This window comes from Lycium ferocissimum, unplaced genomic scaffold, assembly GCF_029784015.1.
Source record: "Lycium ferocissimum isolate CSIRO_LF1 unplaced genomic scaffold, AGI_CSIRO_Lferr_CH_V1 ctg1729, whole genome shotgun sequence".
NCBI classification, from domain to species: Eukaryota; Viridiplantae; Streptophyta; class Magnoliopsida; order Solanales; family Solanaceae; genus Lycium; species Lycium ferocissimum.
The window spans coordinates 310,591-382,679 of NW_026717118.1; the positions used below are offsets into that span (position 1 = coordinate 310,591).

Below are 72,089 nucleotides of genomic sequence, written 5' to 3' on the forward strand. Positions count from 1 at the left end.
GGACGCGTCAAACCATACACTCACCATTTTTATCTGCGCTTGCTACAAAGAAAGAGAAAAAGAAAAAATTACTTCCCCACGCGCTGTCTCTGTGTTACTGAACATAACTAGTTAAGTGGCGCGCGCTTCACACGGTCAGGTATGCGTATGCGACTTCATAGATTTAGTTGTTAGAAAAGATAAAAATAAACATACATATGAAAGTGTCACATAGTTCCTGAGGAACAGCCCCTTCGTGGGAAAGGGAAGTGAACCTTCATTTTATAGAGAAAAAGGATATTACGTACCAAGGGTGTGTTCGGTACAAAGGAACATGTTTTTCAATTTTACCATATTCATTTGATCAAAATATTTGGAAAATATTTTCTTCAGAAAAACAAGTTCCTTAAAAAAAAGGGAAATGACAAAAAGTAGGAAACACAAGTCCCACAAGTAGCATTTTATATTAATTGTCTCTCCACCCACCCCACCAGTCACCACACCATACCCCCACCAACCCAACCCACCCCCTCCCCCACCACTTCAAGTTTTCTATTTCATATATTTTAGGCTTAATGCATATGCAGCCCCCTGAACTTGTCCCTTTTTTCCATTTTGGCACCTCAACTAAGTGTTGTTCTTATTGAACCCCTAAACTCGTCCTCAAGTGTGTCTATCAAACACAATCTGATTTACATAGTATTATATCTTCAATGTAGCGACATGCTAATATATATTCTAATTTAATTATGTCATTTTTTAGCAAGATTAGCAAGAATTGAGAGGGAAAAAAAGAGTAAATCTTAACTAAGCTGGCAAATGGACAGAGTAACCAGCTAGAACCGACACATCCATGACCTAAAGAATAGCTTACCACACATCTAGAATCTTACTTTACCTTCATTACCACAGTGACAGCCGGGAATCTTGCGGACCTAGTGAAACCTAGCTCTTCCTCGTTGTTGCTAAGTTGGGGGTTACCCTAATATCAAGTAAGCTCATATCGAAAGTTGTCTGTGTTGTTTAAGGTAAGATTACGCTTCTACTACGTGTGCTTAAGCTAAATTAGGTTTCGGTTGAGTTGATAAAGCAAAAACATGCGAGATTGCGGTCGGAAACTGTAGTTATATAGTTATTGATTGCTGAACTGTTTGAAGGATGTTTCCATAGGGTTTTGTGACTGTAAATTGATGGAGAAACCTAAGTAGATTGTTGTTGTTGTTGAAATGTTTTGAAGAAAGGAAAATCTTGGAAACAAGATTTATTAAACATGAGTCGAGCTTGCCGCTCGTTGTATCCTTGTTTCGAGTCGTTGAGCTTGTTATAGAAGTTGCTAGTTGTGTTAGATTGTTGTTATGCCTATTTTAGGCTTGAAGACGTAAAACAAATAGGGGAGATTCTGCCCCCCATTTCGTTACAAAATAAGTTATCTTTCGAAATACGATTAAGAGAATCGTTCGTATCTTGACGATACTGTCATTCTTATTGTTGTTATAGATTAAGGAGCAATACAAGTTGAGTACTGGAGTTGTAAGCTATAGACAGGTATGTAAAGGCTCTCCTTTCTTTTGTTGGCATGAATCCATAATGAGAGAGTCTAACAAACCGTATAAAAGAAGTGTATATTGAAGAGTTAATACATCTATAAGTTTTGCATTTTTCGTTTGTTCTAGCTTGTATCGTTGAGAGAGTTCATATCCACTCCATACCTATTCCATGTTGCTAGAGAAGGATAGAGGTTCATATGCGTACCATTTTACATTTCTACCATATACATGATATACAACACTATATACATATATATTTTATGTTGCCTGGCCTCTTGGTCAGTGAGAGATATTGATGCCTGGCCTTATGGTCAGTTAGAGATATTGATGCCTGGCCTTATGGTCAGTGAGAGTTAATTATGCCCTGCCTATACGGCCGAAGAGAGTATCTTTATGTCTGGCCTATACGGTCGGAGAGAGTATCCTTATGCCCGATCTATACAGCCGGAGTGAGTATCCTTATACACCGGGTCCTTTACGTGATCGACTACCTATATTATTACTATACGATTGTGTGTTGAGTTAAAGCAGGTAAGTATATTCCAGAGTGTTCCTTGATTTTTAACTCACTATGTTTATCAATCCAGTTTCAGCTTTCAGTTATTCAGTTGCCTTACATACTCGGTACATAATATCATATGACGTCCCTTTGTCGGGGGCGCTGCATTTCATGCTTGCAGGTTCTGATAGACAGCCAGATAGACCACCCCAATAGACAGAGCCAGACATCAGGTTGATTGGTAAGCTCCATGTCATCCGTAGTTACCAGGTCTAGATTTTGGAGTCCATTATGTATATATAGAATTGACGGGTAGACGGGCCCTGTCCAGACCACAGTACAGTTCTGTTATCTCTAGAGGCTTGTAAACGAGTCCTGTATGTTTTGATAGTCAGTATAGCGGCCTTGCCGACCCTTGTATATGTTCATTTTGATATTACTATTTGTAAACGTTCATGGCGGCCCCGTCGGCTTGTACAGTTATGTATATATGTCTTTGGGTGTGTCAACCTTCAGATGAGATAGATGTCATCCTCGAATTGTTCAGAATACATCCTTGTCGGCCTTGATTAGTATTATTTGTTTGCACGTACGCATTGATGACCTAAGTTGGAGGTTACCTCCAGAGTTTATAGTTACAGAGTGTACACTCGGGGTGAAGTATTGCACCACTCCCCAGGTTTAAGGTGTGCCAAACTTGATATCAGAGCAGATCTATCCTAGGGAGTCTACAAGCTATGTCCAGTAGAGTGTTGTTTATAGCTGTGTTGTGCACCACATTATATGAACAAGGAGCTGTGGAATTGAGGAATTGGTTACTCTTCTTTAAGATCTAAATCGTGCTATAGAGCTGAGTTGTAGGGTTTGAGTTCACTCTTACGTATTGTGTTTGTATACAAAGATGCCTTTATTCGAAGAGGCTACAGACAGCCAGAGGCCTAAGGCAGTGATGGGAGAGAGTGTCAGTAGTATGTCTTCTTTTGAGGAAGATCCGTCTGAGGCTCAGAGTGAGTCACTCTTTTAGGTATCTCTTTGGATCGCTGAGATAGAGGAGCCGAGGAAGCTCGGCATCACCGAGGACTACCGAAGCTGTCACCACCGGCACTAGCTGGCCAGGATGGGAGGAGGGCGGTACAGGTATCAACACAGTTGATAGCCTTCCAGACCCAGCACCATACTAGGGAACTTAATAGAGTTGGATCTTCTGAAGGATCGGGAAGCCCGCAGTCTTGGAGGTCCGTTAAACAAAGGTCACCGATATTCGCAGGATATGATCTAGATGAGGGTAATAAGCGGGCTAAGAGGGCCAGAACAGCTGATGACTATAGAGGGTTACAAAGCGAGAATGAGCCGCACTTATATGAGCACCAGATTAGGTTGTCACGGCAGGGTGTGCCTGGTCAGGGCTCTCAGACGGGTTGCGAGCATTGGAATCCCACGGTTAGAGTAACACAATTCAGGTGGGATCACTCTGCAGTAAGTGTGGGCGGATACATGCCGAGCCATACCGCATAAATTCAGGGGGATGCTTTTGGTGTGGGAGTCAGAACCATAAGATACAGAGGTGCCCAAGACTTGATAGGCATAACCAGAGTAAGAGTAGAGGGAGAGCCCCGGTCTCCGGCTTAGGTGGGGTTGCATAAGAACGCAGGTATTTTAACTGCCCCTTGTTGAGAATGTCTATATATACATCTGCGAACCTAGTATTGACTTGTCGCATGTTGCATAGCGATAACCTTCTATTTTAGGACTTGGTTCCTACAGTATTGCTCAGGGAACTATGACGATCCATTAGAAGTACAGAGATTAGTTATTGACCCGTGCCCTGTGAGAATGAAAAAATAAGCGGCTAGAGAGCAAGCTGATTAAAGAGAGATCGACTAAAGGCAAAAGAATGTCCCGTCGGAATACTTCAGAGTAAGAACAGAGATGGTGAAGTTAGTGAAAGATTGGTAGAAAGATAAATGAAGCGTTGAGAGTAGATACGAAAAACAATTAAGGGTTGTAAGCTCAATTACGGTAGTGCGATAGGGTTCATAGCCAAGCAGAAGGGAAAACTAGAGGAAGCAAGTCTTGAAGCTATAAAGAGATACGAATCATATGATTACACCTTCGTTGCGAGACATGGATTGATGATTTCAATGAGAATTAGCTGCAGGCTGATTTTTCTTTTAAAATTACTCATATTGGGTAGCAGTTGAGTTAGAAGAAGGTGAGTTGAGAATCCAAAGGATTTCTATAACAATGGGTATTGCTATAGTTGTCAAGCGAGCAATTCGGCAGTAAGAAAATGAGCGACAGAAGACCATTTGAGGGCCATTAGGAGAGGAGATAATTCAACAAATTACTGAAGTAGAATTGCGTGTTTTATTTAGCGACTGAGTGATATGAAGGGCTGTGATAAGAAGGTTAAAACGGATAAGATGGTATACATTCAGACTCTATAGACGTATTACTATTTCAGAATTTCGGGCAATCATAAGTGCTAGACTGGGGATAGTAATAACCTCTAACTGGAAATGCTAGTTAACGGTAAGAGTGATCGAACATTTGAGATACAGATAATTTGTTTAAAGTGTGAATAAAAATAGCAGGGCATAGGCCCTGAGAGAAGATGCTCGGGACTGAAGCATGAAAGGTTAGTAGATTTGGGCGACCAATAGTTGATTTACACAAGGCTTGGTTATGCAAAATCAGAGGTTCGCGGATGAGTCGTTTAATGATACAAGATTACGAATTACCGAAGCAATCTAAGCGCAAGACGTTTCAGTTTCGTAGGTGCACGATCACTACCCTCAGGAAGTATCTCGAACAAAGGCAATGATAGAAAAATTTTAGTATGAGGTATTCGAAAGGATAAGGGGGTCACTGAACCTAAAATTTGAGATGGACGCTAAAAAGGTTGTGCGTCGGAGTAACCTTGACGGATAGGGAGAAATGGAAATAATTTAAGATGAAGGCAGGTAGTATAAACGCCTAAGGTCCTGTAAGGATATATCACAATAGGCTTTCAGCACAATTTGGACAATGATAATTCTTTCTATAGACGTTAGCTGAGGAGCATAGAAGGATAACTTACTCCTAGTAGAGATATAAATAGAGATTGCAGAAAAGCTGTTCTTTGATGCTGATTGCCTTAGGTTCACATATATCCAATAAGAAGTGTTGATACTTGAGGTTATGTATACGAGAAAGCTCCAAAGTTGTAGGAGCCAAGATGAGTTAACACATCTTAAAAAGGGAAAGGAGATTGGTATGATTAGAGACAGTAGAGGAAATATCAATCCACAGACTAGAATGAACGACAATCTCAAATGCATTCAGATATGGCGTACATGTAGACGTCCTTGCAGGTGATAAGAACCTTCAGTATGTCTTTAAACGAAAACCGTGACAAGTTTTCCTACCAAGTTATAAAGCATCCTTAGGGACAAGATATGGTAATGCAGAGGTACCCGGGTTTTATAAGAGTGTAACAGTCCTTGGAATTGGGATGTAAGTAAAGATGAGCCAGATGCTATGATTGAGAATGATACTCTCTGAGGGTGTGACGATTCGAAAACTAGATTATAAAGGGAAGGGTATCAAATGAGAATGGTAAAAGAGCAGGAACAAGAACTACTGGAGGATTACGACGTGGAGATTCTATACTTTCTAGGAGAGGCTAATGCTATAGAGCCCGTTTGGATTGGCTTATAAGTTGACACCTTTTTTTTGAGTGTTTTTAGTTAAAGTCATTTTGTGCTTAAAATAAGCTCAAAAAAATAATTTGACCCATTTAACTTAGTTTATCTAAAAGCGACTTATAAGTTTCGAAAACGACTTATAAAAAAAAAATAAGTTGGACTAACTTATTCAGCTACACTTTTAAGCTATAAGCCAATCAAACGGGCTCATAGGCGACACCTTTAACTATCTATAAGTTGGCTAACGCCTAGGGAAATTGGGCTAAGAGGGAAAAAAGTACCATTTAGAACAACAACATAATAAAGACGGAACAATACCAACTAAGGTCCTATTTTATTATAGCTTGGGAAAAGAATTGAGTAGAAAGAGATGGCAGACACTTACGTATTCCAGATATAACGAGATGACAGCATTAGACTATAGCAGGGGTTACCCCATTCATAACATGAGTATGGATCCAGTTAGATGCTCATTTATAGACTTACAAGTCAGCCCATGTCTTAACGGATAGGGTTACTTATACAGTCAAGGGTGATGTTAAGAGGTACCTTAGAGGAAATAGAATGACTACATGGTGTTCCAGAGTGTTACACCCCGAAAAATTTCGCGTTACCAAGACTGTAGACGGCTTAGTACGAGCTCAAGGGAGAGTAAAGTTATACAAGGATTAGAGATGAAGATTATATTATATGAGTATAAGAATAATATATATATATATATATATATATATATATATATATATATATATATATATATATATATATATATATGACATTGGAGACCGTATAGTGTAAATCAGTTAATGCGTTACTTGATGAATAGCCCTCGTAACCATAAGTTAAGGTGGGGCCCACATGCTGTGATTTTATAAAGGACATATGAAAAGTTATATGAGTAGTGCATGGGAATTTGATCAAGTCGTAAGAAGGACCCTTAAGCCAAATATGGGATAAGCCCTCCAAAAGGATAATTTAAGGATACGTTTTCGGATGATATGACTTGGAGAGGCCAAAACGCCATTATAAGTTTGGAATTTGGAATCATGCCAAAAATAAAAGTTGTAGATAATTGCATTAGCTTTCCAACCATAGGTCGTGGGCCCTCACATGATATAGGTATCAAAAGTTATAGCCTTTTTACTGAACGAACGCGCAGGCAGAAAATTAAGCCAGCGCGAACGCACCAGAAGGCACCGCGAACGCGCTGACCAAATTTTATGTCGGTTTGGGCAGATTCTGGAACTCTATATAAGGGGGGATTACCCCCCCCCCCCCTCCTTCTTCATCCAAAACACCAAGAAAACACCCCCAACAATTCTGAAAACCTCCCATAACTTCCCAACATCAAATTTTAGCCCGGATCAAGTATAATTCCCGAATTCCGATCCAGGCAGCGTATGGTTCCAGTTATAAAATCGTATTGCGGCGAATCTTGGCTTGAACTCAAGGTGAAAAGTGAAGACATTGTGGTTCTAGCGGAGGAAAGGTATGAATCTTCCTTTATTGATATTGATTTAGGTTTGTTTATGGAGATAAAGATATTAAATAGTCGTATAACGAATTTATTGGTGGAGAAATTGGAGAAACATCATGTGGGATGTTTTATAGAGTATTTTGGTATTGATGATGTTGTTGTTGATGTTGGTATTGTTGTTGTTGTTGGTTGTTGGATTATGATTTCGGGCTAGGCATATAAACAGGGGAAATGCTGCCCGATTTTCGGCAGGATATGAAGTAGTTTAATTTAAAAGTTCGATATAAGCATATAACGATAAGTCTAACAATAGTATGAATTCTCTCAAATGTAGATTTGCGAGCTCAGGATGATAAACGTAAGTAGTTAAGAAGACCAAAAAGGTATGTTAAGGCTTTCCCTTTCTTTCATTTTGGCATGATCCTATGACATGAGCGAACAACGAGTAATCGAGTCTCCATATTACTCTACTCTTAGAAGTATTAGGAGTATCTCAGTTCTTGATGATCTTGTACCCCTCTATTATGATTATTCCTTCTGTTCATGGGTCCAAGCTTTGTATCATGATAATGTTCGTTTATGTTTATGCATTGCATTCATTTACATATATGCATATTGACCCATGACCAGAAGGGGTTATATACGCGTATATTATATGTATGTGGGGTATGGGGAGAGGGCGAGGCGTTATACACGCATTACCATCTGATCAGCCGGTGCACATTGATGATGATTATGATGCCCGAAGGGGCCTATATGATGATTATGATGCTCGGAGGGGCCTATATGATGATTATGATGCCCGAATGGGCCTATATGGGATAGGGATCGAGCCGAACGTTCCTCGACACTATGACCTATGCATTGTATATCATACGCCCTTAGAGGCATTTTCGACGCAAAGATATGCGTATATGTTCGAACGGTCGGACATACGTACATATTTAGTCGGTCGGTTAGTTTATGACGTTGATTGTCTTCATGACTTCTATGTGTATGTTAGTCTTATGCCTTGCATACTCGGCACATTATCCGTCTCGACTCCTTATTGTGCACGGGGGTTGCGTTCATGCCGCGGTTCGTATAGCCGAACAACATCGCATCCTTAGGCTGGTTCTTCATCTTGATAGTGGAGCACTCCTCTCTTGTCGGAGTTGCGCTCAGACCGGGTATGTGTCACGATGTTATGGGGGCGGAGGCCCCCTGTCCGTCCACGCGCATGTCGATGTCGGTAGAGGCTCACAGACGCTTGTACTCGTCAGACAGTATGGCCCGCTCAATACCCGTTTGGTTACATAGTTTTATCGGGCAGCCTTGCCGGCTCGTATCCGGTTCGCTTAGTGATGCATGTGTATATATATATATATATATATATATATATATATATATATATATATATATATATATATATATATATATATATATATATATATATATATATATATATCTTTTTGAGGACCGTGACTATCACGATGTCTGTCGGCAGAATCATGTTGTGGCGCCACACATGTGGCCCGAGAATGCAGGAGCTGGTATGTTATGTATGTTTTGTGGCATCTAGGAGGTCGGGGCTTCTAGTTATCCGTCATAGCCCTCGGTTGGCCGTGACAAAATGGTATCGATGCGTTCGTCCTAGGGTTGTCTGCGAGCCGTATCCAGCAGAGTCTTATCTATGGTTGTGTTGTGCACCTCACTTGGCGCAGGATGTTGTAGGATATTTAGGATGGTCATCTTTCTTTCTGATCATAGATCGTGCAGTAGAGCCAATGATAAGAAAGCTCGTTCTTGGTACGATTTTTGGTTAATTGCAAGATTATATTGGAGAAGAGGACAAGTTCAGTTAATGGGAGCGTAAGTAAGGCTCCGAGGATGGACATGAGACCCGTACCACCTGTCGACTCAGAATCGAGGATGTCAAGAGGTATAAGAAAGAGCATCAGCTATTCCATTGAGACGGACCCATCGGAGGATGTGACTCCAGTAGAAGGAGACGTGACTGAGAAATCATATGATAAAGACCCGTTTAAGGGTTCCCCAGACTCCTGTGGATGAAGACGGAATTGAGGAAGTATAGAGCTTGGCACATCCAGATTTTCCCTACGTTTTAGCATTATGTTAGGCCAGCTTCTAATGTTAGTATCACAAAGGTACCTAGTTCTCTATCTTGGGACTTAGTTAACCAGGAGTTACCCACAGATCGTGAGGAGTACGAGATAGAGGTAGAAGAGAGTCGATTAAGGAGAAAGGCTTTTAATAAGGACAAAGGGGCTTTATTTCTAGATATATCCGACCTAAGTTCTCCAGTATCTTATTTACAGGTATGTGGCTCTTTCCGTCAGGACCAATTGTGTTTTATATGTATATGACCTAATCTAAGGACATCATCAATCATTCGTTACTCTGGGGCTTCAGAAAGTTTGATGGTGGATTGTTCTTACGAATAATTATAATCTGGACATCTTTATTATGGACAAGGATTTTGAAGTCAGAATTGAGATTTTAAGTCATATAAGTTTATGTGCTCTCAGAGGGATTTCTCGGGGATGGATACAGAAGTTGTAGTAGAACTAAGCAGATGAGGTGATATTTCATCCCCTACACTTATTAGCAGTATTAGATTGAAGCACCCTGGGCTTATAGTATATTGGCCTTTAAGAGGAAAGAAACACAAAAGAAAATAGGGCACCAATGATAGAAGGTGTAGTAGATACGAGTAGATGAGATTTGCAGATACCTATGGAAAAGGAGTGAGGTATGTAACCAAAGAAAAGGATACTGGATGATTTGTATGGATAATATATGTAAATCAAGGCTTCATAGACCGAAAAGTAAGGAACAGGATCAGAGAGTGAGTTAATCAGTGAATTTGCGATCCTTGGCAAGGACTAGATTGTAGGATATATAAAAATTTGACTAAGGATTACAAGATGGTTATAAGGTAGCTTGTGGGAGTAATTGTTAAGGTCAACGTCTTTAAAGATTACGAGTTTTGTGATATGTAAAGAATCAAGTCAGGGAAAGTCTAGGGGCTAGTCATGCGTTTTGCTAAGTGATATATTCTAAGGCGGGATAGCGAATAAGATATTAGGTGGGACATTATATGAATATCTGTGAGTAGCTTATAAAGTATATAGTATGCTTTCCAAGGTATACGGACCAAAATGATATGGTCTATAGAAGAAATTGGTTGCAGACCTTCAAAGGCACTCAAGTCATGCAAAGTTGTAAAAGCACCAAGGAGTAAGTTTATCTCCTTTTCCTAAGATCGGGAAGGTGAATCAGAAACAGGTATGCATCTCATATGATTCGAGTTCATATTATGAAAGTCAAGTTATCAACCTCCCAGTTTACCTTTATGGCTCATAAGTTTTAGGGATGTCCGAGGGAAACCCCAAGACTTTCTCTAAGTAAAGGATTAGTCTTGCTAAACAAAAGTATTGTCAAGTGCGCAGCCAATATCTACTTCGCCTTATACAAATAATCCCTGCGAAGTTGAAGAAAATAAAGAGTATTTGAAGGATCAGTTGAATCAGTTCGGGTTATAAGGAAGTAGGATAGCTCCTTGCAGATGTACAAGTGATTGTAAGCAGCTAAATAAGATGATAGCTAAGGATGAGCAAGTACGATTAAGGGTTGACGGTTTGTTTTGCTAGAACATAATGTTTTTTTTAAAGATGGACATGAGCTCCAGTTATTCCCAGATAAAGGTCAGAGGAAAGGCGTCCCAAAGACAACTTTCAGGATCAGGTAAGTTACTTTGAGTTTTGAGCAACGTCATTTGGACTGACTAAGGCCCCAGCAGTATTATGGGCTTGATGAGTAAGTGTGTTTAGACTCCTCCGAAACCTATTTGTAACAGTGTCCCTAGATGATCTTGGGGTTACTCTTGCTCAAAGTCAGAGCATGTTGTTCGTTACGTGCAGACCTATAATTCTTAGGATCAGGAATTGTCGGCTCAAAAGCTTTTCCAAATCAAACGGTATAGTGCTTGTAAGGTTAGAATTAAGGAGAGTTGAAGCTATACAGAATTGCCCAAGGGCTAGAAAACTCATAGAAGTTGGTGATTTCTCGGACTTAGCAAGTTATTATTAGAATTTTGTGAAGGATTTTTTTCCCACGTTTTGTGCCACTGATAAACCGGCCAAGGAAACAGCCAGACTCCAGAGGACTGATAATTGTAAGCCTAAGTTTCCAGAAGATGAGTAACAAGTGAAGTTTTAGCATCAAGTGTAACATTCCTAGAGGGGACCGGATAGCCATATCACGCGTTATGATGATTCAACCATTGAGTTAAGTTATGGATTGATACAGCATGGTGAGATTATGGCTCATGCCTCAGGATAGTTGTAAAGGTACAGGAAGAATCATTCGACCCATACTCTTAAGTAGTTATAGTTATGTGTACAGGAAAGGATATATTGGGATAGCATCGATATTAATTATATAAGTACTGTATGAGATTTTAGTGCACCCTTACTAAAGATAGTTGAGTTTCCGACAAGGTCAATAAATAGAATGATGGAAAGACCCCGATGATTGTGAAAGTCAATGGAAGTAAAGAAAGTCGCTAATGTTCGAGCCACAGATCTAGAGTAACTCAGTTTATGTTAAGATAAAGAGGAAATGTTGAGGACTTATGAGTTCAACAGTTCATCAGTATCAGAATTGATTAGTAAACTTAGATTATGCCATCTATCTGGGGCATAGCCTTATTAAGTCAAGGAAAAAAAAGAATTCGTTGAATTTGATGTCAGCTCATTATAGGATTACAGACCCTCAAGGGAGGAGCTATCTTTATACATCCTACGGACTGGAATTATACTAAAGCAGATTATCCAACATGATCAGATTGACGACTGATGAAAGGAAAAGCTTATTGCCTCGTTATGCTAGGCAGTTGAGAACAGCAAGGACATACATTAATACTACTAAGAAGGGAATGAGGAAAGACATACCAAACTTCATAGTGCAACGAAAGTTAGATATCAAACGTTCAGTAAGTTATAGTAAGTCATTGAGACTCCAAACCATCAATATAGATGACCACGTTTACCGCGGAAGTTTACTGCATTTATGGAAAATTACCAGTAGGCCTTTGGAATTAGCCTATTCCCTGTTTATCAGGACTACTTGTACAGCTGGGGACTACGTAAATCCAATGTCAGGAAGGGATAGTATGATGTGTCCATTACTTATGTCTGTCATTCACATAAGGGAAGCGCAGATTATAGCTCACTCTAGAAGGATTTAGAGTACTCTAGATAAGTCGTGCTTAAGTTGAGCATACCATGAGATACTTAAGGATACGCCACAAGTTTGCGTGACAGATTTCAAAGGTAACAAAGACGACCCCTAACGCTTATTGAGATCATTATTTCGGTATTCAGATGAGTCTATACAAGGCTTGGATCAGATTTATTTATCATTAATAGCAAGCAGTAGAAGGATCTAGGATTCCCAGAATTGACAATAGTTCCCTACCTATATCAGACTATGTACTCTGGGGGGCACCATCTTAGCAAAACGCGATGAAATTCAGAAAGAAGAGCAAGCTTAGCCTTTGATATATTAAGCCTTACAGATTATACGTAATCCAAAGATTTAAATCCCTAAAGTCAGTGCCCAAGATTTATATGTCAAACTAGAAATTCTTTCAGAATTATGCTAGTTAATGATAGTCAGATTACAGAGCAGCTATGCGCGGTTACTGCATGAGAAAACTCCAGCGCTATACTTGATAGCCAACTCCAAAGATTTAGATTAAGAACTAGAAAGTAAAGTTGAAATCCTATAAAGAAGTCGAAGAGTAATGCATAATGCGGAAGATTCCAGAATATGGACTGGAACAGTTGGACTATGTAAGGTTATTGAAGAGAAAATTCCGTGTTATTCGTAGAGGCTGCGAATGGCCTACAGGTTACCGAGAGGCATGAAACACTTCAAGGGTTGTAAGGTCTCTAATAAATCGACGAGGGACATAGGTGAGTTATAAGTCTTGTGTAAAGGTTAAGAGGTAAGACGAAGTGAACGATGCATCTTGAAGGAATAGCTTATAAAAGAAGAAGGAGTTGAGTTATGACTAAGTGTTCTAATATGCAAGATATAAGAGAAAGAGGATAACCGAAAGGAATTGAAGAAGGTGAGTTTGTTGAAAGTTCACATTAACATCCCCTATAAGGTTTCTAGTAAGGACTTGAGTTAAGTCTACATTCGAGAACGAATGTTCCTAAGGGGGGGAGAATGTTACACCCCGGAAAATTTCGCGTTACCAGCATTGTAGAAACTTAGAACGAGCAAGGGAGAGTAAAGTTATACAAGGATTAGAGATGAAGATTATATGATATGAGTATAAGAATAATATATATATATATATATATATATATGACATTGGAGACCGTATGGTGTAAATCCGTTAATGCGTTACTTGATGAATAGCCCCCGTAACCGTAAGTTAAGGTGGGGCCCACATGCTGAAATTTTATAAAGGACATATGAAAAGTTATATGAGTAGTGCATGGGAAGTTGAGCAAGTCTTAAGAAGGACCCTTAAGCCAAATATGAGCATAAGCCCTCCAAAAGGATGATTTAAAGATACGTTTTCGGATGATCTGACTTGGAGAGGCGAACACGCCATTATAATTTTGGAATTTAGAATCACGCAAAAACTAAAAGCTGTAGATAATTGAATTATCTTTCTAACCGTAGGTCGTGACCCCTCACACGATATCGGGATCAAAAGTTATGACCTTTTTACTGAACGAACACGCAGGCAGAAAATTAAGCCAGCGCGAACGCGCTGACCAAATTTTATGTCGGTTTGGGTAGATTCTGGAACTCTATATAAGGGGGGCTTACCCCCCCCCCCCCCCTTTCTTCATCCAAAACACCAAGAAAACACCCCAATAATCCTGAAAACCTCCCACAACTTCCCAACATCAAATTTTAGCCCGGATCAAGTATAATTCCCGAATTTCGATCCAGGCAGCGTATGGTTCCGGTTATAAAATTGTATTGCGGTGAATATTGACTTGAACTCAAGGTGAAAAGTGAAGATATTGTGGTTCTAGCAGAGGAAAGGTATGAATCTTCCTTTATTGATATTGATTTAGGTTTGTTTACGGAGATAAATATATTAAATAGTCGTATAACGAATTTATTGGTGGAGAAATTGGAGAAACATCATGTGGGATGTTTTATGGAGTATTTTGGTATTGATGATGTTGTTGTTGATGTTGGTATTGTTGTTGTTGTTGTTGGTTGTTGGATTATGATTTCGGGCTAGGCATATAAACAGGGGAGATCTTTGCCCGATTTTCGGCAGGATATGAAGTAGTTTAATTTAAAAGTTCGATATAAGCATATGACAATAAGTCTAACGATAGTATGTATTCTTTCAAATGTAGATTGCGAGCCCGGGAAGATAAATGTAAGTAGTTAAGAAGACCAAGAAGGTATGTTAAGGCTTTCCCTTTCTTTCATTTTGGCATGATCCTATGACATGAGCGAACAACGAGTAATCGAGTCTCCATGTTACTCTACTCTTAGAAGTATTAGGAGTACCTCAGTTCTTGATGATCTTGTACCCCTCTATTATGATTATTCCTTCTGTTCATGGGTCCTAAGCTTTGTATCATGATAATGTTAGTTTATGTTTATGCATTGTATTCATTTACATATATGTATATTGACCCGTGACCAGAAAGTGTTATATACGCGTATATTATATGTATGTGGGGTATGGGAAGAGGGCGAGGTGTTATATACGCATTACCACCTGATCAGCTGGTGCATAGTGATGATGATTATGATGCCCGAAGGGGCTGCCTGAAGGGGCCTATATGATGATTATGATGCCCGGAGGGGCCTATATGATGATTATGATGCCCGAAGGGGCCTATATGGGATAGGGATCGAGCCGAACGTTCCTTGGCACTATGACCTATGCATTGCATATCATACGCCCTCAGAGGCATTTTCAGTAAGCAGAGATATACATATATATTCAGACAGTCGGACATACAGATGTATTTAGTCGGTCAGTTTAGTTTATGACTTTCAGATTGTCTTTATGACTTCTATATGTATGCTAGTCTTATGCCTTGCATACTCAGTACATTATCAGTACTGACTCTCCTATTGTACGGGGGGCTGCGTTCATGCCCGCAGGTTCAGATAGCCAGGAAGACACATCGCATCCTTAGGTTGGTTCTTCATCTTGATAGTGGAGCACTCCTCTCTTGTCGGAGTTGTCGTCTAGACCGAGTATGTGTCCTGATGTTATGGGTAGGGCGGAGGCCCTGTCCCGTCCACAGCATGTCCAGTATGTCAGTAGAGGCTCATAGATGCTTGTACTCAGTCAGACAGTATGGCCCGCTCAGTACCCATTTGGTTACATAGTTTTGTCGGGTAGCCTTGTCGGCTCGTACCCCCCGGTTCGGTATATATATATATATATATATATATATATATATATATATATATATATATATATATATATATATATATGCGACTCTCCGGTTTATGATATCCATCGATTCGAGCAAATCATGTTGTGAGCGCCTCGTGGCCCCGAGAATGAGCGGTGAGCGGGTATATTATGTATGTTTTGTGGCATCTAGGAGGTCAGCTTCTGGTTGTCCGTCATAGCCCTCCGGTTGGGCTGTGACACAGAGTCTGTTATATCAAATACATGTCCCAATTAACAACTGACCTTCGACATTAGAATAACCTTTATGAGGCCAAATGTAGATCCACTATCGAGTTATTCGATAAAGAAAGTAAAATTATACCAAAGAAATTATTTACAGCCCAGAGTCACTAGGAGACATAGGGAGGACTAGGTACGAACAGACAGCCGTATGTACTGTAGAATTTCTTTGATAAACTATTTTTCAAATGCAAGGCACTGTTCGTATACTTTGGAGTGGCCTTTTGATATATGACCCAACATAGGATCAGTAATCGAAGTAGAATTGGAAGTAGGGGAGGGTTCGTTAGACCCTAGTCTCCAAACAAGGTGACCCTATAAGGGGGAAGAGCGACATGGTTTTACCTAAGGGTAAATAGTGTTTAGTACTTGGAAATAAGGGAGATAGCCGTCAAATGGTACATATATATTCCTCTTGTTGCTACTTCAATGATAGAGAGAAGGAACTTCGATTAACCTTCTCAAGCGAAAGATCGACTCCGTTATTGATATACTTCTCAATGTTTGGTGACATCTAAGAAGGGCAAGCTTAACCCCAGATATATCGACCCCTACAGGATTGTTCGCAAGATAGGCCAAGTAGCATACAAGTAAAGTTTACCTTCCGATCTGGAGCCGCATATATCCAGTCTCTCATGTATTTATGTTTTGGAAATGTATTAGAGACCCTTCCTGAGTTGTTCAAGTAAATGATGTTCACTATTCTAGATCGTCAAGTTCGTAGGTTGGGAACTAAGGACGAGCCTTCGGAAAAAATATTATGGAGCAATAAGATATGGAGTCCATGTGTCCTCACTAGTTTCCAATTAGAGATTACCACACTCATAGATACAAAGCCGCTATTCAGAGGGTGAGTATGAATTTTGATATCTAAGGTAAGATACATTTTTGGCATTTAAATTTGACACTGATGGTCGTGTGAGGCCAATAAGTTGTTGTTGAATGTTTATGGCTCTATGTGGCATATATGTTGTGTTTTCTGGTTGCGTGGCAGGACGGATGTTGTCCAGTGTACTTAGGAGACTGTCAAATTCTCTTAGAAACCTTAAGAGATAGTTTCCCTTCCGTACGCCACTACATTCGAGGACGAATGTTCCTAAGGGGGAGGATATTACATCTCGTAAATTTATACGTTAAGTTCATCAAAAGTTAGTCGATCTCAAGTTTATAAGTGTTTAAAACCATGTATACCACAAGTTGGAATGTTTAGAAGTTAAACGAATCCAAGAAGATAAGTCTTATCGAAAGTCGGCAAGTTGGGAATGTTATAGCCCGTACTTTTAGGGTAAGACTGGGTTTTCTTAACATGATAATAAGGTCATGTTATGAAATATTTGGATCGTATAGTAGTCATATGTAAAGTTTTCAAGTCAAGCGAGTTGTGAGACAAAATCCGACAAAAGTCGTCGCAAGTTACGTTCATAAGTTCGCTGAAATTTAGGTTAGATGTCACTGATCTTTTCTTCGAATATACTTGGAGTTATGAGATGATCCACCCACCAAATTGAAGGCCTACAAGTCTAGCTTCTAGCACATTAAACCGTTTGTCGATACGACATCGTAGTAGTGAGATATTTGCATTTTTATCAAATGGTGTAGATTGTCGCATAGACAGCGAGGGAGCTTGCTGAGCGAGCTTCAAAGCGAGGTGGCTGCTCGCCCTGGGCCTAGATCAGTGAGCCTAAGTGAGGCGGTGGAAAATTACAATATATATAAAGTGGTGTCTTTCATTTCTTATGTCATTTTCGATTTGAACAGATCCTATAACACCCAAAACACTCTCCAACAGTTCCTATATAATCTAAGAGTAAAACCACAGGTAGATAGTGCAAATCAAGTGCCGAGAATCTTACGGACCTAGTGAAACCGAGCTCTTCCTCATTGTTGCTAATCTGGGGGTTACCCTAAGATGAAGTAAGCTCAGATTCAAAGTTTTCTGTGTTGTTTAAGGTAAGATTATGCTTCTACTACGTGTGCTCAAGCTTAATTAGGTTTTTGTTGAGTTGATAAAGCAAGAACTTGCGAGATAATTGTCGAAAATTGTAGTTATGTAGTTATTGATTGGTGAACTGCGTTAAGGATTTTTTTATGGAGTTTTGTGACTATAAATTGATGGAGAAACCTAAGTAGATTGTTGTTGTTGTTGTTGACATGTTTTGAAGAAAGGAAAAGTTTGGAAATAAGATTTATTAAACATGAGCCGAGCTTGCCGGTCGTTGTATCCTTGTTTCGAGTCGTTGAGCTTGTTATAGAAGCTATTGGGTGTATTAGATTGTTGTTATGCCTATTGTAGGCTTGAGGAGGTAAACGAAATAGGGGAGATGCTGCCCATTTCGTTACAAAATTAAGTTATCTTTCGAAATACGATTAAGAGAATCGTTCGTATGTTAACGATAGTGTCATTCTTATTTTTTGTTATAGATTGGGTAGCGGATATAAGTTGAGTACTGGAGTTGTCAAGATAGAGACAGGTATGTAAAGGCTATCCCTTTTTTCGTTGGCATGAATCCCTAATGAGAGAGTCTAACAAACAGTATAAAGAAGCATATATTGAAGAGTTCGTACATCTATAAGTGTTTCATTTTCCGTATGTTATAGCTTGTCTTGTTGAGAGAGTTCCTATCCACTCCATACCTATTCCATGTTAATAGAGAAGGATAGAGGGTCATATGCGTACCATTTTACATTTCTACTATATACATGATATATAACACTATATACATATATATTTTCGGTTGCCTGGCCTCTTGGTCAGTGAGAGTTATTGATGCCTGGTCTTATGATCAGTGAAAGATATTGATGCCTGACCTTATGGTCAGTAAGAGATATTGATGCCTGGCCTTATGGTCAGTGAAATATACTGATACCTGGCCTTATGCTCGGTGAAAGTTATTTATACCCGGCCTATACGGTCGGAGAGAGTATCGTTATGCCCGGCCTATACGATCGGAGAGAGTATCCTTATAAGCCGAGTCCTTTACGTGACAGGCTAGCTATATTACTACTATACGATTGTGTGTTGAGTCAGAGCAGGTAATTACTATACGATTGTGTGTTGAGTCAGAGCAGGTAAGTGTATTCAAAAGTGTTCCTTGATTTTCAGCTCACTATGTTTATCAGTTCAGTTTTAGCTTTCAGTTATTTAGTTGATTTACATACTCGGTACCTTATTGCGCACTAACGTCCCTTTGCCGGGGGAGCTACATTTCATGCCTGCAGGTTCTAGACAGCCGGATAGACCACCCCAGTAGACAGAGCCAGACATCAGCTTGATTGGTAAGCTCTATGTCATCCAGAGTTATCAAGTCTAGATTTTAGGAGTCCATTATATATATACAGACTTGACGGGTAGGTCGGGGCCCTATCCCGACCACGGTATAGTTTTGTTATCTGTAGACGCTTGTAGACGAGCTATGTATGTTTTGTATGTCAGTATAGCGGCCTTGCGCCCTTGTATATGTTTATTTTAGTAATACTGTTTGTAGATGTTCATGGCGACCTCGTCGGCGTCCACAGTTATGTGTATATGCTTTTGGGTGTGTTACCCTTCAGATGAGATAGATGCCATCCTCGAATGATTCAGAATACTGGCTTATCCGCCTTGATTGGTATTATCTATTTGCGTGTGTGGGCCTTGACGGCCTAAGTTGAGGGTTACCTCAAGAGTTTACAATTACAGAGTGGTACGCTCGGTGACAAGTATGGCACCGAGTGCCGGCCATGCCTCCCCGTGTGTTTGGAGCGTGACATCCTTCTTGCATTTCTGCTCCTTTTCCAGCCGTTTCTATTGAGCTGGAGCTTATAGTCAGAATTTTTGAATGGGTGGTCGCCTTGCTGCGTGCTTCTCCCAACGCGATCCGGTCTTGGAGGAGTATGACATCTGATTGGTTGAGGGAAAAGAGTCACGATAAATAAGACAAAACTTTATCAATTACGTATAATCTCCTTTTCTTTTCTCATACGTATTCTCCTTTCACAGGCTTCCTTGGGAGAAAATCTTCTTCCCGGAGAGTTCCTACCTGAAAAGTGGCCCTATCGAACATCGTTAATGCTGACGTATGCCAAAGGACGCATCTACTTCTCCTCTGGTCGGAATTGGTTCTAGGGTGAGGACCCGGTGTAGGCGCATCGAAGCATAGAGCAAAGTCCAACACGATGCCCAACAAAGAGTGGTTCACACCGACGATGATGATGAAGAACAACAGGTCAGGGGTCCTAAATAGCATTTGCCCAACGATTCTAGCAAAGCCTCTGGGGAACCAAAAGCTTCTCCCACCGGGATTCGCTCACAGAGCCCTGCTGCCCCAGATTGAGAAGCATCACAAAGGAGCGCGGTTCCACCAGTCGATGTTGGAACTTTGGGTTTATCACCACGTCCCAAACCTTCGGCTGTCATGTTAGAATCTTCCCTTGCTCATCTAGCCAATTTATTCCTTCTGGTACACATTCTATCTTCCTTACAAATTTCTTCATAAGCCCCCAACATCTTCAATTGACCATCGCTTACCCTCTTTTTCAGGGTCATGTGGTTGTTGTTTCAACAGCTGTTCTTTCCCCAACCCATTGTTCCTTCACCTGGGAAGAAAGACTTCAAGAGGATAACAACTGTCTTAGGGCCGAAGTAGAGAAGCTCCAAGCTGAAGTTCGTGATTCTGACTCTCTTCAAGCTTCTCTTAGAATGCGCTTGGAAGATGTAACCAACTCCTTAAGAGAATTCTCTTCAAATACTAACTTCATCTTACGCTCGTCTTTAGAACAAATCGACCAAGTTAGAGAACGATTTGAGCAATGCTCATGGCCAGCTCGCTAGCGTTGAAGTCTCTCGGGACCGTCTCCGAGCCAGATGTAAAAAATTATTATATTGTTCACGCCCCAGTTGGCAAGTTTGGGTATTGGGGGGGGGGGGGGGGGGCGCGGGGGGGGGTGGGTGGTAGCGTTGAGTCTCCCATATCGTCTAAGGCATGGGGGACTTGGTCTCTTTATATGGCTTGGGAAATCCTCACCTCTTGAACTAGCTTTTGGGGTTCAGTAAGGCCCAAGAACCTATTCTTTATCATTTATATTTTGTACCTTTTTAGAAAACCTTAACATATTAATCTTTCGCTTCACAAGCAGAAGAATAAACCTAACAACCATTAACTTCGCTTCTTCCACCTCCTCCTCCTTTCCTTTATAAAAAGAGCTGTTCTTATTTGCAAGTGTTTCTACCGAGAACCAACCAGGTAAATCAAACAAAGTTGTATCGTTGACCTCCTCTATAATTGATTACACTATCTTCTAGTTGTTGGTTTTTAAGAGATGTCCAATCATCAACAGAAATGAAGGAACTATTAGACAAAATATATCAAACTACTACATTACGTCAACCTAATGCATGATGGTTAGTTGTTCGAGGATACATAACTTTGTATTTTTTAGGGTTTTGCACTCCCAATTTTGACCAAACTTTAAACCATATAAAGTTGTAGAAGAAATTGAACTATACATAAAAAAATTATGACCAAAAGTTGTGTTGAAGGTTTTATACTAGTTTAGTAAAATTTAAACCAACGGTCTAAAGTTATAGAAGATATTGAACTAAGTATAAAAAAATATGAAGATATTTGGTCTAAAGTTATTCCGAAGGTTTCACCCAAGTTACATGAAACTTTAGATTTGATGGTCTAAAATTGTAGAAGAATCTGAACTATCTATAAAAAATAAAAGGGAAAAGGGTCAAAAATACCCCTCTACTTTGGAAAAAAGGCTAAAAATATCCTCCAAACTTATTTTGGGTCAAAAATATCCCTCCCATCCGTAAAGTTTTCAAATATACCCCTGTCTTGACGGAAATTATCCCCCAAAATAACCCGAAATCATTTTTGAAACCCGCTCCATCATTTAAACCCGACCCAATTAAATAATAACCCATAAAATCCCCTTATTCCCCCAATATGTAGGTTTGAAGTTTGAGGGAATTGGGGGAATAAAGGGATCTTATGGGTTATTATTTAGTTGGATCGGGTTTAAATGATGAAACAGGTTTAAATAATGATTTCGGGTTATTTTGGAGGATAATTTCCGTCAAGACAGAGGTATATTTGAAAACTTCAAGGATGAGAGGAGGTATTTTTGACCCAAAATAAGTTCGGAGGATATTTTTAGCCATTTTTCCAAAGTAGAGGGGTATTTTTGACCCTTTTCCCAAAATAAAATGTATAACCAACTTTACGTTTAGACCGATGATCTAAAATTATAGAAAAAAATGAACTACCTAACAAATTATCTATGACCAAACTTTAGATCACTAGGTCTAAAGTTATCCGGAACTAGTAGCGTAAATTTCTTATTCTTCCAAATGTGTGGTGCATGAATTACATTTGTAAAAAAAAAAAAAAAAAAAAATTAGGAACAAAATCAAAACATAGGCCTCAAAGGGATAACTAATTATATGGTTGGCTAAGGGATGGTTTAGTGATTGTGGTACATGAGTAACAAACGGAGAATTCCGGGCTCCACCAAATTATTAGCTAGCCATATAATTAGTTGCCGTCGAAAAGTTCTTTGGCAGTCCTCAAGGTTTTTTGAGGATTTATTGCCACATATATTCTACCGTATCGAAAGTCAACAGAAATCTTTAATTTTCGTTGACTTGGCTTATTTCGACGAGAAGCTTGATTCACTTAATTTTTCCATGTCATCATACTAAGAACCACGTATATAAGAAAATGAAGGCTTAGCATCACCATATACTTTCTTTCATTCATCTTCTTTTAATTTTGGCATCATCACATGATCTCTGTTACGGATATCGACAACAAATTGCTCTCAACTTTGCACTATTACACTTAGTTTCAACACGAACAGAAAGTATGGAGTATATTCAAATGAAAAATTTTCTTTCCAATATTCATAATTTAGGGGAAGGAATGTCACATGTATGGTTACTGTTTACTAAAGAATACAAGCTATAGAAAGTCACTGCATAAAATATTGGAATTGAATGCACTGATTAATTAACCTGTGTCCTAGTGATAACTATGAAACAGAGATGCAAGAAAAAAAAATTGTCATACAGAAAGAGTAAGAGATTCTTTGACTGCTTCAGCTTATACCCCCCAGTTCATCATATCATTTAAGAAGACATTACTAAATTTAGCATAATACAAAACCAATTATACAAAAATTTGAAACTATTATTAATTTAGTCATCAAAAACTCGTAGCAAAACAAATATTTTGAACATAATGTTCATCAGATTGATGGAGACACTCTTCATTCCATGGCAAAATTTATCAATTAAGTCTAGTAAATATTACGCCGAAAGTTATATCCCACGATGTTAGGTTATTTTTCTATGACTTCTCCTTTACCCTGATAAACCTCATTTGAACATATGGCACTCCAATAAAAAACGCATATTAAAACAAAATAACAATCCAGGCATTTAAGTAAACATAGCATGTGGTTAGTTACTTATCCTAAAACTTTGTAATAGTGATACTTCTTCCGTCCCAATTTGTGTGACACCATTTAATTAGGCATGGAGTTTAAGAAAGGAAGGAAGAATTTAAGATTTGTGATCCAACACATGCCTTGGATAAATGTGTGACAAGAATCACGTTATAATGTTAAATTATTTCTAAACATAGAATGTGACATTTTTTTGAGTAAGACCAAAAAGAAAAAGAAGAGTGCTTCACATAAATTAGGACAGAGGGAGTACAATGTAAGGTAATGAGACTAAGGGCCCATTTGATTTAGCTTAAAAAAAGCAGCTTATAAGCTAAAAAAAATAATAAGTTGGACTACCCCAACTTATTTTTTGAGCTTATTTTAAGCACAAAATGACTTATAAGTTGACCAGCCAAACACTCAAAAAAACTGAAAAGCTGTTTTCAGCAACTTATAAGCTAAGCCAAACAGGCTATAAAAAACAAGTAAGAATAAGATGATGAACAGAGTCTACTGGTCTCTATCAAGAATAGATGAATTCTTGTCATTGAGGGCATCGATTGCAGCATTGAGATGTGGCACAAAGATAGGGATCAACAACTGATAAATATTGATTTCATCGATGCAGGATGACACTAAAAAGCATAGTACCTGATTATCACTTTCATTTCTCCTTAAATTAGCATATATTCTTCATACTAGATATGGAAAGCCCGTCCTATGTCAGGGCCCAAGGTCACAATATAAAAATATAAAAATTTATTAAATAAATATAACGTGTCACATTTTCTACCGCATAATAAATTTAATGTATTTACACGTTAATGATATCTTATTGATAAGTTTTATAATTGTTAAAGTTTTTTCGTCACACAATTAGATGATTTTGAACGAAAAAAATATTTATGAGAAAGAAAGTTAAGTAGAAAAATTAGCAAATCTCAAATGGGCACAAGTAATTCGAAGTCCTATACTAAATGATAAAGTATGATAAGTACAACTTGCAAAGATCATAAATTGAAAAATATTTCCGTATTTTTGTGAATTTGCGAGAGTGTGATTTTATTTATAGATAAAAATTGATTTGTTTTGATATTTATTAAATATTTACTCATTATTTTGTCTCAAGGGTTTATACTAGTTAAAAGTGATTTTTAACCTTAGCTTTATACAAAGTTTAAGAAATAGCCTACATTTATTAAAATGAACCTCAAGAATCAATATAATTTAATTGTTCATATATACTTTATACTTAAAAAGGTTAGTTTTAGTTAACCAAACAAGAGATTTAAAGATAATTCGATCTTGACTGATAACACTGTCTTCATTTTCAACACTATGTGACATCATTTAATAAATCTTACTTTCTATATTTATAATAAATCATAGATATTTCAAAGAAAACGTATAAAATTGTCCATAATTTTTTATGCAGTTAAAATTACATTCTTCAAATTTTAACTAAAGAATAATTTAGTTATATATATATATATATATTTGTTTTAATCTCAATTAATAGTAATTTTTCTTTCACCACATTAATCTCTCTCCATATTTTATCAGAGTAAGGGTAAAGGTGAAAAAATAATTAATTCTATCTTGATTTTCTAAAATGACAAATATTTTAGATAAATAGACCAGAAAGACTAAATAATTTTTAAAACTATACTTAGAATTCTTAAACACATAATAAAGTGTAAATATAAAGTAAAAGAAATGCCTACATGTAAGTAAAAGAATTTTCATAAACTCTCAAATTTCATAATGCAAATATAAAGTAAAAGAACCTATATGTAAGACTCCATAACAAACGAATCAACAACATGAGGAAAATAAATTGGAGAATAATAAGCAACAAATGAAAAGAAGAAAACGAGAGAGCAACAGGAAGCAAGAATAGCTAGCGAAGAAAATATTGTTTTTTAGGTTAATGGATAAGATTAATAGAAGAAAGTAACCGAGGAAATAGGGTAGGATGTTCGACACTTTTTGAAAAGTTGACCATAAGAACAAAAAGTAAATTTAACTTAACAAATTAAGGTTAGGACCTAAAAGTAATTAATTGAAAAGTTTGACAGTAATTTAAAAAAATTTGTGAGGACTTTAAAAGACCTTTGGTTGACCCTTATACTCCCTCTGTTTCAATTTGTTTGAACCTATTTCCTTTTTAGTCCGTGCCAAAATGAATGATCTCTTTCCTAATTTAGAAACAAATTCACTTTTTGAATAATTTACAGCCACACAAATTTTCAAGGCTTATTTTGAATCACAAATTTCAAAAGTCTTTCCTTTTTTTTAAATATCGTGCTCAGTTAAATGGGTTCATATAAATTGAAATGGAGGGAGTATATAGTAGTAAAGTAATGTACAACACTACATCAAAAGGATATACGACAAATAAGACGGGCAAACAACTTCTTTTTACTCAAATCGCCATACTTCATCTGCTTGTTTTCTTCATTTCTAATTATCATATACACCCATTCATTCCATTTAGATGCAGATTAACTTTTGGTTAACAGATGAGAGAAAAAAAATCAAAATGGTTCTTAATGTATAGGTATTGCTTTATTTTGATCCTTGATATATCCCACTTGATTGAAATGGTCGTTAATGTATAACAAAAAGTGTTCAGTTTGATCATTTACCTTAAACCTAACAGATTTGTGAAGAAAAAAAAAAAGTTAAATTTAACTGTGGGTCCTACATGGCTAACAAAATTCACCATTATTGTTAGCTTCCCAAAAAGAGCTCCGTGAAACCTAACACTAATTTCTCTACTTTCTCTAACAAAATTCACTATTTTCGGTTTTCAAATCTATTACTAGAGAAAGTAAAAAACAATGGTGTCTATTATTTTTCATTCTTGAAAAAACTTCTATAGAAACCAGCAATATTATTTTTCATTCTTGAAAAAACTTCTATAGAAACCAGCAATGGTTGTCCCATTCATTATGAAACTCTTTCTTGTGATTTCTTTCTTTAATGTGTGTTATGCTTTAAGAATGCTCGCTGCTTTAGTCCAAGATCAACTCTTGCAGTAACACAAAGGTGCTCTTCTTTCTGGCAAAATCTATGTCAATCTGATAAGGTATGGCTTTTCAAGCCATCCCAAAGAGTCATTGCATCTGATTTCATCATCTCCTTTCTTCTTCAACTTCATCTAAAACCCATCCTTCTGTAGCCCAATGGCGGAAACCACTGAAAAATACTACCATCTCACCATTGCCAAAACCACCATCTCCCTCTCTTTGGGTAAGCAAGTGCTCCTCGGAAAATATTCCCTCGCAAAATCACTAGCCCAGAAACAAATAATGCAATTGGCATCAATGAGTGAACAGAAAGATGCCATTAACGTTGTTTTAACCGCCTCCAATGTTGCTGTTGATGCGTTTGTTTCTGGCTTAAACTCTATAGCTTCAATCTTATGATTCTTAGCATTGAACCTATTATATTTTCAAAGTTATGAATTCATATCTACTATTTAGTACAATTTTATTAATCTTTATACATAAATTTATGCTCAGCATTGAAAGTTTGGGATTTGCTTGAACCCCTAGCTCGAGTGCTAGATACGCCTCTGTGTCAATCGGTGTGGAACTTAGTAGACACAAAATCCTCTAACAAAATAGTGAATTTTGTTAGAGAAAGTAGAGAAAATAATGTAAGTGTTCGTGGAGTTCTTTCTTTGGATCTAACAAAGAAGACAACCGTGGTGGATTTGTTAGCCACGTGGGCTCACAGTTAAACTAAACATTTTTTTTTTTCCACAAATCTTTTAGGTTTAGGGTAAAGGACCAAAATGAACACCTTTTGTTGTACATTAAAGACCATTTCAATCTAGTGGAATATATTATGGACCAAAATAAAACAATACCTATACATTAACGGCGATTTTGATCGTTTTCTCTAACAAATAATATCTTGAATTCTTTACACATAAAAAAAGAAAAAAAGAAAGATGTAACAATTTTTTTCTTTGTATTAAAATTTTAAAGTTCACCAGAAAAAAGATTAATCAAAAGATGAAGGGGTTATTGTTCCCCTATCATTAAAGGTTAAGGGGGTTGAGTGAAATTTACTCAAACAAATATCTTGCACTCATCCACATAATGTTTATCCATAGATTGATAGAAGAAGAGGGGGTTTTGTTGTCGTAATTGAAGTTTGATAGTGGTCTGGGCATATAAATCCCACCAATTCACTATGGCCAATTATTCATAGATTAACACAACTTACCAAAAGTTGTTAACTGCACGCTCCTTGCACGACCAGATCAACCGTGGTACACGTATGATGCACATGCACCTAGAGCATAGACAATATAACTGTTTGTAATTTTTTTTTAATTATTTTTGTCATAAAACGTACTTATATTAAAACTAACCAACAAACTTACAAACAGGTAGAAGTCTGCATCCCTATATTTACATCACAGTGTGGGGATGGGACTCAAAGTAGTAGTAGTCTGTCTATATGAACTATTACAACCCAAATGGTTGCAAAAATTTGTGATGTTGAGATATCAGTAAATAGTCCCATTGTAGGGTCTGTTCTTACAAAGATTGTTTAGAGACTCATCGGCTTGAAGTCCTTCCTTGTAGATCATGATGATATATATCCATTACACCCGCTGGAGGGCTATCAAATAGCAGCAGGTGACTTGCAAAATGTTGCTCAACTTGGATCTTCGCGAGTCTATCGGCCAAAAGATTTTGTTCCCTGTAGAAATGGTTGATTATTGGATTATGCAGCTTCAGGATGAAGTACCTGCAGTCATGTAAAAACGTGGGAGTTAGCTTCAGCAGTGTTATTTACCATTTGAAGTACCTCTTGGGAGTCTCTTTCAGTTTCTACCCTCCCTTGAATGAACATGGAAGCAACAATCATAGTAACGCATGAAGCTCAATAATGGCAAGAGGCTACTGGCAGTTTCTTGGCAAAACCTATGACCCAGTGGCCATTATGATCTCGGATTACTCCACCAATACCAGCATTGTATTGATCTTTTCGCAATGAGCCATCAACATTCAATTTAAAGATGCCATTAGTAGGGGGATTCCATTTCAAGTACAGAGGACAAGTAGTTTCTTTGGTGACTGCGCAGATGTTAAATAGTAAAAAAAAAAAAAAAAAAAGGATTGGCGATCTTACTAATCAGTTTAGCTTCTCTTCAAGTCATCCAGTATTCAGGTTAGATTTAAGTAATGTGCCTTTAGACTTGCGCTCCCCTTTTGTTCTCTTCTGTGGTAAATAGACATACCTGTCTGAGGATTTTTCCTGCAACATTTAATACATGGATTATTTTAAACAAGAAATTAGAAGTCATTTATAATAATGAAAATAAAAGGCAGAATTATGAAAATGAGTACTCACATCAGAGCCTTTATTTGTTTCCTGTGCAGCTGCATGTTCGTCAACATTTGAATTGGAGATACAGATTTGGGTTCCCAGAGGTTTCCTGGGACTTCTCTTTCAGATCAGTTTCAATGATGCAATTGCCAGTGTCTCCCAATTCTAAATGGTGAATAGCTGCTCCTTGCAGTTCCACCCTTTTCGTACAATCTATCTCACTTCCACGGGTACCACTTTGCACATTCATCTCCTTGTTTATATGCATGTCATGGAAATCTCTACAAACTTTTAGATATTTTTCCTCATTTACAAATTCAGGGGGGCACAACGCTTGCAATTCCAACTCACCATTTAAACTGGAAACAGATGTACCTCTTCCGCTTCGCCTCAAGGCCTTGCCATTGCTCCCAAGAGGATTATATAACTCCATTCCTCGAAAAGTCGATGCTACATTTGCACTGAAAGCAGAACCAAATAATTGGGGGCTACTTGGATAGCAGGAGGTTGGGATACAGCTGCTTGTTCCTGGGTAATAGAAACTTCCGTTATACGTCTTTAGGGTATTGCCCTGGAACTGAGGAGGTGATATTTGAGAGCTCAATTGAAAAGGAACATTTGAACCAAACTTCTGATAACATTGATTGTTGAGATGGCTGTTGTAATCCCCATTCAAACTGAAGACTTCAGATCTTCTAGCACAATTTAACATGGCACGTGCATCAACATCTGGTCTTCGTTCACCGGAATTGAGTTCAGGGGCATTGACAAAGAACTTCTTTAGTCCACCACACACTTTTTCTTCCGGTAGGGACAGGATCTCTCTTAAAGTCTGAATACCATGGGACAAAGCACATCGTATACGACAGAAGTTGCCTGCAACATAAGGGTCAAATAAACAGATCAGCTTCAGAAGTAAAAGCAGTGTGTATTCTACTCTGACAAAGTAACCACTAAGCCATTTTTCTTCATTGTCACTCTGTGCAGGGTGCGTGCGCTTGTGGTAATTTAGATTTATGTGTTAAATTAAATATGTTTTCTAAATGTCATTTAACATCAATAGTCGTGCCTTCCAATGAGAATCATTTTGAAGCAGGGAAAAACAAAATCCTAAGAGACTGTATTTCAGCTGATGTATGAAATTCCACATTTAGCTTTTGGAAGCGTCAAATATTACGTGCATCTATACCAAAAAGTCAATTCAGTGGAATAAATTTATCAATTACCTTTGCTAACACTACGCCCAAGGTTATTACACTGTTTCAGAGGATCCACTATGTTAAGATACTTTAGTAAGAAGGGTTCTCCTTTACACTCGCCTACCCTCATTTGAACCTTTGAACATTCCACGCAGCGATCAAGAAGTTCCTTACTGAGGGCAAACATCTCATTCCCATGATTTACCGGTGTCTCTGTTGCGATCAAAGGGCATGGAAATAAACCTTGTCAGAGTGGCAGCAGCAAATAGAATAAAACATATCATAATTGAAAAATGAGGATCCAGCTAGGAAATTCAATAGTAGATTACTATTCTAATTCTTGCCATGCAATTTAAAAAAATTAATTTTATAATTTCTCACTAAAATTTCCAGGCCAAAAGATGGAAAAGATATGAAGAAGTGAAGAAAGAGCAGTCCAGAAGTGACAATTAGATGCAGTATTTCTTTTTTCCATATTTCGTTACTAAAATATCGCTATATAAGCTTTCAGAACAAATAAACTTTTAGAACAAATAATATAGCATTCATTATATATTCTTCAGAAAATCATGTGCAACAAGCGTGCATAGAAGTTGCTTTTTTTAACTCACCAACAATATTTTGCAGGCACTTAATCGCAACTGGACCATATATACTAATGCCATAGTTTTCCCAGTCAAATGTGTGATAGTAGTCCAAGAACTTATACAAGACCTACAAATTCACGAATCATATTTGGTTATTATTTCCTTATGTTGAAATAACACAAATTAACTGAACAGACTCACCGTCAAAGGGCCATCTAGAGATAAGTTAAACCGATTTATTATATGCAAGACCAGTATCTCTAATGCATAAGTTGAGATCAACCCGGACTGAGCGCCAAGAATCCTACTCTCGTAGTAGCACCAGGCTTTGATCAAGATAATACTGTGCTTAAAAAGATTGCCTCTCCCAATGTAATAATTGACCTGTAGAATTTGCAGCAGAGTGGCATATGTCAGTAAAAAAAAAAAAGGCTTAATGCATATGCAGCCCCCTAATCTTGTCCATTTTTCCCATTTTGGCACCTCAACTAAGTGTTGTTCCTATTGAACCCCTGAACTCGACCTTAAGTGTGTCTATCAAACCCTCTAAATCTGACTTTTATTAGAAAAAAATAAATTGTGGTAATGAAGGTAAAGTAAGATTCTAGACGTGTGGTAAGCTATTCTTTAGGTCATGGATGTGTCGGTTTTTGCTGGTTCTGCTCTTTTACTGCCAGCTTAATTAAGAGCTTACTCTTTTTTTTCCCTCTCAATTGCTACTAATCTTAGCTATAAGATGGCATAATTAAATTAGAATATACATTAGCATGTTGCTACATTGAAGATAGAATACTATGTAAGTCAGATTGTGTTTGATAGACACACTTGAGGACGAGTTCAGGGGTTCAATAAGAATAACACTTAGTTAAGGTGCCAAAATGGAAAAAAGGGACAAGTTCAGGGAGCTGCATATGCATTAAGCCAAAAAAAAAAAAAAAAAATTAACAACACCAGAGCTTTCAGTTGAACCAAAGCTCAACAGAAGCGGGTGAAGGAAAAGGGGGGCATGGGCAGAACAGAAAATGAGCAGATGTAATCCAAAGGTGTCTCCTCTGTCCCCTGCCCTCCTCTTTCCCCTTGGGGGTTTAGAAGGGATAGAGTAAGAAAACAAGAAGATGAGAAGTGAGTTAGCATCACAAGAACGGTGATTAAGAGATCACCAATAATATGACTTGGTGTTTATTCAAAGGACGCTGCACAGATTACATCATTGGGATTGTTAGCAGAGTTGCAATAGACTCAGACCTGTTCAAGGAAGGTCAAAGAACAGAGTCCTGCAACTTGATTAAAAGAGATGTCTACAGCAATATGCTGCACGAAGCACTTCACAAGCTTCACCTGCCAAACACAAAATCAAAAGAGTAGATGATCAACACAGATAATCAACATATCTCTATCATCCATTGCAACACAGACTATATAATATTGAGTTCATTTGCCAAGTTGCTGAGGCTTCGGGGAAAGGACCCTAATTAGATAACATCGTCAGATGGAGAGGGAACGTCAAAATTATCACAATTCTATGATATTAGACTGCTCGATATTTAAAAAATCAGACGGCAATTGCAGCTCAAACATGCATGACTGCAGAACTCAACTATTCTTCTTTAAGCGACAGGAATAAAATACAAATTCTTCTTACCTAGCATATTACTTGCTTAAAATTTATCTCTGGCATTATATTGATGAAATCAGAATCTGTCTGCACAATAGTACCTAGACTGGAATCTTGTACTAAGCTACATATCATTCCCATCAGCGTACTCTGCTAAACAATAAGCATTTCATTTCAGGACGATAAAAACAGCTGCGGAGTTTTAACACTAGTTAGCTACTACACCCGATACTGAAATTCAGTCGCAAACAAAGTGACGGAAACTAAGTGAATGTCATCTCTTCTTCTCGACATCTCGTAGCAGCACAGTCATTCCGCGGAATATATGACTCATGCTCCTTTAGGTTCTTTATATTCCGTGGGTGGTGTAGCTACCGATATCAATGCAGTCAATTATGTATCCCCTAGAAGCTGGTTAGCTACCTCTCATTTTGTTCTAGGATTCTTCTTCATCGTAGGTCTTTTGTGGCACGCAGGAAGGGCTCGGGCAGCTGCAGCAGGATTTGAAAAAGGAATTGATCTGACTTTGAACCTGTTCTTTCCATGACCCCTCTTAATTGAGATGAGACAGGAGATCCAATGCTTGAATGAAGTACAAATCAATTTGATTCAATCATAAATCTTGGAATCAGCTTAAGTATTCCTTTTTTTTTTTTTCTACTCATTTTATCTAATTTATATCTAATCTATTTTTCTGGCTTGGCTAGGTGGGATAGCCAAGCCATTCCCTTTTCTTTTGGATAGCAGATTGGGCAAAACCACTAAAGAAAAAAAATCTATTCAATTAGCAAAAAAGGAGAGAGAGGGATTCGAACCCTCGATAGTTCTTTGTTCAAAACTATATCGGTTTTCAAGACCGGGGTATCACCCACTCAGCCATCTCTCCGAAAGACTATGTTTATTTTATTCCTCCGAATAGAACATGGCCATAGGAGTGGATACCCCCACTAGCTGTAGAAAGATCGCAGGGGCGAATCCACCGGTCGATCTATCTATCCGTATAGCATGCTCATTTGTGAAGAAAATTCTATTTCCCCCCCACCCCACTCCATGTACGAATATAGTGTGAAAGGGGGAGTAGTAATAAGTCATGTAGAATAAATGGATTCATGACTCAACCCTCCCCAGGCCCCACGTTGTGGGATTTCACTGGGTGGTTGTTGTTGTTGTTGTTGATAAAGTAAGATCCCTCGATGACATATTTTATCACAATTAATATTTTTTGGCTGATAGAGGGATCAAGTGGTATATAGTTCATTTGTTGGTAGCTTGGAGGATTAAAAGCATGACTCTTGCTTTCCAATTGGCTGTTTTTGCATCAATTGCTACTTCATTAATCTTATTGATTAGCCCCGTTGTATTTGCTTCTCCTGATGGCTGGTCGAGTAACAAAAATGTTGTATTTTCTGGTACATCCTTATGGATTAGTCGGGCTACAAGTGGAAGCATGAGATACTGTATCCAAGTCAACAAAATGCCAGGTTTGTATCTGATGTCAAGATCTCTATCCATCTAGAAAGTAACATGACACTTAGAGAAATCCATACCATTTTAGTGTAACTGAGCCCTAGAAGGTAAAGGCTCAGAACACACTTATCCAATGGCTTCAAAGGTTGAGCAAGAAAGTGGGAAGGATGCAAACAAAAATGATGAGTTCCTTAGGGAAAAGCTAGTTTGATTGGATGATGAGGAAGGGTGGACAACTTATGAACCAACACCATAAGTCAATCCCTTTAGGTAATTTTAATAATTATGAATTCACCTTAACCTAATAAAAACCTCCATTTAAATAGCCAATAATTTCAAACTGGCCTCTATTATGTATGACATCAAGGGAACACTTCCACTCTTTTTTTTCCCTAATAAGTGTGTTTTTTCTACTGTTAAAGTGAATAGCCAGTGAAAACCTTATTAGTAACTTATTTCATTTGTGTGTATTTAAAGTATTGAAACAAGGTGCTTCCTCACTGAAAGTATGACCAAATTGATAACGTTCACTTAATTACATTTTCGCTTGTCTCCAATGGCTACTTTAGTTTTCTCTTGAAAAGGAATTCTTTTGATTTATATAATATACACCAAGGTCACAGTTACAAATGTTGCAAGGTCAAGCAGTTTTCAGCTGTCTTCTACTGGTACTTCTACATTCACATTCAAAGAAAAATGAAGGGGAACACCAATGTCTTAGCTGAAATATTGCTGGCTTTGGACACAATATAATACAACTCTGTGTCTAATTCACACAGGCTAGGATATCATAGAGTTTCTTTCTCAAAATCTCTTTGATACCCTAGCCCGTGTGGAAATAGTTATGTGATCGGTCAATGATCTCATGCATATCAAGTTCTCTTTTTTTAATGAGGAATAGATTTTGGAACCCTGACATTTTGTTCATAGAGAAAACCTCAATTATGTGATGTATTAAACCGGAGTACCAAATAAACTATAGCACTTGAAAATCAATATTCCATGATTTTTATCTTTACTATCTTATATTTGTTCTCATGACTAAAGCAAATCGACTCGAGTTGAACCAGAAGGCATGACTAAAGCAAATCGACTCAAGTTGAACCAGAAGGCACTAACGTAGCAGATTCTCAAGATGATGCTATTTGTATTTTATCTTTCTTTTTTCTTAAATAAGAAATATGATGCTATCTTTTTGCATGGTGCATCTACTTGACACATCTTTTATGAGTTCTATTTTAGAAACTTTTGTATTGTCTGACTTGCACTTACAGATAATCAGGACAGGAAGAAAGAGAGGAACAAAAATGAATATTATGGTCCTCTTGTTTTAGAAATGATACAAGACAGTGGGGAGATTGACGATGATGTCACACATCGTATTAGGGCAGGGTGGATGAAATGGAGGCTCGCTTCCGGAGTGCTATGTGATAAGAAAGTGCCACCACAACTTAAGGGCAAGTTCTACAAAGTGGTGGTTAGACCGACCATGTTGTATGGGGCGGAGTGTTGGCCAGTTAAGATCTCTCACATTCAAAAGATGAAAGTTGCCGAGATGAGAATGTTGAGATGGATGTGTGGGCACACCAAGAGTGACAGGATTAGGAATGAGGCTATCCGGGACAAGGTGGGAGTGGCCTCGGTGGAAGACAAGATGCGGGAAACGAGACTGAGATGGTTTGGACATGTGAAGAGGAGAGGCACAGATGCCCCAGTGCGGAGGTGTGAGAGGTTAGCCATGGATGGTTTCGGAAGAGAAGTAGGGGTAAGCCGAAGAAGTATTGGGGAGAGGTGATTAGACAGGATATAGCGCGATTCTGACTTCACGAGGACATGACCTTAGATAGGAGGGTATGGAGGACTCGGATTAGGGTAGAAGGCTAGTAGATAGTAACGTTTATCCTTTCATATTAGTAGTCACATTTGTGCTTTGGTTTCTGCTATTATTTGTTATCCTGTACTTTGATTATCTTATTTTATCTGTGATAGCTACTGCTCCTTTACAAACTGCTTCATCATGGCTTAGTCGCTTTAGTTATTTGCATTTCCATATCGCTTTGAATCTCTTGGCCTTATCTGACCTTTTGTTATGCTTTTATGCTTTATATTTTCTATTGAGCCGAGGGTCTTTCGGAAATGTACCGTCCTACCTTGGTAGGAGTCGGTCCGCGTACACACTCTACCCTCCCCAGACCTCACGTTGTGGGATTTCACTGGGTTGTTGTTGTTTTAGAAATGATATTATTGAACTATGTTTTTCTAAAGTTCTTCGATCTTTAACATGTCAGAGGATTACCGAATACTCTTCATTGCAGCAGCTTGCAAGGAGCATCAACAAATATGTCATACCACAAAAAAGATTTTGCACAATAGCAGGCATCTTCAATCTTAACTTTCCTTTCCACTTAGCAAACTTTAAGATTGGGAGATTATTAGGGTGTCACAACTTTTGGGTAAACTGGAAGGGGCAGTTCTTACTCCTGGGAGAGAAGATCTGTTAAGATGGAACCATTAAAGAAATGAGAACTTCTTTGTGGAATATCCCTACAAGGTTTTATAGCACCTAGAAACCACACTGCTTAGCCTTGGAATGTTATCTGGAAAACCATCCACCTCCTAAAGTTGGAGGTTTTTGTTGGATTGCAGCATATGAGGCACTTCCACACAGTCTAATCTACTAAGAGAGGTCTTTACTCCTACTGTAGATGCTGCATGTGCGAGAAGGAAGCTGAAGATGCAAACCATCTATTTCTTCAAAGCAAGATGGTAAGGCAGCTTTTGGACATGCTTTTGGCTTGTTTGGCATCAACTAGGTAGTATCTAAGAATGTGAAAAATATGTTGTTTAGCTGGTCAGGAAGAAAAATGGGTAAAGATAACAGGATATTTTTTTAATGCAATACCTTCTTGCATTTGTTTTTGGTAATTTGGCTGGAAAGCACCAAAGATGATTCGAGGGGAAGGCTGAATCTGACAATCTGGTCATAGATTAAAATATAGATGTCTTTATTATTAGCCTTTTTAGGTAACTCTTTTTATATTTTGTTTCCAAGTTGTTTCAAGACTTCGTTATCTTATGTAATTTCTTTTTATTCAGCTTCTCGATAGACAAGGCTAAAGCTAAAAGCCAGCTCAAAATTATACTACCTCCATCCCAATAAATAGACCTTCTTTCCTTTTCGGTTGTTCCCCAAAAGTTAGACTTCTTTCCTTAAACAGCAACATTTTCTCCCTTGAACAAAATCTAAACTATCTCTATATAATACTTGATGCGAAACCTTTCAACTAATAGCTCCAACTTTTCACATTTCAATTGTTATAAACATGTCTTTACTAAACACAATCCATGCAAAGTCAGAGATCTAACCTATTGTTATTGAGAGTCTTTTTATCCTTTTCTATGAAAAACACAACTAGTTTTTGCTATTACAGCCCCTTGAAAGGTTTCCCTAGGCTTTCCTCTAAACACCAGGGCTTTAAGATTGTACGTAAAACCACTTCTTCTGAGCTCCACCCACAAGAGCCTTTTTTTTTTTTTTTTTTTGATAAAGTAGTCAAATATCATTAGAAAAGCATCAAGAAGATGCAAGGTTACAGGTGGGAAAAAGAAGCTGCTTCAAACAAAACAAGAAGCAAACTTAGACTAAAACCTGTAGAACAGCCAAAAAGGTATCCTGCCTATTGTATTAGGCTAAAGACAGGGAACTACAAAATCCAAGAAAGTATCCACACTGTCTACAGGGGTAAGAATATGTCAACTAAATAAGCACTCTAAACATCTAGCCTTGAGAGTACTAATAGGACTTGAGATTCCATCAAACCATCTGCTATTTCTCTCCTTCCAAAGACACCAAAAAATAACTGTAGGGATCATTCTCCGGATTCTTTTGATGGTTTTTCCAACTCTCCCCAGTGACCAGCTTGCATAGGCATCTTTCATGAAAAGCCTTTCTTTTCAAGACATTTCCACCACGTCTAAAATAAAAAGCTCTAGCAAAATAGAGTTTTTCTCTTTTCTTTTTCATTTAATCAATCAATCAATTATGCCTCAATTATTGGTTTAGTTCCAAAACTTATGGAAGATAAACATATCTGGTAGCCAATCCCATTTGTTCAAAAGTCATTAGTGCGAGAGCTTAAGACTTTTAACTAATAGGCCTTGCTGGAATTCATACAATAGTCTGTTCTACCTTAAACTTGCTCAGCCTGGCATGAAATTGTTCCTCAAGGTGTGCTGGAAAGCAACTTACAACTGCTCCTTTGATTATTCTCAAACAGGTAATACATTGATGTCTACAAGATTGAGAGAGAAAATTACTTTTATATGGGAGTTCATACTTCTTTTTGGTAACTTATTGGACAATGCATTTCACTGAACTCAGAAGTCATAGTAAGATAAGGAATAACAATAAACCTACCTTCAAGAGCTCTAGATACATTGTTAAACCTAATTTTTTCGCAAGTACTCGAGAACCTCTTCTTTTTTTTCTTTTTTCTTTTTTTTTTTTTCTTGTGAGTTAGTGCTTAGAGAACTTCCTCATAATCTTTATATCTAACAACAGTTACAATGACCATCACCCATCAAGTACCAGATTATTAGCCAAGAAACTCTAGCTGATAACTTCACTAAGCGAAATGCATCACCTTCAGTGAATGTTTGAAAAAGTTTTAAATAAAAGCATTAACTAGATACTTGCCCAAATAATGATATAGTCATTCTATTCAAAATTAAAAGAAGACGGAAACCAACTACTACCAGAGACTAGCTTTTAGCACATTGATACCTTCACCATTTAGACAACGGAAATAAGTGACATGAGAACTTCAAGAGTAGCATCCTAATTATTATGACAAAAGAAAAAATTTATAAAGCTATCTAGTTTTAGCAGCAGAAAGTTAAAAGATAAAAAACTTCTAAGATCGCAAGACCAGGAAACAAAAGTTAGTCTTCAAACAATTTCAGTATCACGAACAAAGAAGAGGAAAATAAGTTTAAAATAACACCTGAGCAGGAATATAGCGGACATCCTCAACCAGAAAATCAGCAGCTTTTAGTTCTTCTCTTTTAAGCAAATCAAAAACATTTTTTGCCATATGTTCATCATTATTTTGATAGGCAATGACAGTCAGATCAATATCCCCATGAGGTAGGTATGTTTGCAGAGGGCCCGAGCCAAATTGGGAAACCTGCAAAGGAGATGAAGAATTTACCACGCTCCATGCTTAAGCTAAGACTTCTCATTAAAGGTTCTGTCTTGTTTCATCATATCGCCTCAGTAAGAATTTATTTAGCAGTTCTGCACAATCTTATGTACAAAAAAGAATCTTATTTAACGTGGAGCATTACGTCCTCAGTAAGAAATCATTCAGCAGTCGTGAACAATCTTATGTACAAAAAAGAACCGAATCTTATTAACGTGGAGCATTACAGAGGTGAACACTCCTGTGTTTTTTTTTTACTGACAATTTCTAATAAATTTACCATATATTGCATTGTTGGCAATGTCTTTGTTAATATAACATTAGTGAATTAATGAGATTTTTCTATAGCAATGGGTTGAATAATCCTTAATGCAATTCAGGAAACTCTTAATTCCCGTAAAAACAAAACTTATTGCTGCTGAGTTCTTGTATAATATAAAAAGAAATTCCATGCAACTGAATGTAACCCAGTGAAACACGCTATTGGCATAACTCCCTTCTGTTTTCTAATATGACAAATACTAAAAGCTTCAGGGTCAGAAGAGTGGCTACTTATTGACAACATCTGTCTGGAGCTCATTCAAAAATCTTATTGGCATCCTATCCATGAATTGCAACAGCAAAACAGTTGGAAGCTTATCACGTGAAAACGAATGTTGTTGGAAACTAAAGCTCTGTACTATTAGAGCATCTGAGCTGAAAAGCAATGTATAGGTACAGAAGTTTCAAATGTCTGAAGCTAAAGATCATAGTACCACGGTCCCGCCCACTAGACTTTGAAGACCATGCAATACATGTATATGTCTCACTTTTATACTGGAATTACACTAATATGAAAGGATGCAAACCCGATTATTATATTAGCATTCACAATAGTAAATGTCAAACAAAAACAAGAACAAATAACCAATCAGAAAAGTACGGGAAACAAAGGAACATGCATAACAATCAGAGTGTTCGAGTATTAGGTATTCAAAGTTCTGCAGATTTACGTGAAAACAGAAGGAAAATCCCACACAAAGATTAAAAAGTTAAGAAGAGAAGAAATGGCAAAATTAAAAAATTGTTGGAAAGAAATATGGTCAGAAGTTAAAAGTAGAGCAAAGAGAAAAGGAGAAAAGCCTTAGGGCAAGCAAAGGAGGAGGGTAACTGCATTCTTAGGTTTTTTTTTGGTGGATAAGTATAGCTTCACATGAAAGTTATTATTAAACGAACCAACTCATATCATTTAGCAGAGTTGAAACTGTTAATTTCCAGATACCGGGATTTCTCAGAGTAAAATACCAGTGCGCCATAGACAGTAGCGAGCTATGATACAAACATACAGTTTTTTGATGATTTTAATAGAATAAACAATGCAGCTATCCCCAACAGATAAGGAAATTAGGTCAACAGAAAAATAACAGATCAAGGGAAACAAGCAACATGTGCATCAGAATGCGAAGCGCCGAAGCCTGCTCTAGGTCAAAAAGATAATCAATATAATGGTGCCTCCTAAGAAATGACAAGGTATGGGCGAATACCCCACTCACGTTGTTCCTAGGGGAACACTTAAGCAAAGACAGCACAGAATATATGCCTGGCCTAGGAACACTGTAACAAACGTAATATTCCAACTTCCCCACCGTTCATGTTGACATGATGATCTCTAATCTTTTCAGATTGCATTGAGTAGATACTCGTAAAAAAAAGTAACTCTAGAAAGGATATCTCAAATCTTCATCTCTTCCTTATTTCCTTTCGTGCCCCTCATTGAATTCTTGCATTTGACGAGATATTGTTCATTCTGAATTAAGAAAACTTCCATATTTTTCCTATAACCAAGTCTCATGTAACCTTGAAATTGAATGTTTCTCTTTCACATAGGCGTGGAAGCAGAGGGAAGGTAACCATGACACAACAGCTCCAAAGCAGACCTTAAAAGGAGAAGAGCTCAACTGTAACTCCAAAAGGGAAAGCTAAATTTTCCCTACTGGATTAAACAATCTACGAGCTCCTCACAAAGAGACATCTAGACACCTGCAGCTAACTCAATATGATGCACACTTCCATTTCCTGAAAGAGGACATGGATTCATGAATCTTCACCAAAGAACCCGGCAACTGGTTTACTTGAAAAGAAACTAAAAGAAGACTAGTTTCAAATTAATTACCATTATAAGAGCCAGAAAACTAATTTCGGAAAATAAAATGGAAGAGGAAAGAACACAAAATAAATCCCCTAGGGCTTTGGCCTAGTAGTAAGACCACAGTGCACGATATACGGGTTAGACGCACCTCACGGGTTCAAAAGTTATCGGCAGACAAAAAAGCCTGTTAAATAAGTGGAAACGTAGTAAGGTAAAGGCAGGCCCACTATCCACCGATTTTTCTCGGTTATCAAAAAGTTATAAAAAGTAAATCCCCAAGAGCATAGCTCATTGGTTGAGGCATGGGAGTAGCAATCCAGAGATCACAAATTCAAATTCCAACTACAACACTAAGTGAGAGCCCATCTCCAACTTCACCAAGCAAGATTGTCATGGCAACCTGTGCTTGCGGGAATGGGGCTTCTCTGGTGATTAACCAAGCTGGCACCTGAACACCACTGACACCGAGATTTGGAAAACAAAAACAAAAAAAAAAGGAACTCAAAACAAATATAGACATGTGAAATGATAGTCTAACCTCAACTCCAAAGTTCTGTCTAATTAACCTCCCCACATAACTGACAATCCCCATCCTTGTTTGATCAGAATCTACAGTTGGGGACAACACAGATAGTATGTCCTGGATAGATCTTTTGGCTGTTGGCCGATATTCATACCCAATTGGAAGTTGGTATTGACTTGACAAAGAACAGGAAGGTGAAACCAAGGAAGTGGAAGAGGATGACGAAAAACGATCATGAGAAGTCTCCATGCCAGGAGTTTCTAACTGAACCTTTGTAACGATTCCAATAATCAACACTAAACTTGAGAATGCCAGAAGAAGCAACAAGCATTGACAGCAGATCAGAAATTTATTAAATCCCAGGAAATAGAATATTCAAAGACAATGATCTCGATGAAATCAGTATCTAAAATCAGATACATAAGAAATGCTACTCAAAGGTTGGATGGGTGATGCCGGGCACTGTGAAAGACCCAATGGTTGGATGGGCCCTTAGAAGACGGAAGAGAAGAAGCAGAGAATGGGATGTTGCTCCCTTGGCACTCATGTGGACCATATGGAGAGAGAGGAATAGGAGAGCGTTTGAGGGCAAAGAGAAAGATTTTGTTTTTCTGAGAAATAGTCTTTTTGCCCTGATTTCTTTTTGGTGCAGCCATGAGGTTCCCATAGGTTTAGAGGACTGGGTGGCTTTTGTAGAAAACCTTGTTTTGCTGTGAGGTTCTCTACCTTTTGGTATACTTCTTGTATACGGGCTGTTTTTATGCCCTAGTTATATGAAAATTATTACTTGATCAAAAAAAAGAAATGCTACTCAAAGGATTGCAGATCGGGTGGAGAACTGAGGGCCTGTTTCCTCCCCCAAGAAGATCTTATGAAACAAATCACTTTTAGCTGGTCTTGGATGCCATTTCTCAAGCAAGTTAAACTTGGGTAAGCATCCAAATTTCCAACAAAGAAGTACAAATTCAACCAATAGAGACTGAAAATCAATGACCCTTCAGGTGAAAAAAGTCACTGAAGGAAGTAAAAAAAATTTGCAAGCTGTTTGACTCAATGTAAAAATGGTAGAAAAAAATGTATGTAACCTGTGAGCAAATCAAGAGCGAAAGCTTGACGGAGAAAAAAAAAAAAAAAACCGGATGAGAATGAGAAGCTCTTTAATTCCTTAAATAAATTTGAAGTGATATCTAATAAATTTAGAGAGAAACAACAGAAGAAGAAGAATAGATGAGAAAAGGTGCTACAACTGCGTTTGGCCACAGCATAAAGTGGTAATAGGGCTACGTCAATCACTGAAGCTTCACTCTTCTTCAAAGATTTGCTTTCTATCTTAGCATGACTTTACCCACTTACTAAATGGAAAATTGGGGATATCTCATAAAATCTGAGGATTAAAATCTATTTAAAGAGTTGATGAATCTATACCCATATTACATTTTGTTCAACATTTGGTAGGTGGTGACAGTTATTGCTTCATACTCATCCATGACTGTGAACCATGGGAATAACCGCCAGAGAAAGAGACAAATACAATGACTTTTGAGGAATCTTTTTTCAATAAAGAGCATTTGATGAATCTCTCTAAGACTTGTTACCAGCGCGCCTCTGGTATGCTTTCGATGTTTAAGAAACGACAAAAAATAACAACAACAACATACCCAGTGTAATCCCACAAGGTGAGGTCTGGAAGGGGTAGGGTGTACGCCGACTTAACCCCTACCTCGTGGAGGTAGAGAGGCTGTTTCCGAAAGACCCTCGGCTCAAGTAACTCATAACAAAGCAATTTTAAAAAATAACATACGGAAGCAAAGGAGACATAGCAAATAATAATGAAATCATTACATAGCATTCAGAAAAAGGAACACAAACAACAACAAAATAATGTGATAAGTGAAGCAAAGAAACAAAAGACAAAAAGAACAAAAAAAAAAGGAAAAAAAAAAATGAAACCAAAAATGTATATTTTGTCGAAAGATGAAAGAATTTCACCATTCAAAGGTCCAGCCTATTTTTTACCCATAGGTCAACAAAAATGTTAGACATCAAAAGTGGATCGACTTCCATGAGTAACTTACTGGTAAGACCAGATATTTCCCCCCTACATGCACCTCAAGGCAACAAAATCTACAACTGAATCACAATTGAGATCTTTTACAGCTCGTAACCAGCTTACTATTACATCGGTACCCGCAATTAAATTTAACAACTTTTCACCCAAAGGTCGCATTAGAGGGTCAGTTTCTAGAATGCAAGTCCATATTGGGAGACCGGGAAAAATGGTGATAATACACATATCGATGAGCTTATGGTTCATGCAATTGTTTGTAAACCAAATAAGAAGTGGCACCCGACTGGAGTAACAGCTCTAGATCAGGCCAGTTACTTTTAATGGCTGGCACAGTGCATGAACTCCCTTCTGGTGCAGAAGACCTTATTTTGTTTTAAGTATGACATTGCATTAGCCTAAACAAAAAGCATCAGTGGTTGGGTAAATATGGCATTCTTCATAAGCAAATTATACCTACTATCAATCATCAACTATACTAATCTCTTGTTTATTTCCTTTTAACCCCTTTCCCAGAAGCCAATTTATTAATTTAGGCAAAAGCTTGCTCAGTGACACGTACTCATAATTTTTTTGGATTTTAACAAACCAAACAGATTACGGAAATATGGCGATGCAAATTTTATGACGATTAAAAGCAATTAACCGAAAATAAGTAACACGTATCTATGTTTCCTGAAACTTTACCTTTTCGAATTCCTTGGGCTGTTTCAATACTCAAGCAACCTTTGTCCTCTTCCTTTGATTGTTTCATAGTACAACTAATTATGGACTCTTCGAACCCTAATCTTGCCATTTTTGTCTGCGCTTCGACAAACAGGACAAAAAAACAAATACTATCACGCGCCGCCCGGGAATAAATTGCACCTGAAATAATAGAATGAGTAGAAGATTTCTGAAGTGTAATTTTCACTTAAATTGTCGCTTCTCTTTTCGATTTATAAATCGGGCAGTTATTAAAAATATCAATAAATTTAATTGAAATATAATAGGTAATATTTAATTTTATAATACTCATTAAATCATAAAAATAATACTTCTATTAGACTGCATTTTTCATTATCAGATTTTTTTTCCTAAAAAAAAAAAGGGGACAACTTTACAATGCAAGTAAAAGAAACATGAAATAAAAACTAACAAAACTAAAAACATAAATGAAACAAATAACCAGCATATTATTGGTTATATTCACTCATAAGTATATAAAATTAACTTAATTACAATTTTTTTGCTTCAATTCCAAATTACTATATTATATAAGAGCAAATGTGAGGACTTTTGTAGTCCTCACAATAATTTCCCAATTTTTTAAAAACTTTTTAATTAATTACTTTTATGTCCTAATCTTATTTAAGTCAATTTTTTTGTTTTTTGTTTTTAAAGCCTACTTTTCAAAAGCCTATCGAACCCCGTGACTTTTGTAGTCCTCACAATAATTTTCAAATTTTTTAAAACTTTTTAATTAATTAATTTTAGGTCCTAATCTTATTTATTTAAGTCAATTTTTTTGTTTTTGTTTTTAAAGTCTACTTTTCAAAAGCTATCGAACCTCCTACCTCATTTTTCACGTTCTTTGATTTTTCGATGGGTGCTCGATATCCGCATTTGAGCCCAATTAATCCGGATAATTCGCATCGCATCGCGCCTATTCGGGGGAGCGCTTCCTCCAAAGATTTTTTTCCATATCCATGTTCGAACCCCTAATCCTCGACAAGAGAGGAGCGCCTCCATCCGCCGCACAAGTTAAATTATGTATTTGTCTTAAAAGTTCATTAACTATGTATAGATTATTTATTTAGAACTAAATAACTTTAAAATTAGGATATATAAGTTATAATGTCAAATTTCGGTTCCAAATTTGATTTGAATTAAATAATTTCATCAAAATGGAAGTTAAAATATTAAAGGAGTGAAATGAAAATTTTGCTTTCATATAACTACCCACTTGTGGGACTACAATGGGTATATGGTGGTTGTTGTTGTTGTTGTACACTTGTACTAACACAAATTATATTTCTTTAGTTAAAATATCTACTTTTATATCTTGAGTAGCCCGGGCCTCACATAACTAGTAACATATATACATGTCATATTTGAATTTCGAGCGTAAAAAGTTATGAACTTTCAAGAAAAATGCTAAAAGGCCGGGCCAATTCCACTATGGACATTAATTTGATAGAAGAAAAATTGTACTGTTAATGTGTTAATTAAGAGAGAATAGTGTCATCACTATACTAGTTATCGAGTCCCTTGTGATTCCATAATTCAGCAGTGCCTCATCAAAAAATTATTTTACACGTAAATATTTTGCTGAATCTGGAATAGATCATGAATTATTTATACTCAAGATATATAGAAAATTTGGCCATTTACTTCCGGAACCAAAAAATAAAAAGACCCACTATCCACCAATATGTGTTGCAATCACTTAATTAAGTCTTGTGTAACTTACTTTCCAGATGAAGATCCGAAATCTGGATAAGCCTCATCAGCCTTCTATACTCATTATTCAATATGTTCTACAAACGACACCTTCCTACTAATTGACAATACTATTATGTAGGCAATGTAAAAATTCAAACAATAAGGTAGCAGAAATTAAGGAAGATAAAAGAATTTAGATCAAGAAAATAAAATATGTCAAGAAGAAGATTATAAGAAAAAGTCCGAAGTTAGAAAGTAAAAGTTCTGATGCTATATCATGTGATTACCCTTATCAAGACGATGCTTAACTGATTTGTACAAACAAAAAACGCTGAATGCAAAAAGAATACTACATATACATTCTTGCCTTCTTGGCCTCTATTTATAGTGGGAAAATTTGGAAATTGTAAAGACTTGCATAGAGAAAGGAAAATAAATCTTCCAATTTATGATCATTTAAAGAACCCATAAATTTGGTGTCACGACCCATGCTAGATGGGCCATGACGGGCACCGGGCCCTACCTGTCGAGCATCACTAAACATTCATACATCTCATAGTCATATCTGAGTGGGCCATAATGCTAACTCATGAATATCATAAGCTGTATGGGACACAAGCCCAAATATAATATACATCGTCAAGCTGAAACCAATATATACAAGCTGGACATACTGGACAAGCCGAAAAGACTGTCACACACATCTAACTGTACATGCTGTTTACATGCCTCTATTGAAACACATAACATAACGCGGCCGAAACAGGGCCTCGCCATACGCATGAAAATGCATATGCGACCGACTCACTGAGCAACTCTGGAGCAAGTGGAGTGTCACAACACTACGTGCTGAGCTGATACCCTACTGGAAATCTGTCAACCTATATCTCAAAACCTACGGGCATGAAACGCAGCGTCCCAGCAAAGGGACGTCAGTACGGACAATATACTGAGTATGTAAGGCATAAGCGTAATAAGACAGAGACATAAGAGAACATGAGACTTAATAAATGCAATATGAATGTCTGACCTGCCTCTGTAGACCAATGATGTACATAAATGTTGTGCATGCATGCATGAGGTCATACATATATATATATATGGCCTGTCAAGCCTCTGTGGGCATCCCATCGTATCGGCCGGCATCATCATCATCATCATCATCAACATCATCATCGTATCATCATATGACCAGCTGATCAGGTGGTAGTGCGTATATAACGGCGTCACCTTCCCTATACCCTATACATATGTCTATATATATAATACATTATATAGCGCCTGAGGGGTCATGGGTCTGTATATGTATATGTATATATATAAATGCAATGCAATGCATAAAATATGATAGGAGTACAGGTGACTCTAGAGACTATACTGGATCTAAAGAAAGACTTTCTGAAGATAACATTATGGAACATGAAACAAATGGATCTTCCCTAATTCTAAGAGTAGAATCATTATGGATTTACGTTACATGTACGTTCGGTTCAAGAGGATCATGCCAAATGAAAGAAAGGGATAGCCTTAACATACCTCGTCGTTTACTTAACCACTCAACGTCTATCCTCCCGCGCTTGCAAATCTACATGACGATTCACACTAAGGTTAAGTTGTTGAAACGCTTATGAGGTCAAACTAATTTAATTGGTAAGCTAACGAAAATCGGGTAGCATTTCCCCTATATCATCTACTTCCACCAATTCCAAAACAACTCCCAAACAATAATAAAATATCAACAATACCATAGCCAAGAGATTACATTCAAATTAAACTTAAATCAATCCAAAACTCCCTTTCAAAATCAACCTATAGTCATCAACCTCAACTTAATACCTTATAACCTTTCTTCCATAACTATTTTCACATTTAAGGCTTGCTAAGCCTTTACATCAACTCAAAATAAGAAATAAAGTGAAAATCATACCTTATAACTTGAGGAACTTCATCTCACACACTTCACTCTGAAGCTTATCCACCACAATTCAACCAAGCAGTACACACCTCTGTATTTAACTAGCTTAGGGATTTTTAAAGCCAGATCTTCACTTGAATTAGCTTAGGATGTTTATGGAAGGTTTAGGATGGTTGAGAGAGCTTGACGAGTCAGGAAGAACCTGATTTTTGGTGATAAATAAACCCAAGGTCGTATCCCTTTTATTTATAACAAAAGAGGAAATTTCCACTGCCTCCACTTCATCGGTCAACTCGGCGGACGGTCGATCTGCTCGACGACCGTCGAGTGGTGGCATCAAACTGCCTGATCAGAGCTAACTCTCTGATGGTGGTTCGACGGTGGGTTTGACGAGCCGTCAACCATTCAACGGTTCGTTGAAATGGGCATTGAACTGCCCTGCTGTCACACTCATTTCCTTTGATTCGTTCAACCTCCAATTCTTCCGATGCTTGTTAGAAATGACTTGAACCCTCATAACCATAAAATAGGCATGTATAATTTCATATAACCTTGAAGATAACTCCGGTGTCTGCGACTAGGATAACTAACATCCAATGAATCTCAACGTACAAAACTACGAGGTGTAACATCCTTTCCCCCTTAGAAACATTCGTCCTCGAATGTTAAACTCTCAGGGGTCTTACGAAAATTTTGGCAGAGCTTCCCCTGTAACTGTATCACTATCAACCTGTGAGACAGCAACCCAAAATATACAACGCCATACAGGGCCATAACAAGCAATAACAGTAATGGCCTCACACGACCAATAATCATATGGAATGAAACATTACGTACCTGAAGGCAGTGGTGGCTCAGTCTGGATCCCCTCTGGGGCAAAACAGGCACATATATCTGAATGTCTTGTCTTTCTCAACTTCTCAAGTCATTTCCTTTACATGCACGGACATATGAAAGACTGGATGTGCAAATTCCCAATCTGCATTTAGCCCATCCTGCGTATAATCCCATGAAGTCTAAAGTATCCAAGGGTAAACTTGTTTTCCTTATCAAATCTCATAAATCTCTTCAGAATAAAATTCTAAATCTCAAACCGTCTCATACTCTTCTGTTCTTATAGGGCTTCATACAGGCCATCTGAATATTAGAATGGTGATTAGAACCATATGCAAATTCAATCCACACTAACTGGTCGTCCCAATTTTCTTTAAATATCTAATATACATGCTCATAACGTATCTTGGGGTGTCTAAAAAGTGTGCTCTACCTACCTACTTATCTCAAGGTGGAAAGCAATACGGGGCTAATCTATTCAGGTTCCTCTGGATGTACTGATCCTCAGGCGCTAGTACAGAATTGGACACTTTAACCGGGTAACCAAAGATACTAGGTAACCGAATAATTCCATATATAGCTTTCCTAATTCCTTAAAATTATAAAATCCATACTGATCATTCCTTCATTCCTCAATGACATATCCATACGTTATTTCAGTCTCTCAGACTTCTGTTTATTTATTAACGAACTATTGACTCTGTAATATTTTCTTTTTATCGATCCACCAAGGTCATGATACATCTTTGTTGCGTTTGAATAGATCATCTACCTTTTCTACATTTAATATATAGTCAGTTTTGATATCTTAGGAATCCACCTTACAAAGATACTCCTTTCCTGATTACCCTTTCAAGCTTTGGTTTAAGAAATAAACCATATCTAGGATTCTTTGTCTTTATTCAGGTTTTTCCAACATATACCATATTTTGCTATTGCTATTCTCGGCTACGCTACGCTTCACTAGTCGAATCTCTATAGTGATCTTAGCAAGCTTCTCATATACTTGTATCATTTCTGCAGTATATAATTCCATACTCTTATGTTACCTTCCTGAATAAATGTATCCATTTTGGTGTCAGATCCCTCGTTATTCTCTTAATACAATCAAGCCGTCTTACGCGAACTTACTCGTCATTATCCTCTTCGTTTCCATTACTAACCTTTAGTTTCGCATTTGTGTCTATTTTGTTCTATTTCACTTGCAACGCAACTTTAGTTCCTTTATGTTTTTGAATCTTCTATGCCTGAAATTCGCGTATCATCTATAAGCTTTTGCTTCCTTGTTATCATACATGTTTATTATTTTTTTCATTGTAGGCTGTTACCATTAAATACTCGCTTACCTTGGTATAATTTATCCTCATTTCATCCTTCTTTAAGACTTATCGCTTCTTTCCTAACCGTCCTGCGATGCTGAGACTTCGTATCATTACAACTAATTTGAGGCAGCTATATCATCTATATTTAATTCTTAGTCCATCTTTTACTCCGAGTATCATCATATCCAATCCTTCTTCGTTTCCTCATTACTGGACCTCTGATAACACCGTTATCTTGTAACTTCGAGTAAAACCTTCCTTGGGGTCCTACCTCCCAACCTTTACCTAGTCATGCATATGACTGACTAGTTACATCTATCGTCTGATCGTTCTTGCACCTTATCGTTCTGTTTATGTAATGTCCTTTTTAGGTGGTTCCCAATTCCTTTTTGTTACTATTTTCCCATCTTTACCAGGCATGCTTTTGACCTAATACTTATCGTCTTGTCTTCCCCCCTTAAGGTTGTAGCCCAGTACTCTAGATCTAACATCGATTCCGCAACTAATCCTAACTGTAATTGTTCGCCTTCTGAGTCTATTTTGTCAGTTGCACACACATATAAAAGGGTCACATACTTTTATAGACGTCATCTTTGTCGTGGATGGGCCTAATCTTTTATCAAAGGAATCTTCATAATTTCCCTTACCATCTTTTCAGTATTCATCTTTCTTCTATCACTCGTTCACCCATCCAATCACTGTAATGATATCTAGCACAAGATTCTTTTCTCAAAATTCGCCCTCCTTGTTAATGTTCCTCCTCTTCTTTGTTACATAAATATTCAACCTTCTGGTGGACCTTTTTCAGACTACAAGTTTATCTCATCAAAGAAGGCGTATCTTATACCAATTTAGCAACCTCAAACTCATTCATTTTCCATCATAAAGATAATTGTTTTAAACATCTCTCGCTTACTTCATTAACTATTCTGCCCTATATTACTAACTTAATCACCCTATTGTGATAGAACTTCTGGAGGATAATTTTTTGTACATTGGTCCTACCTTCGTCTTATATATTCCCACAGATCAACTCATGATTCTTATACCCTTATACTCATATCTCTGTATAGCATTCTTGCCGATATAACCTATACGATAAGAAGGCCCTCATCAATATCTAGCTTATTGAGTAACGTACATCGTTCCTTTACCCTTTTCTGACCAATCATATCCCTTTTTTATATTCGAAACAATAACTATCCTTTGACGAATCTTGCGTTCCATCTCATATCACCTTTAGACGTTAAACATCATCATCCTTATAACCTATACTCTTCTCCTTCCCCATAATTCATGTTTGACCTATTTCTACTCGTAAATCACTTGCATATTTACACTCAAGTGTCATATTTAAACATATACTTATCCTTTCCACTTCTTACCTCGAGGAGAAAATGCAACTCCCATCTTATTATACCAATATCTCATTAATAAAACACTTCTAAGGTTGCTAACCACTCACAAGCATAAAACACAAGCTATTGTCCAACCGAAAATTTCCCGTCTAACTTCTCTCCTTTTAAGGTCTTATCGGTAATACTTCATAAGTTATCATTGCATGTGATATATCAATACCATCCTCAAGGGTGTATGAAAATTACTACAATATTAATTGTACCTGGCGTCATCACTCATCCCCTCATACTATACTATCTTTCTTACTTACAAGTCATTCATATCTTACGGATTCCTCTTGACACCCATCATTCGTGATACTGTAAGTACAATTTCTTCATCAAACTATGTCTTATACATACCTTTCCTGTTTAATCATACTCTTCTTCCTTTCCTTAATATAATCAGTAGGGCATTATGACTTACTGTTGTTGCATAACATAAAACATTTCAAAATCATACTTGCTTAATTTTAACCCTTTATCAAAGCGACAAATATACCTTTCATCATTGGCTGCTCTGGTCCTGAAATTTCGACGGATGTGAGCCTCTCCACGGCCCTACTCAAGAACCCTGATCTGTCACGTATTACTCTAACATGGGCTGGGAAAATTCTTCTTCTTGCTGTCCCTCTATCGGTTGTTCATCGCCACCCGAAACTTCCATAAACGCACCAACTATACTAACCTGTCCGGTCTGGCCACCACCTTCATTTGAATCTCGCTCCGAAGATGCCATCAAGTCTTGGTTAATAGGGTCCTCAGGCTGTAAACTCCTCGATTTCTCGGAAGGTCCTGCACTCTCCGCTGGTCTACCATAATCTGAAGCTTGAGGTTCAACTCCCAGCATTGATCTCTCCCTTCCTTGCCCAGCTATGGCCAAAGGTGAAATTGGTAACATCAGAGCTTTTCCTGGCTCCTCTACTCTTATCAAAGTAGATGATATATGTAGCACTGATTCATCCTGAGCCTCTGACGGGTCTGTTTCCATAGAAGACATGATCTCAGATGTGTCCGTCTCAATGGAGGGTTCATCCTCACTTAGGTCTCCTTGAAAGAGCAACTCAATCCTCCCCTTGTCATCATTACAATCCTTGAATCACTCCGTAGTAGTCGGAAGTTATCATTAAGCTGTAAAACAATAGAAGTCAGGGTTAAAGATTTACACCCTATGAATCAGCTCTATAGCACTATCTAAGATACAAAGACGGGTAACTATCCTAAATGCCCTGCAGCCTCCTATTTATAAGTGTGGCGCGCTACACACCATAAACAAAACTCTCTTTGGACACGGCTTTTAGACAATCCTATGACGAACTGCTCTGATACCACTTTTGTCACGACCCAAGCTAGCTGGGCCATGACGGGCACCGAGCCCCACCTGCTGAGCACCACTAAACATACATACATCTTATAGTCATATATAAGTGGGCCATAATGCTAACTCATGGATATCATAAGCTGTATGGGACACAAGCCCAAAGATAATATACATCGTCAAACTGAAACCAACATATACAAGCTGGACATACTGGACAAGCCGACAAGACTATCACATACATCTAATTGTACATGTACGTCTACAAGCCTCTATTGGAACACATAACATAACGCGGTCGGGACAGGGCCCCGGCATACCCATGAAAATGCATATGCAACCATGTTGACTCACCGAGCAACTCCAGAGCAAGTGGAATGCCACAACACTGTTCAAGCTGATACCCTACTGGAAAATCCGTCAACCTATATCTCAAACCCGTGGGGTACGAAGCCGCGCATCCCCAAAGAAAGGGACGTCTTCGGACAACGTACTGAGTATGTAAGGCGTAAGAGTAATAAGACAGAGACATAAGTGAACATGAGACTTAATAAATGCAATCTGAATGTCCGAATGCTTCTATAGACCAAAACGATGCACATAAATTTTATATATATATATATATATATATATATATATATATATGTGTGTGTGTGTGTGTGTGTGTGTGTGCATATAACGCCTGTCAAGCCTCTGTGGGCATCCCATCGTATCGTATCGGCCGGCATCATCATCATATCATCATATGACCAGTTGATCAGGTGGTAGTGCGTATATAACGTCGTCACCTTCCCCATACCCCATACATATATGTATATATATAACACATAATATACGCACATATAGCGACTGAGAGGTCTCGGGTCTATATATGCATATGTATATATATATATATAAATGCAATGCAATGCATAAAACGTGATAGGAGTACAAGTGACTCTAGAGACCATACTGGATCTAAAGAAAGACTTTCTGAAGATAACATCATGGAACATAAAACAAATGGATCTTCCCTAATTCTAAGAGTAGAATCATTATGGATTTACGTTACGTGTACGTTCGGTTCACGAGGATCATGCCAAAAGAAAGAAAGGGATAGCCTTAACATACCTCATCGTTTACTTAACCACTCAACGTCTATACTCCCGTGCTTGCAAATCTACATTCAAGACGAATTCACACTAAGGTTAAGTTGTTGAAACGCTTATAATGTCAAACTAATTTAATTGGTAAGCTAACAAAAATCGGGCAGCATTTCCCCTATATCATCTGCTTCCACCAATTCCAAAACAACTCCCAAACAACCATAAAATATCAACAATACCATAGCCAAGAGATTACATTCAAATTAAACTTAAATCAATCCAAAACTCCCTTTCAAAATCAACCCATAGTCATCAACCTCAACTCAATACCTTATAACCTTTCTTCCATAACTATTTTCACATTTAAGACTTGCTAAGCCTTTGCATCAACTCAAAATAAGAAATAAAGTAAAAATCATACGTTATAACTTGAGGAACTTCACCTCACACACTTCACTCTGAAGCTTATCCACCACAACTTCAACTAGAAGCAAGTACACACCTCTTCCATGAACTAGCTTAGGGATTTTTAAAGCTTGATCTTCACTTGAATTAGCTTAGGATGTTTATGGAAGGTTTAGGATGGTTGGGAGAGCTTGAAGAGTCTAATAGAATCTGATTTTTGGTAATAAATGAACCCAAGGTTGTGGCCCTTTTATTTATAACAAAAGAGGAAATTTCCACCGCCTCCACTTCGACGGTCAACTCAACGGACCGTCGATCTGCTCGACAACTATTGAGTGGTGGCGTCAAACTGCCTGATCAGAGCTGACTCTCTGATAGTAGTTCGATGGTGGGGTTTGATAGGCCGTCAACCATTCGACGGTTCGTCGAAATGGGCGTCAAACTGCCCTGCTGTCACACTCGTTTCCTTTGATTCGTTCAACCTCCAATTCTTCCGATACTTGTTAGACGTGACTTAAACCCTCATAATCATAAAATAGGTATGTATAATTTCATATAACCTTGAAGATAACTCCGGTGTCCATGACTAGGACAACTAACATCCAACGAATCTCAACGTACAAAACTACGAGGTGGAACATTTTGAATAAGTACAGAAACATAGTGGAGGGTAATAAAACCCATCATTTATTGGGAATAAATGTTTCGTGCATTTACAGGGAAATAAAAGCACATTCACAAGTTATTTAAGAAACCTCTATTGGAATGCAATAATTGAAAAATAGATAAAATAAGGAAAAAATTAGGAGAAAGGTCAAAAAATTGAGAAAAAAGATAAATATGATTATAGGCCATAGAGAAGTGTCACATCACCTTGTCTCTGCCTTGCTTTATATTATATATAGATATAGATATAGATATTTCTATTTGCAATCACTTTGACTAAATGAATTTAACTATACCAAAAAGGAGGAAAATAAATGAGTGAATTGAAAGATCATTGGTATATGACTTCCTAAAGTAAGATTAATGAGTATTCTATAAAGTAAGATTAATGAGTATTCTATAAAGTAAGATTAATGAGTATTCAGAAACATAATGACAACAACAATTAAAATAATATTCAAATGTTTCGACTTAATATGTGAGATATATCATGTGGTGGAAGGCATAGTATATATGGAGGATGAACTTATTAAAAAAATTAACTTTGAATTGGTATTATCACTATTTATTATTATATAACATTATCAACATTAAAAATTCTATAGCATTATCAACATTTATAGTTATTTTTTTCATAATGACAACAACAATAAATATTTGAAATATTAAATTTGTTTAAGACATGTAATAAATACCTGTAACAACTTGATATTTCATTTTGACAATTTGACTATTTGTGTTCTAAGATGTATTTTAAGAATGTCATAATGTTGATATAGTTAATTATTTGTATGGATGGTTTGGGTTGGGTTTAGATGGGTTATGGCTTATGTTAATTTGAACTTAAAAATATGGTGTGACATCCTGTGATCATGGAAGAGACACCGCTGCGGTAGAAATTCAATGTTGTTACCGGAAAGATTTCGCTATGTGTGCACTGTGATTGGGGAAAAGACTCCACTATCGCGGATCGACCGATGTTAGCGAAAAGGATTCTGCAAGGGCCTTGCAATTGCGCAAGAGGCGAATTTTACGATGTTAGCAGAAAAGCCCTGCTATAGGAGTCTCTGCTATGCCTACAAGATTCATGATCGGGAAAGGAATTCATCAATTGTGGTCATGCCCTAAATCCTCTACCATAGTCTAATGCCTTAGTGAAATCATTAAAGCCTTTATATACATATATATATATATATATATATATATATATATATATATATATATATATATATATATATATAAATATATATATAGTTTATAAAAAATAAGACCCTACTATATAAGACAATATACATTAAAACTGTAATGAACGAATTAGAAACTGTGTTATATAAATTAGAAAAAGGAAAAAAACAAAAGATAAATAAGATGAAGAATTAAAGATTTATCTAATATACAACCACTAAGAACAATACCAGAAGATTCAACAGCGGAACTAATGAGTATAGAAGACCATGGAGCCCAAGGCCTTTTTAGCTATATGAGGTTGCAATTTTATTTTGCCATCTCCTAGCACTACTCCTAAAAAGTTTATATGGTTTTTACATAATTCCATCTTTTTCTTGCTAAATTATTATTCCATTTTCTACGAATAATCTAAATACGTAATCTGTAGGTGTCCTAAATGTTCTTTCATGTCTTTACTAAATACTAATATATCATCTACATATACTGCTACTTTTATCATTAATTTTTTGATAGAATTTGACTATAGCTTCACAAACAATTTTACCAATATTTCGGTTTATTTAGATATATAGTCTAAAACTATTTAAGCCATATATTACAAAATGAAAATTTCGGCGTCTATACTACTCATATTTTCCTCGATACTTACCACTTTGATAAGCACATATCTTTTCTTCACTTTTATTGCTATATTTATTTGGTTTTGCCTTTAATCTGCCTCCCCATCCTTCGAAGCTTCCATCTTTGTTTCTATAATTAAATAGTCCGTTTAGGGGCATATTTAAGTTTGGAATATTTTTTATTTTTCGTTAATTTTTTGTACTAATCTAATATCTTCAGATAAAGTGTTTTTGACCATTTGATCCCGTTTTTGAATACAATGACCTTGCTATTTTTCCTAAATCTTTTATAAAACTTCTAGCATAATTTACTATTCCTAAGAATTTTTGTAATTCTTTAACATTATCTAGTTTATCTGGCATTTCTAAGGCCTTTTTAGCTATATGAAGTTGCAATTTTATTTTGCCATCTTCTAGCACTACTCCTAAAAAATATATAGGCCAAACCCATCGACGAACACCTGTGGTCGTCCACTTCTTTCACTTGAAGATTAAAGTGGCCCCTTGTTCGATTTAGACACTTCAAAGGGTCATTCTATTCACTTAGACACTTTTTGCACCGTTATCGCAGCAAAAAACCAACACCGCCGTCTCACTACATGGATTAAGTGGCCGATTAAATTGTTGTGCCACCATTTAAATTGTGCTAACTCAATTAAATTGTGCCAACTCATTTTAATTGTAAATTCACTAATTTGTAAATTAGGGAGTTTGATCATTAAAAATTGGGGCTTTTGGGCTAGTTGGATGTGCAATGAGGTGGCGCCCCCTTTCTTGGTGTTGGTTTGCTGTTCGCTAACGGTGCAAAAAGTTTCTAAATGGGAATAGGAATAACTCACCGTTGTCTAAATGGAACAAGTGGTCACTTTATACTGGCCAAGTGAAAAAAAAAAGTGGACGACCACAGGTGTCTGTCGATGGGTTTGGCCAAATATATATCTGTATATATATACACATACATATGTATATATATATATATTGGGGTCTACTAAAATTGTACATATTTAAATAGATCCCCCATTGCACGTGCACATTAAATAAGGAGTACAATAACATGAACTGATAAATAATTGTCACGACCCAATTTCACTAAGTCGTGCGGGCACCTACGTTTCCTACCTCGGTAGGCGAACCCTTAACTCAATATCCACAAATAATAGAAAATAGCAGAAGAAGTAAAATAGCGAAGTCTCACAATTATAATATAAATAAGAAAATGCGGAAGTAAATGAAACCCGCCCCAGTATCTGGTCTAGTCATACAAGAGCATCTAACTAAAATCTACAAGTCTGGAATTTCAATAATACATCAAGTCCGAATATGTCTCGGAATAGGAAATAAGACATAAATAGGAAGAATCTTCAAGGCGGCGGACGTCTCGTGCTCACCCTGTAGACTCTAAGAAAATCTCGCAGCGACTTTCAGCCACGAGAAATGTGGCAGATCCATCCCTGAATTCTCGCATTCATAAAAGAAGTTAGGCAAGGTGTCATTACAAACCACATGTCATCGGTAAGTATCATAGGCCGAGTAAGTATAGCTAACATAATTCAGACAATAAAGCAAGATAGGCAGATAAATCAACAAGTATAAGTCAAACATAATCGAAACCAAGTACACGTCATCGCCTAGGTAGAAGCATCTAAACCCAAGTGTGCCAAGTCTCAATATATCCAATCCGAAACTAACATCACAAGTAAAACACTAGATCATCACACCATGATGCAATGCAATGCAATAATGTATGAATGTAAATGCAATGCCATGCAATGCTGTGTACACATGTACTTCGGACGGAATACTTCCACGTCTCGGTAGCACAATCCAAGGTGACTCGCGAAGTCTAAGTGCTTCTCGTCCCGAATCTTTGCCCAACAGACAGACGAGACTCTGGATCTTTGCCCACGGAGGGTTTTCACCAACACCACCCTGGGGACCCACGGAGTCCGTGCACTCACTCAATCTATGATTTCGGGATAAACATCGGATATCAGACTCTCACATCACTCTTATCCAAACTGAGCTCAGCTCACACAGTGTTTCATCAAGTATCAACAATGTATCAACAATATATCATGAAGGATGAGAATGCGTGCAATGTATGTGTCATCATCAATAACCAGATCAATATCACAAGTACCAAACATGGGTACGCCAACAATATCATGAAAGACTACACAAGTCATATGGAACTCTATCCGCATATCAATATCAACAAGTAAAGTACTACAATATCACAATCACGATGGAACGATAGTTCCCAATATTTACTATCAACACGTGGCATCAAGCCGACACAATAGAACATCAAGTCATAACACAACGGGGTGGCTAGCCCCAATCACACAATAGGGCCCAACCTAAGGCAATATCCAACCCAACTTCATACCCGAAGGTCTACATGTTGTCTCCGATAATATCATCTAAATATATGCTTCGCTATATGAAGTTTCACCTAGGGTAAGCCATAACCTACCTCGATGGCCGAACAACAATACACCAACAATCACTCTATAGCCTTGCCCTTCCGTAACGAGCCTCAAGATCAAATAAGTATAGGCATATTTAAAATCTAGATTAGAAATCATGAAGATCGATACCTCTATTGCTATCATTCAAATTAGGTCAAAACCAATCTTAGAATTTTGGGAAACGGGTCCCACAAGGACAAAACGGAAAATTCGGGGGTAAAATATCCAGTTAAACACTAGGTGATCAAAACTCATCAACCAATTTCTACATTAACTTAGGGATTCATCCAATCTCGAACTCCAAGCAAAACCCCCAATTTTGGGTATAAACCCTAACTCTTAGATTCAAGAATCCAATACTAATAATGGAAGATATATGATTAACAACCTTAGATACATCATATTCTAGCATAAACCCAATCAATTTCATCATTAAAAAGCCTAAATAGAATATTCATTAAATCCACTTTTTATCTTCCATTACTAAGGAACTAATAAGGAAAGAGGAATTCTAAGATGATTAGGAACAATGAATTAGTAAGGAGATTAACAGGACTTACCACCAAGAATTTCCCCCAAGAATCTTCTAGAACAGTTCCCAAAAGCTCAATTTTTGTAATGGTAATGAATGATAGACTAAGGGCTTTTAATACACACTTTATGAAAAATAACAGGCCCAATACCGTAATGGCGGCGTCGGGACCGCCATGGCGCCACCGCCCCGGCGTCCTCTCAGACCATAGAGACGGTCTGGGCAAAACAAGTTTGGCCGCCCCAAGTACCAGAATCCCAATTATTTTTTCAAGTCTCGACCGAAATCCCGAACAACTCCCGAGGCCATCTACTCAAAAACCACATACACACACCCACATAAAAATACACTACGAACACACTCGTGGCCTCGAAATTCCCAACAGAGGTCTCATTGACCGAGTCAACCCCCGTTGCCTCATTTTCAACTTCCCAACCCAAGTCCCAAAATGCATCCGAGTGCATTGGGAACCGAACTAGATATACACACAAGTTCTAAACGACCATCCGGACCTCTCGGAATCGACAGATTTCCGAAAAAAGTCTGTTTACCCAAAAGTCAACTTCAAGTCAACTCTTTTTCTCTTTAAGCCCAACTTTCACAAAAGGCCACCCGAATCAAATCTAGACACTCCGGGAAGCGTGTCAACGGTCCCCTCAGGTCAAAAGTGAGCTAACCAAGCTCGGGAAAAGATCAAAAGGGTCGAAAATGCAATAACGACCAAACGGGTCATTACAATAATTATCAATCATGGTCATTAGGAAGTTCATAATTCTTCTCTCTTCCTGTTTGTTGTCATGACCAATAGGTTCATGCCTAGTATCACTTCCACCCTTCAAATCTAAATTATTCCACTTAGTTGTTGTAGCCTCGGTAAACCATTAACTTGTTGATGGGACACCAATAGGAAATTTGCTGCTTTGATCTACAATACTTCTTAGTTATTGGCTATAAATTAGAGGGAGAAAATGTAGGTTGAGACAACATTTAATATTTTTGATCAAGTTCTTTCTTCAAGAAAAAGTCTTTATTAGGAAGAAGTCTTGAACAAATCCCGATCTCATAGAAGCATCTAGCAAGTCTAGACACCAGATGCAAGTGAGAGTAAGGGAAACACTCTTTGGCAGGTCGGGGGAAGGGGGGGGGGGGAGGGGAGGCTCGGGTGTAATTTGGTGATCAATGAAGCGCATTACAAAAAAAATAAAATAGAAATAACCGACGACGACGACTTCTGTCGTTAAGCAACTACAATCCGTTGCTAAATCCATTTTACGATGGATTAGGGACGGATGCCACTTAGCAATAAATGTCGATCTGATTTTTTCCGTGGTAGCGGTAGGAGAACAATAAGATCTTGAGCACATCCCAGAGAAGCAAAAAGCCACAAGTAATTTCTTCTTTTATGCCTAACCCTCGGTGGACAGCGTTACTTCCAAACGGAATAGTCAAGGTGCCTAGAAGTTGACCTTGTCACTACTATATCATAAAAGGATGAAAAAGATATAGTCAAGTGTCTACCGATAAAGATAGAAGAGGAGCGTTTGGAGTAAGCATAGATGCCATGAGGGGTTCAAGTGAACTTCTATAACTTGTTCCAAATAAGAAAATAAATTGACTAGGAGAATTTGGTATAAGAATTAAGTATTTTCTTAAATGCTTCAAAATTCAAAATTCAATAACTAGAACATGAGAAACATATTTCATGATGCATAATTTGGAGTGGAATATACAATTGATCAGCTAGTGACGTTGCATATTTGAAATATTCAAGGCGAAGTCAAGCTGGTTCACTAGTCGAAAAGTTAAATCTTTTCGAATTTCATGAATCAATGTATTACTAATTCTCTTATTTAGACATTTGAAATAATAATTATCCAAGTCTAAAATGAATTTAGTTATGATATTACCATTCTATAGAATCTATAAAATTCAATGTCCTTATAAAATATGCATCCACATTATCTATATATATATAAAAGGAGAGGTATAAGCAATGTGGTTAAGCCAAGTGGCAAGCTAATAATAAGCCACTTGGCAATTTTAAGACAAGGCTATACTAAGAATTAGGACAAATTTTTTAATTAATGTGAACTTTATGTGAAACATAAATTTTGAATTTGAATAATGTTGAAAGGGCCGTATTTAGCAAAACATTTATACTTCATCCTTATCACTATTGTAATTTTAGGGCTCTATATTTCAATTTTTTAAAAAGAGTTATTTGTTAATCAAATGCCACATTTTGACTTGAAATATAAAAAATAAAAAATATGTTTTAAATTTAATTTGAAAGATAAATACTTTCTGAAAGACATGGCTAAAGATTAAACTGACTTTAAGTTTGAATTGAAAGATAAAAGTATAGTGATTTAAATGCTACTCTTTATTCATATTTGCTTTATGTAAAGAATTTTTTGATAACAAAAGAAAGAAAGAAACTAAAAGTATAAAAGTTTGTATGGGAAAAGGTTAACGTATTAAACTTGGTCTTCTTTTGTTTTGTATATATGTTTAATTACACATTTTAAATGTATATCTTATCTATGGAAGAAGTTTTTGAATTTGAACTTAAATAAAAGAGTTTGAATTTGACTTTTATAATGCATAACGTGATTTAGGGAATATTGTTACTAAGGTATTATTTGCACAGAATATTATTATTTATTAATATTAATAATAATAATAATAATCATACGAATAATCAAAATCCTAACTTAATCATAAATATTATTAATAATATTAGTTTTCAATTGATAAACTTAACGTTTTATATGGAATTTTTAAATGTGTCTTTTAGTTTCTTTATATGAATTTTGAGATAAAGAAAAATTTAATTTAGATTGAAAGATTAAAAGAATTTGATTGAAATTATAATGAGAAGCTTTGATTTTGATATAACTCTTTTTTCTTGAATTGAGATAATAAAAAAATCCAAATTAGTCTTAATCTATATATTAGATTAGCCAGGCTTTACTTAGGTAACCATAAACCTTATCATATCTTATTCTAGCATATCTGATCGCATAACAATAAATTTAAATTTTAAATGCACAGAATATATTTGTATAAATAGTGCAACAAAGAGAACCGAGATGTGCAATTTTTCCCATCTCTCCCGCTTTTGCTTTGTTCGATAATTTATTTATTATGATGATTTTTATCTTTTTAATTTGAATGAAATTCATGTTTTCGTCTGTGTATCCTTATTTAATGAGCTTATCTTAATTAATGAAAATAGAGTAAATTTTACAGGACTAAACTAGAGATGAGAAAAGAGTGTGATGACGGTGACTACTTTAATGTCTATCTGTGGCTTTTTATGCAAAGGTACGTTCTCCTTCTTTTTTCTTCATTAGTGACTGTGATTATAATATGCGTAATAATTGTGGTATTTTTTATTTTTATTTTTTTGCTTAAAATTAAACTTCGATAATAAACTCATCCTTTCTGGAAGTTTCTGTCAAGTTACTTACATTGTGCTTCATAGTTAAATGAAAAAATTACACAAATTAAAGTCATTCAAGAGAAAGATAGCAGCCTAACTCTAATTAAATATATACATATATAATCGAACAATTTATGCTCTTAACAATCAGGATGTCCTTGAAGGCCTCAACAAGTAAACTTAAGGTGAGGAATAGAGAGATGGACAAGAAGAATTTGTTGTGCAAATAAATTAATAGTAGAATGACAAGCTAATACATTATTTTTTAATTTTCATTTCAATTGTATATATTACGTTTGACATAGTCTAAATTGTTCTACCCGCACTTATTTGGTGAAATAGTAGGAAGGTAAGTACAAAAAACTAGATTTCTCTATTTGATTGACACCAATGCTAAAGAGAATATTTGTCATATAATATTATATGCTACGTAAGAGATGTTATATTTCGAATTTTGTATAACAATTGTTGTTGCAATATATGGGAGCATTTCGAGTCAACAAATTTTCATTCTCCATGCTCTTACTGATTGTGTGGTATACACATGCAGATAAGAGGCTTAATCTTGATAAGGAAATTAATTGTTATCAATCAACTGCTATTTAGCCGTAGATGTTAGTGTAAATTTTGAGCATTGTCTTATGTAGGTTTAGCGTGTTGGGTCAGTAGTTTTAGCAATTCATGGTAGAAGCGGGGTGTGTGTGTGTGTGTGTGTTTGTTTGTGAAGTTTACAAAGATGACAAAACTAGGGTGGCTTCTATGTGATTTCTTATATTTTCTTCTCCATTTTTTGCATTGTCTTGGCTTTTAATTAGTCTAATTACTATCCTTTCATAATTTTGGGGAAAAAAAATAGAAGATGCGTAGTAATTTTTAATGAGTGCTGCAAAAATAGAGCTTCTTATCGACATGAGTCTATGAGATCAGTAATTAAAAATATTCGAGTTGATATAAAACAATGGATTTTTGTATTTAAATTGAAAGATAAACATTTTTGAATTGAAATAAAAAAAACTTTAATCTTAATTTAAATTGAAAGATTAAAAATTGAATTGAGATAAACATTTTTAATTAACATAAATTATTGATTTTGATTTGACTTAAAAGATAAAAATATTTTAATTTGTAATCAAATTTTAAGTCCTAATTGCCGCAAAGGTTGGACTATGGATATTATATTATATGTATTAACTTAACATCTTAACTAAAATTAGTTCAGAAATATCATGTAAATATCATTCGAAAAATATAAAGGACTATCTTGATAATCATATTCGTGTAGGATAAGGATTAATAAGATTTTAAATATGTTATATTTCAAAAAGCTTACTAATCGGTATGATTATTAAATTTGAGTTTAAATGAATCTTAACCTCTTATAGATGTATATCCCTTGGGAAATACACAAGATAATGTTAGATTTTTTTTTTCTTCAAAATACGGGCATTATACATCAAGCTAAACTTCCGAGGGTTTTTCGGAAACCACATCTTCAGGGTAAGGTCTGCGTACACTCTACCCTCCCCAGACTCCACATTGTGGGAATTTACTGGGTATGTTGTTGTTGTATACATCAAGCTGAACATATATTTTTTTCCTTTCTTGCATCTCATTTTATTCTTAGGTAATAGTCAAGAGCTAACTCAAATTTAGTATACAAATTTCATTTTTATGCATTTATATTTATTGAAAGTTATTTTCTGTTATTTATTTTTTGTTGACTTATTTAGTTCGTTGTTCTTTGTTTTGATTTGCACAAAAAAAAAAAAAATGAAGGAGGAGGAAAACGAATGACAAACTAAAAAATTAGGATGGAGTATAAAATAAGGAAGGAGGAGGAAAGAACGATGGTATCTTACCTACGATTTTGAAATGCACTAACATGGAGATTTGGACAATATTAACGAGCAATACAATAATATAGAGTGTAGTTAATTTTTAAATTGAGTGTGTCTATATTTTAACTTTGATTTGAAATTTAACATTTTAAATTAATTATAGTTAATTATTTATTTAATTGAAAGATAAAAAGTTCATTTTTGTATAAATAGGAAAGAAAAGATAGGAGTAATAATTTGGAAAGACTTAAATAATGATATAAATATTTTGAAGAATGTTAGTATGGATTGGAACGTGTAAATAGTTAAAAATAATATTTGGGAAACAAAATCATTATAAAAATTAGATTTCGAAGCTTCTTTTATTTTCGAAAAAAATAAACAGTACAATTCATATCGATAAATATTGTGTTTTCTTAGTGGTAAATAATAATAAGGCGAATATTCCAAGTGGTTAGTGTTGTGAAAGAAAAATTGCATACTATTCTCTCTTAAATGGAGAATAGTAAGTAAAGATATTAAGTCAAGAGAAGAGGGGTTTCTCATATGGTAAGCACCCTCTAACTTCAACTCAAAGTTGTGGGTTTAAGTCACCAAAGGAGCTCATATGGGGAGGGGTAAAAAGAATTATTAAAAAAAAAAAAAAGATATTAAGGCACAAGCTAACAACAAAAGGCGAGGTAACAATTTTTGACAATATTAATAGGCAATATAGTAAAATTAAATGAGGTCATTTTTGAATTGTAATTAAAAGATAATATTTTAAAACTGAAGTATGATTCACTTGGAAATTTGAATTGAAAGATTATATTAAATTTGAATTAAAAGATCAAATTATGCTCCCATGTCTTAACAGATTAAACATATAATTATAGAAGTCAAATAATTAGCAATTACTTTTTAATATCATAACCTTTTCTAATTATGTCAATGGGATATGATAAGAATATTTTTTCCACAAAATGTCTAAAGTAATTGCAATTGCGATATGAGTGTCAATTTAATTTTTATTTAAGTACATGTCATTGGTGACGCTAAACTTAATATATAAATAGTTATATTTATTATTTCACAAATTTTATTATATCAAATAAGTAAGTTAATATTGTTTTACGATATTTCCTTTGAGACCTGCCGCGCATCGCGCGGGTACGAAGACTAGTTTTTTAGAAAAATATTCGCGATGTGTGGAGCCTAAATAAGATTTTTAAAGATCGAACCTTTTACCATTGAGCTACAAATCAAATTCTTATATACATCCATTAAAATGCAAATATTCTATTTATAATACAAGTTGCTATTCTCGTGATAGAAAAATAGAGCACCTAAGAAATATTAGAATGTTGACGTGATATGAACTTAATACATTTTAGACACAAAAATTCATAGATAATGAATTTAAATATTAAAATTCGCAAGTGTACATTTTTTTAAAAACTATTATTCGATATTAATTACTACCTCCATCCCATTTCATATGAGGGTGTTTGACTTGACACGAACTTTAAAAATCAACGGAAGACTTTTGAAATTTGTGGTCTAAAACAAACCATAAAAATTTGTATGGCTAGAACCATCTCATTAAGGATAAAAAGAGAAATTTAAAGTTGAATTGTTATTAAATATAGAATTGTGTTATTCTTGTTTAGACTGACTCAAAAAGAAAGAGTATCACATAAATTGGGACAAAATGAGTAATTAACAAACAACTTAAAATATACAAAATAAATTTCACTGACTTAGATCTAAACTTGAAATAAATTATTCATTATACTAAATAAAACTGAATTTTATAACCTGAAAAGAAGTAGAATATGATTTAACAAATCTCCAAATATCACGCATATATCTAGGATGACCGCATGCATAACTGTCCCGCCCTGAACCATGGCATGGGCGTAACACGGCACTAGGTGCCTTCCTGCATGTGATCGAGCGAATCATATGGCTTGCTGATTTAACATGGGACATGTACTGATGCGAAATATAAGTTACATGTAAATGATTTGGGAAAACACGAGATTCAATAATAATAAGTCTGAAAATACTGTTATATCATGAATGTGGAAAATAGTCTGAAACATAATAATGTAGCCAACAAGGCTAACTCAATTAAATATCTAACATGACATGACTAAACTAGTCTATGAAACCTCTGACATGAGTCTGATTGCTAAAATGTTTACCGAGACAAGGCCCCTGGCATACCTTGACTGCATAACTAACATGAACATGAAATATAATTAATGACACAACCTCGAATGAGATGGGGCTCACCAAAAGCTGATACAAGTAAAGTTCTAACCAGTTGATCCGTCGTCCTGTAAATCAATTCCTGCATCGTGAAATGCAGGCCCAGGCAATAAAGGGACGTCAATACATTTGAATGGTACAGGTATGTAAAGCAACTGAATGAACAAGCATAGAACATGAAATAATACGACATGAAACTGAAACTGAGACTGTAAACTGAACATGAACATGACCATCATCTAACATGAATATATATATAACATGAGTAAAACATTTTAAGTGGGAGAGCCTTAGTATAACCGACATGTAACCACCACGTGAGCACGTGGCGTCTAATCTCTGCCCGATCAGCTAAGCCATCTCATACCTTGCCGGGGTACGAGACATGAACATGACATGAATGAATCCAATAACTCGATGGGTGTAACATGAAGGAATCATCCTAACTGGGCGGATCGATCCTTATCCTACGTTGACATACGTAACTTCAGGTATTAAACCTTCTCAGTAATCTGTGCAACTCTCAAAAACATGAACATGGATATAATTATCTTAGAAGCCCATAAATTACATAAACATGATTGTAAACATGATTCATAAGTGTAATATAACATGAATATAGGTATGTAGTATAACTTGTATGAAAACATGGAAGCATGTAGAATTTCATGGAATTAAGCATAATAGTTCATATCTTGCATTTAAGAACCCGTGGAATGCGAAGTATGGGATTTCATGGATTACAGATGGATTCCAATAACCAAAATGGAATATCAAGAATACAATAATGAATTATTAATACAAACATGGTATAGCATGGGAAATAGCATAAGATAGGAGAATCAGGAGGTAATATAGCCATTTGTACCTCTAGTGGCCATCATCATATTTACTTACTTGCCTTTCATAGGGACCTTCCATTTCTAATGCTTACTCATGTACACATACATATAATTACTTGTATCATACCCGACCATGAATGTTCGGTGGTTCACGTACCCGACCATGTCAAGGCTTGGTGTTATACCTACCTGGCCCTACCAAGGCTCAAGGTTATCCGTACCCAATCGGGCAGAGGTGCGCGCGCGATAAGTATCATACCCAGCCATATAAGCTCGGTGATTACATAATAGTCATACATACTTAGGCACGTATACATAAGAGTCCATAAGAATCATCCACATCATTACCATCATCGCTTTCGTTACATCTATCTTTAGAAGATCAACTATCATATTAGGGATCTAATAGCATCATGAAAGTATCGAGAATCATGAGCTTTAGAAATTTTGGAAATAGAGTTCTTTGGAAGATATTATGGAACTCATGAGATGGTATATAGCAAAGGAATCATGCCTTGATGAAAGAAGGGTTAGCCTTACATACCTCTTGGTCTTCTTAACTACTTAACGTTCACCGTCGAAGCTTGAACAATCTTCATTTAGAAGGATTCACACCATGGTTAAGCCTCAATGATACTATTAAATCCAAACTAGAATAATTCATGATCTAATGAAAATTAGGCAGCATTTCCCCTATTTCGTCAACTTCCATCATATTACGAAACAACTCCCAACAACCACAATAACATACACCAAATCATAATCAAGTAGTCTCATTTCATTAAGCCTCCAAAATTCATCCTTATGTTCAACTTATACTAACAACTTCACACCCAACCTTAGCACATTTTCATACAATGATTCCTTATCACTATTACTACTTTCCATAACAAGATCATACCCATATCATACTAAGAATCATGACTCAAGTTAGCTTACTACTCAAAAACATCATAAAAGTTACATATAGCCCTTATTTTCTACTTTCTTCTTCTATCCAAGTTGTTCAACAACCAAACACTCATGATAACATGAAATAAGCATGAAAACTAACCTTTTATCTCAAGGGAATGAGCTTTGGAGCAGCTATCAACTTATGGGAAAACCCTAGCTTCAATACTCAAGAATCTCTTGTAGTCTACTAATCCTAGGAAGCCTTCTAACACATGAACACTTTGATTCTTGCCTCTTGATCTTTGTTTTCTCTTGGGTTGGAGTGGAATATGCTTGGATAAGGGTTTGGAGCTCTCAAGACTGGTGGAAAATGAAATAAAAGAGCAAAGGCCATCTATTTATACAAATCAGCGCGATGGACTTATACAGACCACTTATACGGTCCGTATAATATTATACGGTCCGTATACTATTATAAGTGGACCGTATAACACCTCCAAGAAAAATACCCTTTATGTAAATGTCAAGTTATATGGACCCCCTTATACGGACCGTATAAGTGGTCATATAACTCCCAGTTATGAGAAACTTTCTCTCGTTGATTCGTTTGACTTCCAATCCTCGTGGAACCTTCTTGTCACTTACATAATATTTCATTAACTATAAAATAGGCCCTATATCATCCCCTCAAGACATCACCAAATAGTTATTAGCTCAATCATAGCGAAAACCTTTTCGAACATGACTTACATTTCACTTCCTTCAACAATCTAAATTTCACATATTCGTATAACTTCAAGATCTTATGGTATGCACCTTAAACTATCTAATACCTTCCTTAATCTCGTAAGGGTTTCATAATCACCTTAAGCTCATGTTAGCCTACTCACAAGGCAACAAAATCAGAAATTTCGGAGGTGTAACAGTAAATCTAGATAATTTGGCTTGAATTTTCTAATAAATTTATTCGCATAATTTGATTTTAGGAGAATTTAAGTATTTTTTTAAAGTGCTTAAAAATTTAGGATTTCAACTAGAATTTTAGACCATATTTTAGGAGTTGTAAAATCATGAAGATCTCTGGGTGATGTTGCATATATGAAATGTATCAAGCGTGGTCTTGCTGGCTCACTAATTGTTCGTATTGCAACTTTTATATAATATTTTATAAAGGTGAGAACTTGAAAAAAAATCTAGTATTATCTTTCCTTGATCAGTTCACATTATTCACTAGTTCAAAAAAATGCTTCAATGGTTTTATCAACTGGACACACAAAGCATCATTGAAGATTAAAGATGAAACAATTAAATCCCAAGACATTATATGTAACGACCCATTTGGTCGTTTTAGGTATTTTACCTCTTTTACCCTTGTTGACCGTTCCCCCAGCTTCGTTAGAGTGGTTTTGACTCGTGGGGATGGCTAACACGATTTTTGAGGTGATCGGGATTGGTTTGAGGAGTTTAGAAGCCCTTAAGTTGAATAAGCAAAAAAGTGTTGACCAATAGTTAATTCTTGGGTATTCGCGTCTTTTTGGGATTTTCGTCGGCTCCATTAGGTCCGGAATGTCAATTGTGACTTGGTAGAGTAGTTGGTTCGGTTCCCGAGGGGCTCAAGGGCATTTTGGTCTTTTGGTTGAAAAGTTAGTTTAAGGCGTTCGGGGTTGACCGCGTCAAGATAAGCTCTTTGGAAATTCCGAGTGCGCGGGTGAGTTTGTAGCGTGTTTTATGACTGATTGGCATATTTGGTTTGTGTTCGGGGGGTCCCGAATGAATCCCGAGGGTCAATTTGAAGTTGGAAAAACACCAAAATTTCCTGGTGTTCAGCTACTGGTGTTGCTCTACACGATCGTGTGGAGAATGGTCGCAATAGCGATGCATCATATGGCCAAACTCTGCGATCACGATGGCCAGCATCGCAATCGCGATGCGTAAGTGCTGGGCCCGGTCTGGGCAAGGCTCCGCAATCGCGAAGAGGTTTCTTGTAACAATAATTTAAAGTCCCCACAGCGATCTAAGACATTTCATTCTCAATTTTGGAGCTTGGGGTCTTAGATTTGAGAGCATTTTGAGAGGTGTTTCAAGATTCTTCAAGTGGGTAAGTTCCTAATCACTCTCTTATGGTTTTACCTTTGATTATTAAAGAATTTCATGTTAGGGTTCATAATTTGGAAAGGAAAAATTGAGGGTTTTGGAATCTAAGCTTAAACTAAGGGTTTCTTCAATTAATCTTGGAGTTGTTGATGGATTTGGTTGATTTTTGAGATATAGACTCTATAGATCATGGGTAAACTTATTTTGGGTCGAATTTTCTATTTTGCCCTTCGTGGCTCTGAATCACTTTAGGATGACCTTTTTGGGTTTGGATTTAAAGCAAGCTACCGTTGGGTTCGTATAACCCCATAGAATAATAGTTTGACCTTGTTGACCCTGATTTTCAATAAAATTACAGTTTTGATCTTTGGGGTTTGGAAAGGGGTTTTTGAGTTGACTTTTTGACCCAAACTTCTTTTATAGCTTTATTGGTATCTTTAGCATCGTGTGTTAACATAGAATTCATGATTTCTAGACTTTTCTCATTCTGAGGCGCTTTGGAAGTGTCACGCCTCGAACCATGGCCTAGACATAACACGGCACTCGGTGCTTGACTGCATGTGATCGAGCGAACCACATGGCTTGCTGAATCAACATGGGACACGCGCTAACACGGAATATAAGTAAAAATATGAAAAGTCTAAATAAAGTATGTGATATCATAATAATACAGAAAATACTTTTAAAACATAAGTGCGGAACATTATGAATATGTAACCGAAAAGGCTAACCACCACTGAGTATCTAACATGACATGCTAAGCTAGTCTGTGAAACCTCGGACATGAATATGAATACTAAACTGTTCACCGGGACAAGGCCCCCGGCATACCTCTACTGCATGACATAACATGAAATTAAAATAAGGATAACACCCCGAATGAAATGGGGCTCACCAATAGTTGATGTGTGTGAAGTCCTAACGAGCAGATCCATCGTTCTGTAAATCAGTGTCTGCATCGTGAAGTGCAGGCCCCAAGAAATAGGGATGTCAGTATATTTGAATTGTACTGGTATGTAAAGCAACTGAATGAATAAACATGGCATATGAAATAATAGGAACTGAGACTAAACTGTAAGCTAA

At 36.7% G+C, this 72,089-nt stretch overlaps 1 protein-coding gene across 7 annotated transcripts; it reads right to left on the reverse strand.

The window, feature by feature from the left end:
- Positions 1–27,206: 27,206 nt before the first annotated feature.
- On the reverse strand, positions 27,207–44,375 carry LOC132042707 (uncharacterized). Of its 7 annotated transcripts, none has more exons than XM_059433240.1 (10): positions 38,550–38,882; positions 37,736–37,838; positions 31,710–31,802; positions 30,666–30,848; positions 30,489–30,591; positions 29,905–30,090; positions 29,530–29,554; positions 28,703–29,493; positions 28,481–28,606; positions 27,645–28,096 (listed from the first exon to the last, which is right to left on the reverse strand). In XM_059433240.1, the coding sequence occupies exons 1-8, from the start codon at positions 38,570–38,572 to the stop codon at positions 28,743–28,745; spliced, it is 1,467 nt and encodes a 488-aa protein (XP_059289223.1). In that variant the 5' UTR covers positions 38,573–38,882; the 3' UTR covers positions 27,645–28,096; positions 28,481–28,606; positions 28,703–28,742. The 7 variants fall into 7 exon arrangements, with proteins under 7 accessions (XP_059289220.1, XP_059289223.1, XP_059289219.1 ...); XM_059433236.1 differs by adding an exon at positions 28,184–28,332 and having other exon boundaries at positions 28,703–29,554; XM_059433237.1 differs by lacking the exon at positions 27,645–28,096 and adding an exon at positions 27,207–27,426 and having other exon boundaries at positions 28,553–28,606; positions 28,703–29,554.
- Between the last annotated feature and the right edge of the window lie 27,714 nt (positions 44,376–72,089).

Coding starts and splice junctions, on each gene's coding strand:
- LOC132042707 (XM_059433237.1), bottom strand. CDS start 38,572: ATGTCCGCTATATTCCTGCTCAG. Junction 37,839..38,549: donor TCCGCTATATTCCTGCTCAG/GTGTTATTTTAA, acceptor TCAATCTTGTAG/ACATCAATGTATTACCTGTT. Junction 30,592..30,665: donor CTCTAGATGGCCCTTTGACG/GTGAGTCTGTTC, acceptor GTGAATTTGTAG/GTCTTGTATAAGTTCTTGGA.